Source organism: Lactuca serriola, chromosome 6 (assembly GCF_051521515.1).
Source record: "Lactuca serriola cultivar US96UC23 chromosome 6, Lser_US96UC23_V15, whole genome shotgun sequence".
Taxonomy (NCBI): domain Eukaryota; kingdom Viridiplantae; phylum Streptophyta; class Magnoliopsida; order Asterales; family Asteraceae; genus Lactuca; species Lactuca serriola.
Window position 1 is genome coordinate 7,344,501 of NC_136413.1, and position 72,089 is coordinate 7,416,589.

Sequence of the window (72,089 nt, forward strand, 5' to 3'; positions counted from 1 at the left end):
AATCACGTACACATATATATACATATGTATATATCATTAGAAAGGTATCGACGATGCGGTCACTATAAGACTAATGTTGAGTTCTTTCGACATTAGCTTAGTACAAATATCATTAAATCCATTTATAATAGTATTATAGAGGGGTGTTTAGTTGTTTATATAACTAAAAGGTCATTAAGTAATTATGGAGGGTAGTTTTTGAAAATTCAATTACTATAAATAAGAGTCTTGGGCTCTCATATTTCTTGCATCATTCTCTTGATTCAAGAATCTTTCTCTCCTTATCCCCCGAGCATTTCGGTCCCTCGTGATTCGACTTCTCTTTCTGTAGCTTAGTATAGTAAGGTGAGCGCTGAAGCGCTGCACGAATCTTTCTTAGAAAGATTCAGCGACGAAGTTCTGCCCCTGCAGAGCCCGACTCCTAGCTAAAACTCCCTTGTAAGTAAGTTATGCTTACCTTATTTTAATATAGCTTATATTTAAAATTAGTATTGTTATTATGAACTTATAATAAATATTTGAGCTATTATTATAACTTATATAAGTGTCGTTATAATATTTTTTTTAACTACTCGCGGTACGGGGAATCTGGTTTAAAGGGCCGCATAGGGTTGTTGGATTTCAGAAGTGCTATATGCCAAAATGGTCCTGCCCTCCTGTGTTTTATGTCTGGCCCCTGTCTGTACATAGTGGTTGAAAAATATTGTTTAACGCTTATATAATAATAATACTAAGACTAATAGTTGGTCACGGTAAATATTAGACTAAAATTTAGCGATAATAATGCTAGGTTTCGTCGAAGGAAAATAGAATCGTTAGAAGCAAGCGCTGCCCGATTTTGGAATCATCACCTTAACAAGTGAGTGCATAGTTACTTTCAACTTACACATAGATATGAAGTATTTTATATAAATTATGTGCTATGTGTGCATATTATCTGAATACTTGCTATCTATGCTAGATGAATGTTGTTATACATGTTTTCAATGATTTAAACTGTATATTTATTTTATATCTACGAAAATGTTGGGGTAAAACATGGGTAGATGCAATAGGTGATGTGTGATAAAATGATGAGAGGCCTCGATGTTGATGTTGTTGATTCTATCATCTAGCGGAGTATGGATGACGACCACGGACTCTTCTAGACAGTCCAGTGGAACACTAGCAGGCTCGCAACCTGTAGGTGTTTGTAAACGATATGTTCACCGGTGTACTCCATCCCCCACATGGTTGCCTTTAGGACATTTATTGCTGAGGAATCCCCTTAGCAGTAGTGTCCGTTCCGATGATGATCCTTAGGCTAGGTCCCTTATGATAGGTGTTTAGGGACGTAAAGTGAGGATAACGGGAACGGGTAATCGGATTATTGTTGATCGATGAAATTAATAAACTTATTTATTGTGGATTGAAAACCCTATGTGCTCACCAGGCTCCCAAGCCTGACCCACTCAGTTTTATGTATTACAGGTAGTGGCGCATGAGCATAGGTGTGATGTTTTGGACGAGGGATTACGGATATAGGCCTGTAGATATGAAATAATGTAGTAAGGCTTATATTGTACTGTTTATGCTTTTGATCTGTACGAACATGACATCCCGAGTCTTTTAATAAAATACATTTCTATGGAAATGCTTTTGATAAATCTTTATCATATTTTTGTTTTGGGACAAATTCCGCAACACTTTCATTTAAAATGTAACTCTGATTTTTAAACAAAGCATAAAAAAACCGGTCTTTTCTAGCCGTGATTTTGGGGATGTCACAGTTGGTATCAGAGCATTAGTTTAAGCGAACTAGGAATTTGTAGGATTTCTAGACTTAAACTTAGAATGCTAAGCGATGATTGTGAGGTGTGAGCACTAGCTTATTTTAGGAATTGTGCCTAAAATGCTTTTATGTGCTAAATGCTTTGTGCATAATATGCTGTTAATTGTTCGGATCTATGGTCTGTTGCCGACCGGATCTGGAAACCTTATGTGTTTAGGATTCTAAACGTACGACTACGATATTAGAAGTAGCATGTAAACATTTCGGAGTGATAAGGACGATTTAAAACGTCTATCCTAAATAAAGATCTAAATTCACCTTATTCGGTGTATAGATCAAGATGGCAAGGACCCGTAGCGGAAACGTGAACGCAAATGGAGGTAGGAACCAACCCCCAGTGGTTCAGCAAATACCTATTGTTGAAGAAGTTGCACCTGAGCCAGTCACCATGGCTGGAGTTCAAGCCATGATTCAGGCTATGCTAGCTGAACAAAGGGAAGAAATGAGATGGATGCTCCACAAAAATAGGGACGAACCTACCATACATGTTGAACCGACGGAGCCAGTTCCCGAGCCATCTGAGGAAGGGAACTATAGCCGCCAAGTGAGTCAAGTAGGGACTCAAGGTGAGCAAAAGGATGGCCCAGAAGGGAGAAACAACAAGGATGGGCGGATGTACAAAAATTTCTTGGGTGCGAAACCACCAAGTCTCTCAGGAAGCCCAAAGCCTGTTGAGATTATGGACTGGATCTCCGAGATGGAGATGGTGTTTGAGAGCTACGACTGCAGCAAGAAGCAGAAGACTGTCTTCGCTGTGAGACAATTGAAAACTGGAGTCTTGAGCTGGTGGAAGCTATTGGTAGATACAATGCCACGGGGAGAAGCTCTGAAAATGTCATGGGATGAGTTCTTGGAACAACTGAAGACGCAGTACTGTTCAGAGATAGACCTGATTGATCTGAACAATGAGTTCCAAAATTTGAAGAAGGGGAGAATGAGCATCGATGACTATGCTGCTGCATTTACGGAAAAGATGAAGTTGTTTCCATACCTAGTGCCAACCGAACTTTCCAAAATTGAGAAATTCGCAAACGGACTGCCGGCTGACTTTGGCCCAACAGTCAAGATGACAACCACTCTGAAATCAGCTGTTCGAGCAGCTAAGAACGTGGAGACCCAACAAAAGGAAAGAGGTCTGGAGAGGGCTGAGGTTGGTGAGAAACGGAAGTTCAATGGATCCTCGAAGTCCAACAAGAAGAGTAGATTCTCGAAGTCTGGTTCGAGGGGAGGAGGATCAGAAGCGAAGTGGTGTGACAAGTGCAAGAAGAAGCACTCTGGGAAGTGTGACGGAGGGGTCACTTGTTACAAGTGCGGCAAGCCTGGGCACTACGCCAATGAATGCACCCTCAACCAGAAAGCATGTTATGGGTGCAATGAAGAAGGGCACATTTTGAAGGACTGCCCGAAGAAGAAGGAGACAGGAAGACCCAACATACCACCGAAGCCGAAGGCGAGAGCCTTCCAGATGACGCTCGAGGCTGCAAAGGAGGCAGCAGACGTCGCTTCAGGTACCTTTCTTGGAAATGGTTTGCCTGCAAATATACTATTTGATTCCGGAGCCAACTAATCCTTTGCGTCGCATAAATTTGGTGGGAAATTAGCATTGCCTGTAGAAAAACTAGATAATGCCCTGATTGTAGAAGTTGCCAGTGGAAAATTCGTACCTGTTAGTAATCGTATTAGGAACATCGTCATTGACCTAAACGGAAACGAATTCCAAGAAGAGCTATTAACCATAGAGTTAAACGGTTTCGACATCGTTTTGGGTATGGATTGGCTTAGCGCCAACGATGCTGAGATTCAATGCCGAAAGAAGATAGTAAAGGTAAACCCACCCGGAAAAGAATCATTTATGGTGTATGGGGACAAACGCAGAGTGAATTCTGGAATCATCTCCCTGATGAAAGCCAGGAAATGTTTGTCCAAAGGATGTGCATCATACTTGGCATTCGTAATCGATGCCAAGAAGGAGAAGAAAGAGGTGCAGAATATACCGGTTGTGTGTGATTATCCGGAAGTCTTTCCCGAAGATCTTCCCGGATTTCCACCTGATAGGCAAGTGGAGTTTCGTATAGACTTGTTACCAGGAACAACACCGATAGCAAAGGCACCTTACCGATTAGCACCGACGGAGATGAAGGAGCTCATGACGCAACTTCAGGAGCTGTTGGACAACGGTTTTATTCGACCTAGTTCATCACCCTGGGGAGCTCCGGTGTTATTCGTGAAGAAGAAGGACGGAAGTATGAGAATGTGTATAGACTACCGAAAGCTGAATAAGGCAACGGTGAAGAACAAGTATCCATTGCCGAGGATTGATGACCTATTCGATCAGCTGCAAGGTTCGAGCTACTTCTCAAAGATCGATCTTAGGTCAGGATATCATCAGCTAAAGGTGAGAAAGCAGGATATTGAGAAGACTGCATTCAGAACGAGATATGGACACTACGAGTTCTTGGTTATGTCATTCGGGCTAACCAATGCTCCCGCAACATTCATGGATTTGATGAATAGGGTTTGTAAACCATTCCTCGATAAATCCGTGAGAGTGTTCATCGACGACATTCTCATCTACTCGAAAAGCCAAGAGGAGCATGGCAAGCATCTACGGGAAGTATTAGAAGTGTTGAAGAAGGAGAAGCTTTTTGCAAAGTTCTCCAAATGCGACTTTTGGATACGGGAAGTCCAATTCTTGGGTCATGTTGTTAACCAGGAGGGAATAATGGTTGACCCCGCAAAGATCGAGGCTGTAATGAAGTGGGAACGTCCAAAGAGTCCCACGGAGATTCGAAGCTTTCTAGGATTAGCCGGATATTATCGACGATTTATCCAAGGCTTTTCTTCGATAGCTGCTCCATTAACAGCTTTGACTCATAAAGGAGCTACGTATACGTGGAGTGAGAAACATGATGAGGCATTCGAGAAGCTAAAGAAGAAGTTATGTGAAGCACTGATACTTTCTCTACCCGATGGAGTCGAAGATTTCGCGGTTTATAGTGACGCTTTTCGAGTCGGGTTGGGTTGTGTTCTGACCCAAAGAGAAAAGGTGATAGCATACGCATCTCGACAATTGAAAGAGCACGAAAAGAACTACCCCACTCATGATCTGGAGTTGGTAGCGGTAGTTTTTTCCTTAAAGATATGGAGACATTACCTCTACGGCACAAAGTGCAAGCTCTTCACTGATCATAAAAGTCTCCAGTATCTCTTTAATCAGAAGGAGTTGAACATGAGGCAACGACGTTGGCTAGAACTTCTCAAGGACTACGACTGTGAGATACTTTACCACCTAGGTAAAGCAAATATTGTTGTTGATGCTCTCAGTCGGAAAGTCAATCTGGAAAGGAAAAGGCCAAGAGCGTTAAGAATTGAAGTCGTCTCGACGATTGTGGAAAGTATCAGGAAAGCTCAAGAAGAAGCTTTAGAGAAAAATGACCAAAAGGAAGAACGTTTGGGAAGAACGTTAGTGTTTGGTACAAACAGTCGAGGACTGAAGGTATTCCAAGATCGAATTTGGGTACCTAAGACGGGAGGAATAAGAGATCTTCTGATGGAAGAAGCACACAAGACCATGTACTCGATTCATCCCGGTAGCACTAAAATGTATAGGGACCTAAAACCCTACTACTGGTGGCCGACGATGAAGCTCGATGTTGCGAAGTATGTGGCCGAGTGTGTAACATGTGCGAGGGTTAAGGCACAACATCAGAAACCGTATGGGAGTTTGGAACCTTTACCTGTACCCATGGGTAAATGGGAAGACATCACCATGGATTTTGTGACTAAACTGCCCAGGACAAAGAACGGTCACGACATGATTTGGGTAGTCGTGTATCGTTTCACCAAGAGTGCACACTTCATAGCAGCCAACGAGAAGTGGTCTATGGAAAAGCTCGCAAATGCTTACGTGAAGGAAATTGTAAGACTTCACGGTGTCCCTCTTACGATTGTATCAGATCGTGATAGTCGTTTCACGTCAAGGTTTTGGAGGAGTCTACAAGAGGAGTTAGGTACAAAGTTGTGTTTGAGTACTGCTTATCATCCGCAAACTGATGGTCAGAGCGAAAGAACGATTCAGACGCTGGAAGATATGCTGAGAGCATGTACCCTCGAATTCCAAGGGAATTGGGACGAGCACTTACCTCTGGTAGAATTTTCCTACAACAATAGTTTTCACTCGAGCATCAAGATGGCTCCTTATCAAGCCTTGTATGGGCAGAAGTGTCGTACGCCGTCTTGTTGGCTTGAAGCCAGAGAGAAGCAGTTTATGGGCCCCGAGATAGTCCATGAGACTGCTGAGAAGTTGAAGGTGATTAGGGAAAGGATGTTAGCAGCCCAGGATCATCAGAAGAGCTATGATGACAAGAAAAGACGACCGATAACTTTCGAAGTTGGGGATTCCGTTTTGCTTAAAGTCTCACCGTGGAAGGGACTTATATGATTTGGGAAACGAGGAAAGTTGAGTCCAAGGTTTATTGGACCGTTCAAAGTTCTTCAGAAGATAAGGAACCAAGCTTACAAGCTGGAATTGCCCGAAGAACTCAATGGTATTCATAACACCTTCCATGTGTGTTATTTGAGGAAATTCACGGGAGATGTTCCCGACATAATTCCAATCTCAGAGTTAAGGATGGATGAAAATAAAAGGTTGATCGAAGAGCCTGAGGCAATTGTTGACCGCAAGACTAAGAAGTTACGACGCAAGATGGTCGACTTGGTGCTAGTCCGATGGAAACATTCGAATGGGCCGAATCTCACTTGGGAAACAGAGGATGACATGATGAGTCGCTATCCACATCTGTTTGCTGATGCATGATTCCGGGACGGAATCATCCTAAGGGGGAGAGAATTGTAACGCCCGGGTTTCAGGGCTAAGCATTTTTGTCAATGTAATAGTCTAGGTCAACTCTTGTAACTCTTTTTGAAGTAATAAAGATGAAATATTTGAGTATTATGTGAATTATATGTGCTTATTATTTAATTATAAATGTATAATTAATAAAGAATAAAAATGAGCGTCAAAATTAAAGTGTGAGATAATCCCGATATCTCTACATAACGTTGTAGAATATGTCTCAAGGTTTACGTGCATATAAGGAACGCCGAAATCCGAGTTATAACGAAGAAGTTATGACCCGTCGAAGTTTCACGACAGAACCGGCACGATACCGGGAAGCGTGAATAGTGAATTTACGATAGAGCGAGATTTAGCCTTAGTGATCTAAACGAAAGTCGTAAAATATGTTAAACTAAGAACATCGATAAAAAGAACGCCCAAATATGACTTCGTATGAAGAAGTTATGAGATTTTAAACAGACCAATCTTGTCCCGGCTTGTTAAAAATATAACTTTAAAAATAAAGTCAAAATTAGCCGACAGAGTCTAAACGGAAGTTGTAGAGTACGTCTTCACCTATGCGTGGATATAAAGAACGTCAAAAACGGAGTTCGTATGAACGAGTTACAAATTATAATAGGATATTTACGTATTAAAATAAAGTATAAATCATGTATACGTACACATATATATACATATGTATATATCATTAGAAAGGTATCGACGATGCGGTCATTATAAGACTAATGTTGAGTTCTTTCGACATTAGCTTAGTACAAATATCATTAAATCCATTTATAATAGTATTATAGAGGGGTGTTTAGTTGTTTATATAACTAAAAGGTCATTAAGTAATTATGGAGGGTAGTTTTTGAAAATTCAATTAGTATAAATAAGAGCCTTGGGCTCTCATATTTCTTGCACCATTCTCATGATTCAAGAATCTTTCTCTCCTTATCCCCCGAGCATTTCGGTCCCTCGTGATTCGACTTCTCTTTCTGTAGCTTAGTATAGTAAGGTGAGCGCTGAAGCGCTGCACGAATCTTTCTTAGAAAGATTCAGCGACGAAGTTCTGCCCCTGCAGAGCCCGACTCCTAGCTAAAACCCCCTTGTAAGTAAGTTATGCTTAACTTATTTTAATATAGCTTATATTTAAAATTAGTATTGTTATTATGAACTTATAATAAATATTTGAGCTATTATTATAACTTATATAAGTGTCGTTATAATTTTTTTTTAACTACTCGCGGTACGGGGAATCTGGTTTAAAGGGCCGCATAGGGTTGTTGGATTTCAGAAGTGCTATATGCCAAAATGGTCCTGCCCTCCGGTGTTTTATGTCTGGCCCCTGTCTGTACATAGTGGTTGGAAAATATTGTTTAACGCTTATATAATAATAATAATACTAAGACTACTAGTTGGTCACGGTAAATATTAGACTAAAATTTAGCGATAATAATGCTAGGTTTCGTCGAAGGAAAATAGAATCGTTAGAAGCAAGCGCTGCCCGATTTTGGAATCATCACCTTAACAAGTGAGTGCATAGTTACTTTCAACTTACACATAGATATGAAGTATTTTATATAAATTACGTGCTATGTGTGCATATTATCTGAATACTTGCTATCTATGCTAGATGAATGTTGTTATACATGTTTTCAATGATTTAAACTGTATATGTATTTTATATCTACGAAAATGTTGGGGTAAAACATGGGTAGATGCAATAGGTGATGTGTGATAAAATGATGAGAGGCCTCGATGTTGATGTTGTTGATTCTGTCATCTAGCGGAGTATGGATGACGACCACGGACTCTTCTAGACAGTCCAGTGGAACACTAGCAGGCTCGCAACCTGTAGGTGTTTGTAAACGATATGTTCACCGGTGTACTCCATCCCCCACATGGTTGCCTTTAGGACATTTATTGCTGAGGAATCCCCTTAGCAGTAGTGTCCGTTCCGATGATGATCCTTAGGCTAGGTCCCTTATGATAGGTGTTTAGGGACGTAAAGTGAGGATAACGGGAACGGGTAATCGGGTTATTATTGATCGATGAAATTAATAAACTTATTTATTGTGGATTGAAAACCCTATGTGCTCACCAGGCTCCCAAGCCTGACCCACTCAGTTTTATGTATTACAGGTAGTGGCGCATGAGCATAGGTGTGATGTTTTGGACGAGGGATTACGGATATAGGCCTGTAGATATGAAATAATGTAGTAAGGCTTATATTGTACTGTTTATGCTTTTGATCTGTACGAACATGACATCCCGAGTCTTTTAATGAAATACATTTCTATGGAAATGCTTTTGATAAATCTTTATCATATTTTTGTTTTGGGACAAATTCCGCAACACTTTCATTTAAAATGTAACTCTGATTTTTAAACAAAGCATAAACGAACCGGTCTTTTCTGCCCGTGATTTTGGGGATGTCACATACATTAACCCTGGTTGGCTATCAGCAGCCTCAGCAACATATAATTATCATAACATTACATAAAAAAGTAGCTAGACCCAACTGGTCATCATAATGCATCTAATATATAATACATGTAAGAGTAAGTGAAGTGACTCACTGGATACTGAAGACGTGAAAAACCTAGCACCCGAACTGTCGGATCTAGACTCTGCCTAGTCAACAAAATAATTAAACCTAATTAACAATTAAGGTTCAAAACTCACTCACGAGTCAAAATCCCTAAGCTAAACCTTCTAAGGGAAAAAGGACCATTTTTCCGTTCCCATGATCTAAAAACCCTAAAACTTGATGAAGGGTCAAAGTAAACGAAAGTCAACCCTCAACGCGTACACTGAGCGTACCCCTCCATATGTTGGGCGTATAACTAGGTCAACATGCATCAGGGAGGAATCAGGCTAATCTAAGTGTAGCCAAGTGTATGCCCGGTGTACTCCATCAGTCTCCAAATCTATTAAGTTGTTGTCTTAATCCTTTAAGACAACTGACCCAACTACAGATCATACTAATTTAAAGCCTCTTAATCCGTAAAGCCATGGGATTTTAGCCATTGCGTGGCTAGGAAAGCTCAAAGAATCACTTCATCCATTCTAATCTACTTTACTCATGCATGAGCCAAAGGGAAGATCAAGCAAGGATTTTTATCAATCTAGATGTGTTAATATGCATGAAAGGACAACTTAAACCCTATAGAGAGTCCCAAACTCAAAAAGGTCCAAACTTGGGGACTTTTAGGTCATAACTCTTAAACCAAAGAGATCTATATGAACACTTGTCAAGGTATAAGCTTTATACCTAAAAATGATGCACAAAGGTGAGAAGTTTCTAGATTTACAAGCTTGCTAGCACCTTCTTCTTCTTCTTCTCTAACCTCCTTATTCAACTACAAGAGCCAAGAACACTAAAAAATTACAATAACACACACAAGCCACACACACGAGATTAGGGTTTATGAGAGGGTTGGAGGCTGATAAGGGTGGCTAAAAATGAAGCCATAATGTTCCTTAAATAGGGGTAACCCTTAAGATTAGGGTTTTACATCTGAGTTAGTACGCCCAAAGTACCACATGTATGCCTAGCATACTAGCTAGCTCGTGATGACCATGTAGGCTGCATGAGTACGCTAAGCGTATTCATATGAACCCCCCGCGTACAACCTCTTTTGCAATGGATCTTTGAAGAAGCTGGATCTCTACCAACTACCTGATGAACTTCAAGGTCATGAATCAAACGTAGATTAGACGTTAAGAGAACTCTCTGGAGGTCCTCTTGCTCTTGTTAGTTCTTTTGAACCTTTTTGTTCCTAATCCAACCACTTCGGACCCTCTTTCTGTTGTTGTTCCTTATATCCCTCCTGTTCAACCTTCACCTCCAACCATGCCTATTTCAACAAACAATCACTATCAAACTCACAAGAACCTTGATTCTGAAACTATGGATTCGAAACTCCGTTTCAACATGAGTTTGCATTGCTCTCCATGAAATACAGACGTCCTTTTAACCCCTCTTACAAACCATACCAAAATCATTTTCTTACTCCTCACCAAAACAATCCTCAACCATTCTCTACTCCGGAACCACAATCCACTCTGGGAATACCATCAACCTACAAACAAAACATCGTTAAACCCAAATCTACTTCAGAACCTCAACAGATTCTGAAAATTGACAAACCAAAAATTGTGTGTCATAAGTGTGGACATGCAAACCATTTTGCAAAAGATTGTTTGGCTGATATTCCATAAAAACCGAAGATTAAGGATTCTGCTTATTACGCCAGAAGAGCACAAGAGATGGCTGAAAGTGAAAAGGCATTTGTCACAACGGTGTCTAGGGATGTGGAAGGATATTGGTCTTTAGGAGATGATGATGATGTGACTGCTAAAAGAAACATGTGTTTAATAGCAAGACAAACAATTGAGTGTGATAAAGGCTAATGGTCATCAAGGTCAAAAGATGAAGATGATGTTGTTGAACCAAACTACTGTTACATGGCTACCAATGATCCACCTGGTCGAAGCATTGTTCAACATGTAAAATCTATGATTATTGATAATAAATTTGATATGTCTCTCTGTGAATCTTAACTAACCCAGATCCAAACAGATATGAGCACCATCTATAAAGCCTATGAGTCATCCATAGAAGCCAGTGAGAAGAAGGACAATGAATTGACTCGTCTTAGGTTACGTTTTGAGTATAAGAAATTAAACATAGAATATTTAGAGCGAGAACTTGTAATGTCACAAGATGAATGTATCATTCTTAAAGACAAACGTGAATTCACTTATTCTAAAAGAAATGTTTTGATTTCAGATAAAAAACGTCTCAATGCCAAAATTGATGCTTTGCATAATTCCATTGACTTGATTGAAGCAAATCAAAGGATGATACATAACTTTTTTCATCCTTGGTAAAAAGCTCCTAGTCGTGGAAATGAGTTTCCGAAACCAATAGCTAGTCCCTTGAAGGATTTACAAAGCCTGACTTTTATGGGAGATGTTCTGAACCATCAACATTCAGATACCTCTATCTCTCCTTTGTCACCCCTTCATGAGACGACTGGCAGTTTTATGTCCTTGATTCTCGGATTTAAACTGATTGTTTTCAAGTGTCCTGATTCCACACCGCTTCTGCTTCTAACAAACCTGGACCTGAATCGGACCAGGGAATTCCACCATAATGTTTCAAATTGCATAGATTATGTTCCGAAACACAATCCTCCTAACAACTGTGTTGGTTAGGAAATAATTCCTGTGACAACTGAAAATTTTACTTTTGAGTTTGCATAGGCATCCTTGGATGATAACATTGAAACATCAAGCAATGTATCCTCTGATTCTTGTGAATCAAATTTCTTAGTCACTTCCAAAACAACCTTGGTACCCATCAAGCCCAAGTTTGAAATCCCTTCAAGTGGTCAATCATATAAATCAACATCTGATCAAAAGAAGAAACCCTATTTGAACATAAATGATGTCACTAGTCCTAAGAATGAGGCCAAAAATGCACTTAAGAAGGAAGTTAGATCTAGATAAAACTCTAGATTTCTTGAAAACTCCAAAAGGAATGTGTCTATGAATCCTATCAAATCATCTTCACAAAATCACAACACATTTGCTCCTGTTAACATTCTCAAAAGGCAACCAAATCCTCTCAGTCAGTCAGAACCTAAGAAAGTTGTCAAACACACTCCTGATTTGCCTGTACCCACAACTTATTCTATCGGAAATGACTCTTCTCGAACCGTTTCATCAGTTTTTATAGCCAAATCGGATGGCACAATTTTCGAACCTCAATCTCTTTCAAAATCAAATGTATCATCAAACACGAAAAGTTTTTCAAAGCAACAAATTTCACAAAAATCTTCAAAACAAAAACTTGTTTGGAAAAAAAAATCCCTTGACTCCGGACTCACCCACTATCCTGGTGGTCACATGTCCAAAGAAGGTCATTTCGAACCTTCATGTTGTTGAGTATGATTATTGGATAGATAAGAAAACCATGACCTTTTGCCTGTTTCCTAAAAGATCACGTAATGCTTCTGAGAAACACATTATTGCCCGAAAGTCACAACCCAAGCCCCAAACACATTGTCCTGTCCCTAAACCTAACTCGGAGCCTAAAAAATCTGCCACTCACTAATTTTTCAGGCAATTTGTGCTTCGGAGCAAGATACAATATGGTATATTGATAGTGCTAGCTCCATGCACATGACGGGGCATAAGGAGTTTCTATGATATCTCAAACTTTCTCTAAATGTTGGTTACATGACATATGGCGACAAGTCCAACTCTCAGATTTGTGGTTATGGCATCCTCACAAATGGGAATTTCTCTATTTTGAATGTGGCTTACATAGCTGACCTGAAGCATAACGTGATAAGTGTGGCCCAACTCACTGACTAAAATCAACGTGTCGAATTTTGCAAGAAACATAGCTACATGATGACCGAAGACAGAATAGAATGTTTGATCAATTCAAACCGCAACAAGATCATGTACCCACTCGACATCAACATGATCATTGGCAAACCTAAACTTTACCTTCTCTCTAAAGTTGTTCCTGACGTCAGTTGGTTATGGCACCGAAGGCTTGCTCATCTGAACTTTCGCTACATGAATGATCTTGTGTCTGGTGAAAGGGTAAGAGGACTACCGCTCCTCAAGTTTGAAAATAATTACTTGTGTTATGCCTGTGAGTGTGGAAAGCAATCGAAGAAAGATCATCCATTTATCATCGAAAAATCAATCTCGAAACCATTGGAGCTTCTACACATTGATCTTTATGGACCATCAGTTGTAGAGAGTCTTCATCATAAGAGATATATACTTGTGATTGTTGACAACTTTACAAGGTTCACTTGGGTCTTCTTCCTTAGGCTAAAATCCAAAATAGTCTCTAAACTCATCAATTTCATCAAAGGAATAAAAGTTCTCATCAAGCTTCCTGTCAGAAGAATCCGAAGTGATAATGGTTCCGAATTTTCCAATGGAACCATTGAGAAATTCCTCACCGAGAAAGGAATTGATAACAACTTCTCTGCTCCTTACACTCCACAACAAAATGGTGTTGTCGAAAGATGGAACATAGTGCTTGTTGAAGCTGCTCGATCTATGCTTAAATTTGAAAATCTTCCACTCTACCTCTAGGCCGAAGCCGTATCAACTACTTGCTTCACTCAGAATCGAAGCATTATCAATCGATGCCTCAACATGACACTGTATGAAGCCATGAATGGTTGGAAGCCAAGCATTTCTTTTCTTCACGTTTTCGGATGTCATTGCTTTATCAGAAACAATCATGATCAACTTACAAAGTTTCAACCTAAAGCTGATGAAGCAAATTTTCTTGGTTATTTTGCAAAATCAAAGGTGTATTGAGTACTTAATCGTCATACTCGAGTTATTAAAGAAAGATTTGATGTTACCTTTGATGACAATTTCATTTGGAATTCTGGTCCCACTCATGTCAACACTCACATTATGGAGTTCGATGCTCCTTCTTCGGAATGTCCGAACATTCAAGTAATTCATGAAATAGACTTTGAAACTCTCTTCAGACACTCTGAAACAACCCTTGATTTGGAATCTCGACAAGGCAAATCTCATCTCTTAAAGTCCCTGTTTCTCAAAATGTCTATGGTCCTACACCCACTTTTCCTCCATTTGATTCTGAATCATTTCAACCTTCTCAGGTTGAGGAGGAGAATGGTCAACCCTCACTAGAATCAAATGTGGATGGATTCCTTGATGCAGATGTTGAATTTGATTCTGATCCAATTAACAATGATGATGAGATAAATTTCTTTGACTTCCCACCTGATGATGATGTCAACCTCTCTGGTTCATAATTTCAGGAAGAGTATAATCTAGAAGTACAAACTATTCAGGGGGAGCAACACAACCCCATTGTCGAGATATGATCATCTATTGCTCAATAGCTACCAAGACTTCATATATGGACTCCAGATCATCCTACAAACCAAGTAATTGGAAATAAAAATGCTGGCATTCAAACTCGTTCAGCCACAAGTGTTCAAAATGAATGTCATTTTTCGGCATTTATTTCTATGGTTGAACCCAAATCCGTTAAATTAGCATTAGAACATGTTGATTCGATCACATCCATGCAAAAAGAATTGGCTGAGTTTGATAGAAACAAAGTACAGACTCTCGTCCCTCCTCCTCCGGATCACCTAATTGTCGGTATGAGATGGGTATTCCGAAACAAACTAGACGACGCTGGAGTTATTATTCGGAATAAAGTAAGACTGGTTGCTCAAGGATTCACACAGATCGAAGGACTTGATTACGACGAGACCTTTCCTCCCGTTGCCCGTCTAGAAACAATCCAAATCTTTCTTGCTTATGTTGCTTACAAAGGTTTAAGGTTTACCAAATGGATGTTAAGAATGCGTTTCTTAATGGTGAACTTGATGCTAAAGTATATCTTCAACAGCCTCCTGATTTTGTCAATCTCTCATTTCCGAATTATTACTACAAGCTTCGAAAAGTTGTATATGGTCTCAAGCAAGCTCCTCGCGCCTGGTATGAAACGCCCACTGACTTTCTCAAACGCTCCGGTTTCTAAAGAGGAATTATCGACCCAACCCTATTCCGAAGATAAAACATCTCATGCTTGTCCAAATTTGTGTTGACGACATCATTTTTGGATGCACCGATTCATCAATGGTTGCTGACTTTGCTAAATTAATGGTCAATAGATTTTAAATGAGTATGAATCGTGAATTGAGCTTCTTTCTTGGTCTCTAAGTCAAATAGACCAACTGAGGAATCTTTATTCATCAAGAAAAATAAATTTCTAAACTCCTAAAAAATTACTCAATGGACACTTGTGCCTCAGCCAAGGTACCCATGGGGTTCGGTCACAAAATATTCTCGGACCCATCAGGTATAGCAGTTGATGAAAAGAAGTATAGAGGAATGATTGGATCCTTACTCTATCTTACACCAAGTCATCCGAACATCATGTTTGCTACTTTTCTTTGTGCTAGATTTCAAGTCAATCCGAAAATGTCACATCTTTTGGATGTGAAACAAATATTCTGATATCTCAAAGGAACAAAGAGTCTCGAAATCTGGTACCCAGCAAATGGGAGTTTTCTTTTTCAAGCTTACTCAGATTCGAACTATGGTGGTCTTCAATTGGACAGAAAACGCACATTTGGTGGCTGTCAATTTTTTGGAGGTCGATTGGTTTGTTGGTCATCCAAGAAACAAAACTGCATAGCTCTTTTAATAGCCGAAGCAGAATACATTGTTGTTGCTAGCAGTACTTCACAAGTTCTCTGGATGAAATATCAACTTTTGGATCATGGTTATCGTTTTCAATGCATTCCGATCTATTGTGATTCTCATAGTGCAATTGCAATTTCACACAACCCAATTTAGCACTCCATGACAAAGCACATTGATATATAGTACCACTTTATAAAAGATCATGTTTTAAATTGAAATATTTAACTCATTTTTGTTCCATCTGACGATGAAATTGCTGATGTCTTTACTAAGGCATTAAACGAAACCAAGTTTAACGGTTTTCTAAACAAAATGGGTATGATGATGCCTGATCCTCAATTCTTTCAGGAGATATGACTCTCTGATGGCATCATCAGAAAGTATAGTTAGTTCCAAAGAAAAATCTTTTTACATTTCAGAACTATTACCTCTCGGAACAATCAGGATCATTTTATGTGTCTTTTTATCTAACTCTCTATCACAGTGTAAGTTGTACGGCTCCTAAGTCTCTTGCAGTTCAAAGACCAATATAGTCACAGTCATGTCTCGGAACATACTTCATAAGGTCATCCTGGAATTTGAATCTAGAAAGGTAGTGCAATTCTTTATAGTCTTTACTCCGGATATTTCAAATCCTTGCTCCTGAAGGTTTCTCAATTTACTCCGGAACTCGTTTTCTCAAAATCTTCATTCCGGAATGCTCTCTCAAAATATTCTCCGGAATCTTTCTAAATCATCGTCTCCAAAATTTAAATATAAATAAATAAATAAATATTTTGCTCCAGAATTTTAAAGAAAATTTGGCTCCGGAATTTCAAAATCGTTCTTCGAAATCTCAAATCATGATCCGGAACTTAAACAATTTTCTCCGCAAATCATCTCAAAGTTTCACTCCAGACTTTTTCATTTCTTAATAAAAAAATATTTCGGACCTATTTTTCAAGATCACTTAGTTCAGAAATACACTTCATAATCGTCCGGAAGTCCAAAGGTTTTTAAGGTGAAACGTTTTCAAACGGTTAGGTTTTCAAAGATGCTTATCTTTTCACCCTAAAAATTTGCACCACGTATGCACGTTCAGTAAAGCAAACACCCCATCGTTGTTTGATGGTTTCTACTCCTCACTTCGTTCCATAGAAACCTTTCATCATCATTAGTCAACTCAACTCCAAAACGGCAAAATATTAAATGCGACCCACTTCCATTTCGAATTGTCATCATTACCCTTTCTGACCCGATCCGTTTCCATCACCTATAAAAACCTCTTTAACCCTCCTTTATCTTTATACGCGCACAAATCTCTTCAAATCCCAAAACCACTTATGTGTTCTTGTGTTCTTCAAGCACTCATCTTCTCTGCAACAATGGCGTCTCATTCATCTCCTTCAAAGTTGGATCAAACTAGCCAAACTGCTCCTACAACCAAGAAATCTATTGCCAAGAAAAAATATTCTAAAGAATCATCATCCTCACACTCATATGAACCATTCCTCAGTGACATAACACAACCTTTTCTCCATAAACCTCATGGATTTCGATGAACCCATAAGAGTGATGATCGAGTTCATTGCTCATCATTCAATCTCCATTCACCTCACTAAAATCCCAGAACCATCTCTTCCACTCAATCTTCTACACACAATGTTTACAAGAGTTAAGATCCACGATGGGGTTCTCGAAACCAAAATCACTGGTGACAGAATCGTGCCTATTCACAAATCAACGTTTCTCAGGGAAATAGGCGTCAGTGAAAACCCCAAAGGTTTTAAAGTTCAAGAAGCAACCAACGAAGAATTCCAGCAATTTCTGAATCATATTGGGTATAATCAAGACTACAAAGCCAAGGAGTTCAAGAAATCATCGGTTTTCGATCTTTGGATCGTGCTAATGCACTTCATCATCAAAGGGTTTTCCAAAAAGCATGGTGGTACGAACACCTTGAGCAAGGATTGGCTGCAAAAGGTATACAACATCTATTTAGGACACAACAATGCAGTTGATCTTTCAGAAGTGTTGCGGCAAGATTTCCGAAAGTTTGCCATCAAATGAAAGAACAATGAGATTTCGAGCCCTAGGTTTTGGGCCCTGGCAATCCAAGAGCTTTACAAAGAATGGTACGATCCAATCCTAGTTTCTACAATTCTGAAATAGGTATATGTCCTTTTCAAAATTGTTAAACATTACCGCATTTCGGACCAATATTCTTTTAGACATGTAAGACGTTTAACTGAACACATGTTGGCCATAATACCTTCCGGATCCATTTATTTAAAACACCACTAGGAGACTTCGGTTGTGTTCGACCCAACACAACCTGACCCTGTCTCCATTGAGCCTATTCTGGAAGAGTCCCATCCTACTGTGTTCGGAGGAAAAGTAAAATAGTCTGCCAAAAGGAAGACTTCTCCTTCTAAGCCAAAGCCTACAAGAGAACCAAAGTCAGCTCATCCTCTCAAAAGGAAGGAGCTCATGACAGTCAGGCTGACTCTGGTCCTCCGCACACCCCACCAACCCACTCATTCAAGGTACCCATCGATGTTTCAAAATCACAAGAATACACACACGGCGAGTCTGCTCATAATCCAGCCTCACCTTCCCAAAAAGGTGATGCCAGTGTTGAACAAAGTTCCTTGTACCCCCTGTAACAAACCCACGTGTCAGATTTGATTTCCCAATTTCTTTAACACAAGCACAGTCCGGAACCCCTGTTCCGGACCCCAAGTACTCGAAGACTGGAGCAGTCCCTCCAACTTCTCATGCCACAACTGGTCTAATACCTGGTAAGGGTACAAGATGACCAAGTACTAATGATCCCCTTTGGGAAGATTTTATCAACAGGGCACATTCGAGCCATCCAGTACTTACAAGATCCCAAGTTGAAGATACACTCATTTCAATGCGAAATAGAGCCATTCAAAGCAACCAACCATTTGTTGCTCCAACTGACGATGAAACCGATCAGGAGTTTGCTTCCGGAGAAACTCCAACAACTCCTCACAATAATTTCATTCAGACAGATCCGGACGAAGAGCCTTCCGAGGATGTAATGTTCATTGAAGATGGAGCAACTACTGATGATACTAAAGTGTTGCACACTGTTCGATTCCAATCCAAGCGATCCTCATCCAAATCAATTTTTGATTACGGATTCTCCTCGTCTACTCATGGTGACGAATCTAACTACACTTGCAAACTTCATGATGATGTTGCCACCCATAAATCAGGTCCTTCGGTTCCTCCAGTCAATCTGGAACCCACCGAGATCAAACCTCACAATTCCAATTCAGACACCAGATCTTCTGCAGGCGACTACATTGATCCGTTTGCCCTCCTTGAAATCCAGACAAATGTGTTTGACACAATGAAGAAGGTTAACACCATTGAGGCTTCCGTAGAAGGTCTTAACACCAAAATTGATGAGAAAGTCTCCAGACTTGATTCCAAGCTTGATTTCATTCTTCAATCAATGTCCGAAGCCAACAAGTCCGGACCCACTGTTGTTGAACGTGAAGCTCAACTCGACCAACTTATCTCTCTCCAGCTTAATCATACCATCGAAGAAGTTGAACAAAAATATGATACTTTTATCGATCACTACCTGGATACAATCACCCGAATGCTAAAGGTTCATGATGACCTAGTTGCTGCCACCAATAACCCGATCAAGAAAACTCATGTCCGTCATGAGAAACAGATTCAACGACTGGAGAAAGAGATCCAGAAGAAGGACGAAATGAACTTGAGTATGCGACAAGTTCTCATTAAGGTTCTTCGAGCCTGTTGGAACATTGTGGATGTTCCGAGCAATAAGTTTGATGAAATGTTGTCAATCTTACAGGACCTATTTAACCATCTCAAAGCTCAGCCCCCCACTACTAAAGCTTATGACACCCTCACCCTTCAACTCAACACCAGCTTTTAGAAGGTTTTTGAAAATTTTCCAGATCTGAAAGTGTCTCTTATGCTTGCTCCGTTTGCTAGGTCCACCATTGCAAGAGGGGCAGAAGGCACAAGTCAACCTTGGAGACTGCCTCAGAATATAAGCTCTGAGATGAAGATGAAAATTCCTATGATGAAGTCCAAGTTCTTTCTATACTTCTAGGAAATGATGATGATGATGATGAGGATACAAAATCATTCATTACAAATGGAGTATTAGGTCTGCAATCTCCAAAGAAATTCCCAACCAAGGTGCTTACGGAGGAAGAGAAAAGAATATGGTATGTAGTCTCATGACCATCTACTCCGTCGGATGTGTTTAAAAGAAGTAGTCAAATGGCTAAGGCTAAAACCAAATTAACGGTTGATGCCTTCTTGGCCACTCCATCCATGCCGCCTCCAATTCCTACTCCCAAAATTATTCCAATTGATGAAGGTTCTCCCCTCCGAACCCCAAACGGAATTACATAAGAACCTCTTCAAACTTCTCCTCCGGAGTTCACCAATGATGAAAACATGAAACATATCATCTCGACACTTAACAAAGACAAGGGTAAGAAGCCCATCACTGAAATCCATTAAGCTCACTACTATGGACCTCCACCAAAGCAAAATTTTGGATGGTCTCAGGAGGATATCAACAACTACCTAGAGGAAAGCAAACGGATCCAGGTGCTTAAGGATAATCCTGATCCAATGCGAGGTATCTTTCCTCTCTGTTGAGAAGGAATCTTCCATGATGTCGACATATTACCCTTCATGTACTATGACATTCCTTCAAACAATTCGGAATACCTCGATCTACCTCTCTCTCCGTACAACAAGTTCTACATCAAGTTTTCTCCTCTCCACCCTAATGATAATCCGGAGCTAATCATCCAGAATGAGCACGAAAGACTGAAGACCTTTTATTCCAAGAATGCACAACCTCAATAGGAAGTGTGGACGTGGAAGAGGATAACAAAGATCTTAGGGTTTGGAAGGAATATCTTGACAAAATATGAACTCAACTGTGTACTGTTCCGGTATCATATCTTTCGGAATAAAACAACTCATCACACCATTACTGATGCTGATTTCCCTGCAATCAATCTGAATGACATTATGACCATTGCTGCGCACGTTCGGAGTCTTCAAAATAACTATATCAGTATGGGTGCTTATAATGCTTCCTTAAGATTTATTAACGACTATGTTGCGGAATTTTGTCGATGCAACTACGAGCTAGCACACTTGTTCGGAACCGAAAACTTCCTTGCCAAAATCGACTATGTTCTACCTGAAGCAGAATTGCTAGCTGAAGGGCCATTGATGAACCGGTTCTAGGGTTTGTTTACAAAACAAGAAAGACAAACAAGAAGGACTTCTTCCGAGTCCTTAACAAAAACCTAGCTCCTACTAGAACCCTTAAAATGTTTATTGGTCGTGCATCCAAGTCCGAGGCTCCTGAACAAGTCAAGGCAAAGTTTGTGAGTCAGTTGCAGTGGTATATTGAAGTCGGAGAATGGTTGTTTAGAGCTTACACGTTCATCAAGGAAGAAGCCAAATGAGATGACCTGATTGGTAAGTTCACTCAGCGGGAGATTGTTGGAGCCTGAAAGTGAACCTCTAGCAATATCTAACCTTTTGAAGTTCCGAAATCAGTCTCAGTTCTGAAACAGGAGTTGGTACTGAATCAGTTTGCAGTCCGGACTAAAAGCTTGGCTCCGAATCAGAAGACCAAATGAAAGCATTTCAGAATGGATGTTTTGTCCAGAATGTTAACTTGTCCAAATCAGTGTTTTGTCCAGATTGTATTAATTGTATTAGTCACTTAGCTTGATTTAACGTTTCATAGTAATTAGTCTCTTTTATCAAACCTAGATAATAAGAGTGTCAGGAGTAACTCTATTATCCAGTCCTATGTATGTAATTGGTTAGTACGATGTATCATTTTCTCCTATTTATAGGAGCTTTCAATGTGGAATCAAGTGACAGATTATTCAGAAAAAATAGCTTTATTCCAATCTTCTCTACTCTTCAAATCTTTTACTTAAAAACATTCCCATTATTCTTCATTTATTATATTTACATTAATTGTATTTCTCACTCTTCATTTATGTCTTGAATATTTTGTTGAATGAATTTATTCAGACTTGACTGGTCTTGCCAGAATTGAATGGAACATTTCTTAGTAAGCAGACGTTGATCTTAAGCATTAATTCAAGGTTTGAGTTTTCAACCTTGTCCCTATGCATTAGATCGTTTGTTCTCTTAATGAATTGAGAGTGACAGGGTATATTATGCCAGTTTTCAGACCGAAAAAGATAATTTCTGCTCTCAGTCGGGCTGGGTATTTGTCCTGAATAGAGGAGCAATTACTTGGAAAAGTTCCAAACAGGAGACTGTAGCTGATTCAACGTGCGAATCAGAGTACATAGCAACAAGCGAAGCAGCAAAGCAGGCAATATGGATAAAGAACTTCATCAGAGACCTTGGAGTTGTATCCATTGTAATGGAGCCTATGGAGATTTTCTGTGACAATGAGGGTTGGTTTCCCTAATTAAGGAACCAAGGGATCATGGCAGATCCAGGCACATCGACAAAAAATATCACTTCATATGACATCGAGTGGAAGAAGGACTCCTCGAGGTAAACAGGGTATCTTCAGATGAGAACCCAACAGATCCACTCACGATGGGACTAAGTAGGGTTAAGCATTTGAAGCATGTGGGGAGCATTGGGCTGAAAGACGATATTAGTTTTAATGATTAGATAGCCTCTTAGAAACTTGTAATAGATAAAATGTAATTGCCATTTGATGATTAATGAAAAATGTGTTTTTTTTATAAGTAAGGTTACTGTCTTATGTCAATTGTTTACGATTGTTTCATTTTGCATGTTTTGACTTCCAGAATAATAAGATTATTCAAACTATCCACAGTCGATCATATGTTGGAAGTAGGTATTGAGGCAAGATTGTCATGAATTTGGCTTGTAGATTGTCTGAAGTGTTTAGACATAGCAAGAGATTGCTACAACATTCATGAGTGCTCACAAGGTCCGAGTATTGGATTAAACCCATGCTCACATGAATCACTTCATGGAATTTATCACGAGTGATTTTGAGATGATAACATCATATAGTCTTCAAACCAAGATATAATGTCAAAGTTTATTTTTTCCTTTTAATTCTTGGAGGATTAAAAGTGATATCTTGAGCCCCTGGATAATTTTGTTTCAACTTATGTGTCGGGCCCGGTCAGAACTAAATTGATGTGTGCAATTATGTTCTATGTCAAACAAATCGTAAATCGATAAACAAATTGTTGGGAAATAAGTATGACATTGTTCCATGTTCTTTTCCGGCTGATATCTTGTAGAACAGAGGGTTACATGATCACTTATATAAAAGATGTGTCACTGACTTGGTCAGAGTTCGAGAGCGGATTTTGAAAGCTACGATTGCTAATCATTGATTTATTTAATCAGTCACTATATATTTAATTGGTCTCTTTTGATCACTAAATTAATTCCAAATTAATTCTTGATCAATACTAATCCAATTGGGAGACTGTTAGATTTAGTGTCTAAGCCCATAACTATAATTGGGATGTACTTGACCTGATTATAGCATGGTCCTTTTAGTTTGCCTTCACCAGTGCAATTTGATAGGATGGACTTTTGATAATAAGGCTATTATGATTTATTAATATATTATAAGTATAAATATATTAATAGAGAAATAATATTATTATTTATTTAGTATTAATCAAGAATTAATTTAGTGATTAAAAGAGACTAATTAAATATACGGGGACTAATTAAATAAATCAATGATTCTTATAGTGTGGGCCAATGATCCATGGTTATTTGGGATGGGCTAAACAAATGTGATAGTCCATGGATAATCCATGGATCCTAATGTAATATGAAAGGTCATGGTGCATTAGGGTTTGCAAAGATGTACCCTACCATTTATTACACTATAAAAAGGTTCCCTAGAGCCAAAAACGGCGACACCTATCGTTCTTAGAGTTTGATATTGATTTTGTGCTAACTAGCTTATTCTCTCAAGCCTTCTCTTGCATTTGGTGTTTGTGACACATTAGAGGCATCACACTTGAGGTGCTAAAATTTTCAAAGGCCAAGAACTACAAGTACATCAATAGGTATTCATCTAACTATGAATTTTGTATTGTATATCCTCCATTGTATGCTAGTTAGGATGTATGTTTTAGAAAATTGAAAATACATGTATAATTAGAGAAAACATAGATCCAAAGCATCTAGGGTTGCATGTGCACCATAGGAGTGTTATAATGCTCAAAACCCTTTAAGCACTCCCCCGCTAGGATCCCGGACTATCACTAGCTGGCACTCACAGTCAATCAGAGCCCCAAACTACATCAACCAATCTATACCCATGATCACACAAACATCTCCCATCGCGATAAGGATGAGGTCTATCAGATATCCAACATCAAAAAACCCTAATACATAACCCCAGTAGACATTAGCAGTAGAGACGGGACGCTCGTCAGCTATCAAGACTCTCAAGGGCCTGCTCAAAGTCTCTTGCGGAATACTAAACCCGCGAAAAAATGATGATGACACAAAATGATCGACAAGCACCCGAGTCAAACATCACAAGTGTATGCACATAATTCACAGGAAAAGTACCTACATAATTGATAATATAAGCAAAATAAATATAAAGAACACATACTACCCACGACGTCTGTAGTTGCGCGAGCCTCCTCTGCTGTCAACTGAAATGCTCTCTCCCGAGTCCTTGGTGCCTCGGCCTTCCCCTGCCGGGCATCAGCGATACACAGGGTCTCTAAAGTCTAAACCTCCCTAGATGTAAGCTGAATAAAATTTGACTTCAATTGGCCTGTCTGGTTGTAGCTAAAAGAAACCCGAAATCCCTTAGGTAAATCCCAAGCCATATGCCTGTCCTTGCCACATAGGTAGCAAGCCAAATTGGACCGACACGGTTCCTCATGCCCCTTGCCACACTTCCCATAAGTGTGACCCTTCTGGCCTCCAACTTTCTGATCAGTGGGCTTGGCCCGCTTAGTAGCCAGCTGTGACTGTATTGGCGTCTTGTCTCTCCCCTAGGTCTCCTTCTACTCCCTAGCCTGGGATTCCAGCTCGATCTCTCTCCTCTTGACATGGGTCTGTCAGTCAACCAATATCCAATACGTGGTGTTTCTCATGAACTCTTGGGTATCCCTCCTAAGAATACTGAAATACCGAGTCATATGCGCCAGTTCCGTGGATACCTACTCAGGGTAGAACAAAGATCTCTCATGAAACATCCTGGCGACCTTAGTCACCATCTTTGTCTTCTGCTTGAGAGATAGGAACTCCTAGGAAACCTTTCCCACTCAACTGTGGGTATAAATGCATCCCTTGACATTGCAGTAAACCTCTCCCAAGTCATCCCAACATGCTCTGGAAGTATGTAGTCCAACGTCGCAAACTTCTACCAGTCCTTCGCTCCAAAGCGAAGCAGGTTTAATGCGAATTGAAACCTCAAATTCTCCAGACAAGAGTAGGTATAGAAACATCCCTCAACGTCAGAGATCCATCTCATAGAAGCAATTGGATCCTAGGTCCCATCAAACACGGGTCGCTTCGTGTTGGTGAACTCTAATTCCAGTAGTACGAGCCCAATACTACCTTCCACACCAATTTTTATTTGTCTCGAGTCGTATCCTCGAGACCTCAGGAAATCTACCTCCTCACATCAACGATGGAATCACCCTACTGGGTCCTTAGAACCACAACCATACGTCTAGACACTAGCTCTAGACTGCTCCTAGCACTGCTCTGCCTCACGAGAGCTCTATTGCCCTCGCTATTTGCTTTGCGTATGCCAATTGTACATAGTACGAGACTTGATAGACATTCGAATAAATGATCCTACCTCAAATACGTAACGAAACAAGGAACGGGAAGAAAGGCTAAATCATACATTGTAAGGCTATAAAACCCTAACTATATACAACTGTGTAGCATACACTAAGAAAATAATAAAGACAGATTTAATCTCATAAGGGATGAACTCCTAGGCTAAGGCATCATAAATCAGGCAACATTTTAACACTAAACCTGCAAGAATCCTTAGCCTAACCTAGCTAGCATGCAATTCTATCAGCTCATAATATATATATGTCTGCTCTGCATTATTCAAAATGTAAATTAAGGTATTTTGGGAAGCTGCCGCGTGAGCACTGGTCGATTGTACACACTGCTTCTTTGGGTTTTTCCTACTATAAAAGTCTTCATTTCTTATTATGTTCTTAAAAAAATATTCAGATCCGTAGTTACAGTTTGGAATCACCCAGAGGTTCATCCAAATCCCTCAAACCAGGGCGCTAATACCAAGTTGTAACACCTTAAATTTTAAACCAAAATTTTCATTTTTTAAATTACCAAAAATCATTGTTTCACAACCAGGTTATCAAATACATGATCATCCCAAAATAACAAGTATCATAATTACCAGAGTTCATAAACATGTACCAGTAGTAAATTCCCCAGAGCATATGTACAATCAGACCTTCGCCTTCCCGCGGTCTTGTGAAATACCTGACATATATAAATCAACAACTGTAAGCACGAAGCTTATTTAGTTCCCCGAGATATCACGTATAACACAACATAAATAAGCAACTATGGGTTATCCACAACCCTAGGGCCATCAGCAGTCCCGGTGAGGTAATAGCACACACGATGGGTTGTCATCAACCCTGGTTAGCTATCAGCAACCTTAATCACGTATAATTATCATAATATAACGTAACATAGGAGCTAGACCTAGCTGGTCATCATAATACAACAAAGCTACCATACAGGTAAGAGTAAGTGAGGAGACTCACTTGATACTGATGACTTGAAAAACCTATCACCCGAACTGGCAGATCTAGACTCCGCATAGTCAACAAAATAATTAACCTTAATTAATAATTAAGTTTCAAAACTCACTCGTGAGTCAAAATCCCTCAAATAAACCTTCTAAGGGAAAAAGGACCATTTTGCCCTTCCCATGGTCCAAAAACCCTAAAACTTGACCAAGCGTCAAAGTCAACGAAATTCAACGATCAGTATGTATGTTGCGCGTTCCACACTGGGCGTATAACTAGGTCAGCATGCGTCGGGGAAGAATTAGGCTACGCTACGCGTAGCCAGGAGCACGCCCGACATACTCCATTAGTCTCCAAATCCACTAAGTTGTTGTCTTAATACTATAAGACAGCCATCCAAACTACAAATCTGACTAATTTAAAGCCTCTTAATCCAAAAAGTTGTGGGCTTTAAACCATTGCATGGCTAGGAAAGGCTTAAAGCATCACTTCATCCATTCTAATCTTCTTTACTCATGCATGAGCCAAATGGGAAGATCAAACAAGCATTTTTTATAAATTTAGATGTATTAGTATGCATGAAAGGACAACTTAAACCCTCTGGAGAGTCCCAAACTCAAAAAGGTCCAAACTTGGGGACTATTAGCTCCTAAATCTTAAACCAAAGAGATCTAGAAGAACACTAGTCAATGTACACGCTTTATACCTAAAAATGATGCACAAAGGTGAGAAGTTTTTGGATCTCCAAGCTTGCTAGTACCTTCTTCTTCTTCTCTAACCTCCTCTTTGAACTACAAGAGCCAATAACACTCAAAAATTGCAATAACACATACACAAGCCATACACATGAGATTAGGGTTTATACGAGGGTTGGAGGCTAATAAGAGTGGCTAAAATGAAGCCATAATGTTCCTTAAATAGGAACAAACCTTAAGATTAGGTTTTTACATTTGAGTTAGTACACCCATCATACCACATGTACGCCCAACACACTAGCTAGCTCTCCGCAACCATGGAGGTTGCATGAGTACACTAAGCGTACTCATATATACCCCCACATACAACCTCTTTTGCCAACTTTTTCTATTAGGGACCAAACGCGATACTTTTGATAAAGATTCGAAGAATTATAAAATGTACCTTATTTCAGGATGTTACAGTATGTTTTTTTAAATTGTTCATACTAGGAATGATTTTTGAACAACAACACCTTTTTATTTCTATATTCCTAATAACATCATAACATGTGAAAATAGTGGTCCTAGAATGGTTCACTTAGATGAAACCATTAGTCCATGAGTTGATACCATGCCTTACACACAACATGAAACTATTGATGATATTATATGTTAGCGTGCAAACAATTAGCATCACTTATTAGATATTTTTGTTAATGGATATTGGAATGGTAAGTTGTGATGTTTTCATTATAAATTATTGTATTTGTACGATCCATCCATATCATTGTGCTCCATATTAGCATGTTTAATCCATGAGAGAGTTGAGAATTACTTTTAAACCATAATAATCAGTTGTAATTATGGGAGTGGCTATGAAATAAGGTCTAAAGACAAAACGAAATATTTGTGACATCATGGAGATGAATGTAACTTAGTAGAAGAGTCAAATTCACACATATTCATTATTCATGAACATTAAAAGACCTACCTTGGTTCATGGATCAACATCATTAAGTTAAATCTTGATAAGTAGTTTAAGTCTCAATTCCCTTCGACCTGAGGTGTATGTAGGCTGCTAAGTGAAGCAGTGTTATAACTTTATGTATGTCAAATATCGCTCAAGAACATGATACTTGTAAAGGCTACTATCAAACATGACATGAAACTTATGAGAACACATATGTAAGGTACGAGATTCATTCCTCTAAAAATTGGAATTTGTTGTTGTTAAATGTGACTCGAGGATCGGGATAATATTCATTGAGTATTTGGAGCATTTAGAACTAAATGGATCACTTAACGTTCATGGAGAATGTGACAAAGGAACAAATCATTTGAGATGGCTTTCGATCATCTGAAAAAGGAACGGATTAAGTGCCAAAAGAACAGATCATCTAAATGGGGGTTTGGAGCAACTTGGAGTGGCTTGGGGAAACTTGGAGTGACTTGGAGCAACATGATGTTGAGCCAAGTAAAGATGTTAGACCAACATGGAGAAGTTGATCCATCAAAGAGAAGTTATGCCACCTTTGGGAGATGATAAGCCAAATATGAAGGATGTTGTGCCATCCTTATACAAGATGGGTCAACATTGTACATGTTGTGTTATCTTGGTTTCTTGATGAGACATGATATCCCTGATTAGCCACGTATGCTATGAAGTCCTTTATGATGTTCATAAGTTGGTGATGCTCAATGAATACATCATTTTGTGCCACCATGATGGATATTGGCCCACTAGTTTCATGATGCGCCACATGTGCATCATGATGCTCCACTTTGGTAGAAGATGCTCCATTATGTGTGTTGTTGATGCTCATGGATTGTATGACATGGAAGAATGCTCCAGAAGATGCTGCATAGAAAATCATGATTGGCTAACAACATTTATGGGAATATGGTCCAATGGGCTTGGCCCATTAGGGTTTACGTCTAATTCCTCAAGTATAAAAAGAGATTCATACTAAGTCATTTGGTATCTTCAATTATATAGTGATAGGCGAATCTCTATTTAATTGTACTTGTGACCGCTTTTTGAGAGCTCTGAAATAAAGAATACCCCCTCCAGCCCGTAGACGTGGATCAACTTGATCGAACCATGTAAATACCGTGTCTTGTATGCTTTTGGTTTTGCAAATTATTTGCTTACTTCCTAACAAGTGATATTAGAGCTTGGCATGTCGCATTAGATCTATTTTGAGTCTTTATAAGTATCGTCTGAGTTCCTAACGAGTGGAATCAGAGGTATGGTTTGTGTTCCTATGATTGAAGATGTCTACTCACAAGTTTGATTTGGAGAAATTCAATGGTTTAAATGAATTCACTTTATGGAAGGTTAAGATCAAGGCTCTTCTGGTTGAACATGGATATGCTGCGGCACTGGAAGGAAAAGTAGAACTGCCAAAGGACATGGCGGCTAAATGGAAGGTGGTTATTCTTGCAAGAGTGCATAACGCTATTTTGTTGAGGTTGACAGGCGATGTATCGAGAGAAGTCATGGATTAAAAGAGTGCATCTGGGCTTTAGGAGAAATTGTGTGACAAGTATTAAAATAATTCTTCTACGAATAGGCTGTATTAGAAGCAACATTTGTATACTCTTAGGATGTCGAAAAGCACCCAAGTGAAGGATCATCTTGACAACTTCAATATGACCATCTTGGACTTACAAGGTGCGAACATAAATATTGAAGTTGAAAATCAAGAACTTATCCTCTTATATTCACTACTGAATTCTTATGAGAATTTTGTTGATACCATGTTATGTGGTAGGAAAATGATCATTGTGAATGATGTGAAGGATTCTTTGAAGTCCAAACAACTAAAAAGAAATTTTTTAATTGGAGAAGAAGTTTCCAGTTCTAGTTTGTTCGCAGGAAAATGAAGAACATTAGTTAGAGGTGGTGGTAACTAGAGGAAAGTCAAGTTCCGAATCTAAAGCCAACATAAAATGTTATAACATGGAAAAGGGGCACTTTATAAGATATTGTTCATTGCTAAAGAAAGGGAATAATGGTATTGAATCAAACAAAAACAATGTTGTTGTGGTTCGAGGAAATTCTGAGGATGACATGATGGTGAACTTTTGACTGTATGTACAACTATTTCTACTGATGTTTGGGTCTTGGACTCTGGAGCATCCTGTTACATGACATGCAATCATGAATGGTTTCGACTCCTTCAAAGAGTGGAATGACACAGTCAAGATGGGTGATGATTGGGTGAGCAGTATCAAGGGCACTGGCACAATGAAAGCTAGATGCATGATAGTATAGTCAGGAAATTTGATTGATGGTTCGTCCTCGAGCTTCGAAAGAATTTGGTTTCTCTTGGAACTTTGGCGAAGGATATATTGAACTATTCTGGAAAGGGTGATTTGTTAAGAGTCTCCATGGGTGCTCTTGTAATTATGAAGGGAAAGATGAATGCTCATGGAATTTATATCTTGGATGGCTATACGGTAGGGGGAAAGGTGACTATATCCCAATCCTTGAATTAGTATGATGATGAAAGTAAGTTATGGCATGATAAGTTGGGAAAATGTGAGCAAGAAGGAGTTGTTTGGTGGAGATGCAACTGGAAATGCTAAACTTGATGAAGCTTGTGTTCAAGAGATACAAAGCAGGGTGAAGTTTACTTCGGTTCAACACTGAAGTAACGAGATTTTTGAGTGTGTTCACTCGGATCAATAGGTTCCCTCTCCTATGAAGACTCATGGTGGATGTCAATACTTTGTGACTTTTATCTATGTTTACTCAAGGAATACCTGCATATATTTTATGAAGAAAAAGGATGAAGAGAAGTCTTTGGGTGGTTCAAGGAGTGGAAGATAATGGTTGAGAAATAGGTCAAGAACCATGTCAGGTCACTCATAACATAATAGGTTGGATTTATTCAAGGCTTCATTTGACAAGTTTTGCAAAACAGAAGGTAAAATGAGGCATCACATTATACGACTAACACCACAACAAAGCAGAGTGGCATAACAGATGAACCAAAAAATGGTGAAGCATGCTCAATGCATGTGATTTTATGCTAATTTATCGGAGAAATTATGGGCGGAAGCAGTCATCACTACTTGCTATCAGGTGAGTAGATCTCCATCAATTGCAACTGATTATAAGACTCCTCAAGAGGTGTGGCATGAAAAAACCCTCCCAGAATTTAGGTTTACAAATGTTTGGATGCACTTATTATGCTCGTGTGAATGATGGTAAATTGGAGTCGATAGCAATGAAGTGCATATTTCTAGGATATGCATTTGGAGGGAAAGGTCATCGTCTATGATATACAGAAGAAGGAAAGTCTCCAAATTTCATTATTAACAGAGATGTGACCTTTGAATCTACAATGTATAACAAGAGAAGAAGTGGTACATGTTTTGTGGGGAATGATCAAGGTGCTAGCCAAAAGGTGGAGTTTGAAACAAAAACCTTACACGTTTTTGTGATAAATATGGAACAAAAAGGTAACATGGAAAAACATAGACGTGAGGAATCCATTGATCAACCTAGGAAAGAAGTGTCTACTGATGTTGATGCCAGGAAAGACAACTTGAAGAAACTTTTGGAGAATGAGCTTGTGATGAACGGTTTAGGAGCTGAAAAGAATATAACAAGGGCAGAGATATGGATATATAGAAGAACAAGATGTTTATACATTTCTCATTGTATTGAGAAAGTCTTACGGGCGCTCTATCGTGATCAGTCCAAACATGTTGGTGTTTCCTTGGTGTTTTGAGGAATTCGGGGAAAATTTCATCAGGAAGTAGTCAAGTGGACCTTATGACACTTGAATGAAATGCTTGATGTTTGTATGGTGTATGGTAAAAATACACGACATACGAACTTGGTTGGATTGATAGATTTGGACCATGAAAGTGATTTGGAGAAAAGTAGTTCATTAGCTGTTTATCTCATTCAGAGTCTTCTTTTTAAGACGAAGAAACCTATCATGTTATATCACAGGTTATGCATTCAAAAGTCTGGTGACAAGGTCGTTGCCCAAAGAGAAGTTCAAGCTTTACTTGGACTTGGTTGATGTTCGTAGGAGGTAATCCCCTTAGGGGATTGATGGAAGAAATGGAGAGAATTTTCTTGTTTGAGGTGGAGTTCGAAGGATGCTCAAGTCAAGGTGGAGATTGTTAAATGTGACTCGAGCATTTAGAACATTCTCATGGAGTATTTGGAGCACTTAGAACTAAATGGAGCACTTAAGGTTCATGGAGCATGTGATAAAGGAACAGATCATCTGAGATGGCTTTGGATCATCTAACAAAGGAACATATTAAGTGCCAAAGGAATGGATCATCTAAAAGGGGTTTTGGAGCAGCTTGGAGAAACATGGAGCAACATGGTCCAACATGTTGTGCCATGAAGATGCTGACCCGTGCATACGTTGAGCCAAGTGAAGATGTTGGACTAACATGGAGAATTTGATCCATCAAAAAGAAGTTGTGCCACCTTTGTGACATATTGAGCCTAGCATGAAGGATGTTGCGCCATCCTTTCAAAAGATGGGCCAACATCGTAAATGTTTTCCCATTTTGGTTTCTTGATGAGCCATGATATACCTAATAAGCCACGTATGTTATGATGTCCTATATGATGCTCAAAAGTTGGTGATGCTCAAGGAATACACCATGTTGTGCCACCATGATGGATGTTGGGCCACTAGTGTTTAGGATGCACTACTTGTGCATCATGATGCTCCACTATGGTACAAGGTGCTCCATCATGTATGTGGATGATGCTCATGGGTTGTATGACATTGAAGAATGTTCTAAAAGATGATGCATGGCAAATTATGATTGGCTGACATCATTCGTGGGACTATAGGCTAATGGACTTGGCCCATTAGGGTTTTAGGTTTGATCCCTCAAGTATAAATAGGGATGCATGCTAAGTCATTTGGTATCTTGAATTCTAGAGTGATAGACAAATCTTTGTGTAATTGTACTTATAACCTCTATCTGAGAGCTCTGAAATAAAGAATACTTTCCTCCTGCTCGTAGACGTAGGTTACCTTGACCAAACCATGCAAATAGTGTGTCTTGTGTGCTTTTGGTTTTGCAAATTATCTGCTTCACTTCCTAACAAGTGGTATTAGAGCTTGGCATGTTGCATCAGATATGTTATGAGTGTTGACAAGTATCGTCAGTTATCGTTTGGGTCCCTAAGAATCTAAGTGTGTGACCAAATAATTATGATTGATATTATCAAGAAACTAGTTATTGGAGTTATATGACACTGAACTTATATGTGACTCATGTTTAATGATGTAATAATGAAGGGATATAAGTCGAGGATTTTTTATCATTAAGAAATTAATGAATGTTTTGAAGGGACAAAAAGTCACGTATCTTTCATAGACAATGACGTGTCGCTATACGCTTACTATTAGCAATATAGTTGACCTCTGTGTCACTTGCACACGTATACGTCTGTTGGAATCAATCTACAAAGAACAAATAATTAACTAAAGCGTTGTTCGTATTCTAACCCTACTATATTTTTAGTTTCAACATTGTCAATTTATACTCAAAAAGCCTTAACATTGTTGCCACATAGCCTAAAATTCCAAAAATGAACTTGCTTGATAGTATATTTTTGATCCTTTGTTGATTGTTAAATGTACTCAAACAAGAAGGATTAAGGATCGCTTGCTTTCATTGATGTCCTCACCTTGACGTTATAGTGAGACTTCGAGCATTGTTTTCGAGCACAATGACAAAATTAATAAGGACAGCAATGGACTCTTTATATGTGGGGACTATTTGTTTTCTACTCGTAAGTCGCTAGGTGTATTTCGCGATTGGCATGGTCATTTTGTGATTTTGTGATATGACATGAAAAATAACTTATAGTGATATACATGTATATCCATGTTTCTTTTACAATTTCGAAAACTCAGCAAATAACACAACTATTGGGATACTCTTCTACACTCTGGACACAGTAGTGCTGTGTCATGCAAGGATTATAGGCCCTATAAGCTTCCACCCATTTTTTAATAGCCTCCTCCTCCTCCTTCTTCTTCTTATCTTTATCGTCGTCTTTCTTATCCCCGTCTTTCTTATCGACGTCTTTCTTATCGCCGCCCTCTTTCTTCTTTTCTTCTTTGGCTGGTCCAACGGTCACTATCTCTGTGTGCCAATGTTTTTTAAGTTTTCCGACGATACAAACCGGATCAACATCACCGATCACCGTCAATTTCTTGTCTTTCATGTCCATAGCTAAGGACTCGATCCCTGTAAAAGTCTTGTTAGTTTAGTCAAACTTCTTGTACTGTAATGAAAACAAAACAAACCGAGTATTAACCTGAAAGACTTGAAACTGCCTTCAAAGCCTTCCTTTTCTGTTTATCATCGTGTACACCCACCTTCACAACTACTTTCTGAAATTCAATACAAGAAGATGATGTTGATTATCAGAATTTCCAACAGATGAATGTTAAGGTCAAGAATGATAAGAAACGAGGCTAGAATGCATACAAAAATAGAGTGTGATGATGAGTTTTGGGAAAAAAAAGTAAACGTTTTTCTGTGAAATCATCGACAGTAGGTAAAACCCATCAAGAAATCGAAGTTAGATTGAATTTAAAGAAAAAAAAAAAAAGACAAATTATTGGCTCTTTGTGTGTGATTTTCAATATTTTATGAAAACAGAGGAGATGAAACAGGGAACATGCAAAAAGATCATCAAGAAACAGAGTTGGAAACTCAATTCAAGTCCAAATTACGATCGATCGAGGTGTTTTTATTGAATATTTTCTGTCGTTGAAATCAAAAGAAACAGAAGAAAATTTACCTTGGCTTCACCCATATTGATTGAAGTATAAGGAGTTGAATTGAAACGAAGGAGAGTTCAACTTGTGGAATGGCTGAGTAAACTCCGTGTGTTTATTTTATAAGACGGAAGGGGGGGGAAAGCGAGTGGGAGGAACAGTGATTCGAGTCTTTGACAATTACTCGTTGAACAAATGACATTAGAAAAATATCATAAAGCCAAAACAACATTCAAATTTTGCAAGACGGGTTAGAAAATAAAAGGAATTCTTAAAGACTTTGGACTTAAAAGCTTGTAAACGCAATTAGACCAAGTCCTTTCATACTGTATTTTCTAGAATCATTAAGAATGATTTAGGCCTCTTAGCAAAAGTTAAGAATTTAGTATTCCAATCATTTTAATCTCTTAATGATTCAAATAAGGTATCAACTGCGTTGATTAGGTTTTGATTACAAGAGATAAAATTGATCAATTTTTGATTCGGTTTGGTTTTATGATTTAATCTTTAAAGCAGAAAAAGTATTGTAAATAAAAGGATTCTAAAATAAAATATCTAGAAAAATATCATCACAAAGAAACTATGGATTATTTTTTATCATTTCTAATATAGGATAATAATTTTAGTACAAGATTAATATATATCAACTCAAGTTTAAACGAATATGTTTAGCAACCAAACCAAACCAAACCAAGTTGTTTAGTCTCATTTAGATATGTATGTTTGATGGTTTGCTGACGACCATAAAATCGCATCAGGAGTTTGCAAGTCAATGCGTCTACCAAATACAGACTTAAAAAAATGGTCAATTCAAGGAAACAGAAAAGGACAAAAGGCCATTTTCCTATATGTCACTGGCTTCGTCATCATCCATGGATGGAGAGGGCGTCTTCTAAAGGCAATTAATCTCTTCCTGTAATTAAAGTTTGAGTAATTGCTTTACACATTGTATACTTGATCAATATTCAAATGCTACAATTTGTTGGAAAGTATGATTTGTTTGATTGTTTCCTTGTTGTAATCCTCTTCTACCTGTATGATTACCCCTCCAAGGGATGAACACAAGTTCGTAGTTCTCGAACGAACAACCGATAAGATTCCGGTGTCGGTATTCTTCCTCCAAAGATTATAGCACCAAATATTTATTTGGGTGCTCTAATATGATCAGATTTATAAGTAAGCATCTCTTGTAAAATATAAGCAACCCCAAACCCCCATAAAACCCAAACCTCCATTTCTCCTACCCGTTGTCCCCCTTTCTTGGCCTGTCCTTTAAGGGGTTGTTGTGTAAGATGTGAATAACGCCAAAAATATGTTAAAATGTATAAATAAATAAAATTCTTCAAGATTCACATTGGTTTGCATTATATTTTTATTTTTGAGTTAGTATTGCTTATAAAAGTGCTTAAAGTGAAGTATCTCTTGTAGCAGCGGCATTTTGTACGTTGTGCTTGGAAGCTGTAGAATAAAGAGCTTTTAAGGGGAAGGAGTTATGTTGCACAATCTTGCAAACATGTCGTTTCTTTTATTGTTGAAGCCGAGAGAAACATGGGTTACGATGACTCATATCTTACCCGACCCAATCTACCCTAATAAATGAAAATGTTATTGCCACTTGTCATTCTCTCATTTATTTGGCCACATGTCATTTTGTCATAATTTTGAAATATATTTATTTTCCACTTGTCAATTACTTCATTATTCATTTCCATTATATCATTAATTTAGTTTCCATAAATTAAACCTATTATAATAACTATTAATTTCAAATTTGAAATTTCAATTTCAATTTCAAATAAATTTACACTTTAAACATTTGTATTTAACATTTTATTATAATAAATTGTTTAATACACGGTTCTAACAATTAAACACATAATTTTAATTAATTTATTTTTTGCATGTTTTTTTTTTTTCATAATTTTCACTTATTTCATATTTCAAATTCAAATAAACTCTTCATTTAATCGCTCCTGTTTAACATTATGTTTTAATTAACCCGTATAATATACGGGTTTCACAACTAGTAGTAAATAACTATGGAGTGAGTCTGATTGTCTCATATGTGCGAGTGAGATTTGTGTGTATGTTTCATTGAGTTCTCTATGGTCTTATTCTCCCATCTTCTACATTATGATATCTACGGTTTTACTGTGACATTGTGTATATGGTTTCTTTAGTTATATATTGTAGATCTAGGAATACATTAGTGAGTGAATGAGGGTTTATGTAGTGAGATGTTTCTTTTGTAAACAATTTCATATATTGATTTCTTATGTGTTTTACACAGTATCAGAGCACAAGCTTTCTTGAGTCGCTTTTAAATCATTTATGAATTTTTTGAGGTTTTCAGGTGTTGATTTGTGTATTTTTTGTTCTTTTTTACAGTTTTTTGTTCATAGGAAAATTAAGGTTCTCTATCATCAGAAACTTAGGGTTTTCTCGGATTTTTTCTTATGGATCTTGTTAATTGTTGGTCGGTCATCTTGATCGACCGTGTTCTTTTCTTTTACATTGTTTGTTCTTGTAACATCCGGACTCCCAGGTATATTATTGTGTGTTTCATTTTTTTGAGATTTATTGAGTGACTCGACAAGTTGTGAGTCCACCTCTTCAAGTAGAGTCAAGTTGACCGCGTGGGATTAATGAATGGACTCGACCAGTCAGAGAGTCGACTCGTCGAGTTGGTGTTGTGTTGTGTGTTTCAGGTTTTTCTTAGGATCGCGGGAAGGCACTGACTTGATTGTACACACCAGTGAAAGAGTTATGTTTTGAGGATCCTTGATTTTAATCAAGCATTTATGGAGTTGCGAGTTGTAAATTAAAAAATGAGATTTTTGTGAAGTGTGTTATGAGAATTATGTGATTTTAAACGAAAAATTTGTTTGAAAATTTTCGGTGTTACAATTCTTCTTTATTTTCTGTATAGATTTAGCATATTCATGTTTATATGTATGGATTTGGTTATCGCTTTTCTTGATCGTGTTCTTTTGTGGTTTCTTGATGTATGTTAGTGATGGGATGTCAAATCCACCAAGAAAATTACACACTTTTTCTTGCAAATAAAACGTAATATAGTAGTAAAAAGGGGATCGAACCATGGTGAAACGGTTGTATTCGATCACCACTGCAATCCAATTGTACAGGTGAAAAAAAAAAACTAACTAACTACAATTAAACTAAAAGGGGGGTTTTATGAATTGTTTGAAAAATAGATGACTTGAAGAATTAAAATGCTTGCAATTAAGCAAGATGGTGAGATGCTCAAATATTAGAGAGAATTGGTCAACTAAGACAATTCAACAAAATGAACATTTGTGTGTTTATCATTAGGATTCAATATGTAAATTTATCATTCACACCAAATTGGTTATAACAATCATGAAGCATGATATGCCAAAATTCCTAAAAGGTAGTATGGAGGTTAAGGAAGCCCACAACACACCTTCTTAATCATAATCAGGAACCCAATTGAAGCAATTGATTAGCCTTAAGAATGAAGGAATTTCTGATTCCAAGAGGATGTTAATGTTTACATCCATAAAGGAGTCATGATACATAAGCTAGAGATAATTTCTACCATCTTAAAGCCATTGTTCTAAGAAAATTCAATGATTTATTGATAAATCAAAGAAATAAACCAATAATTGCTCAATCAAGTACCACGCTCAAGATAAAAGTACTAAAAAAACATAAGAATTATGATCTAAGAATCAATAATATTATATAAATGACAATTAAACATGAATCCTTCAAAGACCACAAATATCCAAGGGTTTTAGCCCAAGTCAACCAAAATAAGGAAGTTATCCAATCATGGCAACAAGACAATAATCATAAAGTGTTTTAACATCCAGAAATTAGGACTTACTAGAAGAATGAGAAGATGAAAGCTGTAGCTCTCCAAAATCACCTCCAAGATGCTACAATGGTGGAAAATTCGAAGTGTATGCTGCTAGACCTAATTCCTAAGGTAAATGATGAGCCAAATGACAGAAATACCCCGAGTTGGGCAGTTTCGTAGGTACCTGCTCATGGTTGCACGGGTGGATACCATACCCTCGTAAATAATGTTGAATTTTTATTGGCTCCTCCTTCCACTACTCCACCCCACTATCTTAGATTCCATTGGTCCCCTCCACACTTCACATGATTCAAAATGAACCGATCATCTTCAAACTTCAAAATGGATAGTCCAAGACCATCTTGAAGTATCTATGATCCATCTTTAAAGGTCAATCTCATCCAAGTCTTCAATGAACCAAGCCCAATTCTTCCAAAATGGATCCACAAAGCCCAAAAGCTCATCCTAAGCTGTAACACCCGTTTCTCAGGTACTTTTCATTTATGGCTAAAAGTATAAAATCCTTGAAAATATGGTCCTACGCGGTGTGTAGGTGGCTTTTTACACCGAATGTAGAAAGGATAGTGGATGCAGACATCTAATTCCCTACGTGGGGTGTACCCTTATGTAGCGTGTAACCTTTTGTGCTTTTTGGTGTATTTTGAAGGAGGAGGAGTCTATCATAGTGGTTAGGTGTGGCTAAATCTTGAAGATCCAGAGCTTTCATCTCATTTCCAACTTCAGAAGATCGAAAGCTTGAACCTTTATGATTCCTTTGGTTAGATCTACGATATCTTATGGATTTGCATGCTTTGGTCCCATGAGTTTGGCTTTGTGAGTAATTGCTACTCCAAAGCTTAAGTTTTTCATTTCTTGTTGCTTCTGAGGTTAATATGTCATAAAAATGGGATATTGGTTGCTATCTTTCACTCATGCAAGGGTTTGAGGTCATTAGAGGATGTTATGGAACCAGGGTTTGGTCTTGAGCTCCATTAAGCCATGCAAAGTCATAAAGTTAGGAACTTTATCACTTTAAACATTCATTAGGGCCAGAATTGAGATTTATACGGGTTGTCTTTATAGATTAAGAGCTAAAATGCAAAAAGGACTTATTGGCGTCTACGCGGTGTGTAAAATAGGCTACGCCTAACGTAGCCTTGAGTCTTTAAAATTAAGCGCTCTACGCAGGGCATAGAGGCATGAGGTACGCAGAGCATAGCACCAGAAGGCATGTTTGGTCACTTTGGGACATTAGGTCATGTTTGGAAGGGTCTAGCATTGAAAAGGTAAAATGATGTTTTACCGTAGAGAGAGAAAGTATGTAAAGGACTCTTGATTATGGATTGTCGCCTTAATTGCTAAGTAGGGTTGTATTGGATATGCATAGTGTGAGGAGGTTCTCGTACCAGTAGCTTAGGTGTGAGACTTATCTATTATCGATTGAGGTGAGTCTCTTCATTATACTGTAGGACACTAGGTGTTATTGGATTGCTATTTTCTTTATTACTCTTACATATTATGTATTTTGAGCGGGGTCTATTATGTATTTCGGGCGGGGCCTGTTAGCCAGGCGGGGCCCGATGAATGCAGGGCGAGGACCGATGTATATATGGTATGCGGTATTTTGGCCAAATTACTAAGATTTGTGCTTACAATTTATGGTTATGTTTCTGGTACTTCCAGTTCCAAAGGGACGAGCTCGACGTGCTTGCATCACATCCACCGGTGTTTTGCATTTTATGAGTTGTTTTGTACTCTGATAACTATTTGATACATTTCTCTACTTTGATTAACTTTTGGAATGAATGAATGGCTGTTTTGGTTGACTTAAAAAAAATTACTTAGTATTTTTGGGATGTTACAAGTTGGTATCAGAGCCTTGGTTTGATAGATTCGGGCACACTCCTGAGTGTATCTGAACTTAAAATTTTCAGAAGAAAATGAGTTTCTAAAAGGGTTTTTATAGAAGAAAAAAGGATACGATGCAAGCAATCAGTCGAGCACAAGTAATTATTTCCCAAAAATACCCATAGATCTTTATTTGTTTCAGTATGTGTATATGTGTATAACATGCTAGATTAGGGCTAAAGATTTGCTCAAACTTACATGGTAGAATGTTAAGAGAGATGCCTTTGTATTCCTGTTGTATGAGCCTTTAGAATTTCATGCTAATATGGGTTGCAGGGTTGGAAGAACAGGATTGTCAGATTAGGCTATGTAATAGTTTAGATAACTCGTTGCTTATGTTGCTTGCTTTGTTCTTTTAGAGACCTCCATTAACATTAGTTAACTATTAAGCGAATATGCTACGTTACATGTTACATGGATTAGATAATTTTAAAAGGTTAGGTATAACTCTATTCCGCAGCTCTTGTTTGAGTCCAACCATTGTAGTGTGAGACCTTCTAGTCGAAAATTTATTTAGTGCCTGTTGCATGTAATTATATTCTTAAGGTAGTTAGCAGGTATTAGTGAGAGTTTCTTCTGCAGCTAATGGTAGTGAGACGTGAGAAGGGAATCTTAAGAGAGCCTAGGAAGTATGTTAGCAGAATTGTTAGGTGTTTGGCAGTAAGGGAGTAACTTAGGGGAATCAAAAAAACTGGTCCCAAATCCCAAACTGTGATTTAAAATATACACAACATCCCCTCACTTGAAAATAGTTTACAAATATGGTCCTAACCTCAAAAACTTGGATTAAAAATTAATTTGTTTCATCCCCTCCCTTAGAAATGTTAACAAAATTGGTCCTAATTCCCAAAATTGCTGTATTTTTCACTAAGATTAGTCCATTATTTAATATATTTTTATAATCCAGTCTCGGTTTTGGATCGTTTCTAGTTCGAATTCTCGTGGTGTTTCCCGACTCAATTCCTATACTTAGTTAATTCGAAATCACGCTACAAAAGGTGAGTGCTTACGACCCCTTTTAACGCTTCTATTATTTTGGGGGGAGAATACATATGAAAAGCGTATATCGATTATGAAAAATGCATGTTGAACTCATATTTAGTTTAAATCGATATTTTGTCAAAATAATATATCATGACTAGTTTTTTATCATGTCATAGTGGTTTAAGAAATGTTATAATAAGAAAATATAACTTATATGATGCATATCATAAATTATAAATCATAAGAATGTTATGATTATACAAAATAATGTGTATCAAAAAACATTTGTTACAAAATTTTATCAACTTTGCATTATTTTACTTATATCATGCATAGATTTGTACATATGTTAAATAGATATGTATAATTTATAACACTTATATCTTGGAATTTATTCACGCAGTTGAGAAACTTACTACCTATTTAAGCGAGTAATTTACACTTTTACAGATATATCGATCTTAATTGGCTTTTATACTGAAACTTTATTGTATACCTCAGTAAATGGCCTTTATAGTGAGGAACTATTCATTACCTAAGTTTAACCATTAGTATACCAACTCGGCTATAACCGTTAATCCTAGGAACGAGATACGTATGTATAGATCTATATAGGTTGACACCCCTACATGTGGTTGCTATCTATATCTGTTGGAATAGTGTCTAAGCCCGTAACTATATTTGGGTACTTGACTCGGTTATGCATGGTCCTTTTGGGTTGCCTTCTCCAAAGCAACTTGACAAGGTAATTTAAGGAGAAAGAGAGAGTATTATGATTTATTAATATATTATAAGAATAATATATTAAAGGAGAAACCATATTTATTTAATTAGTATTGGTTATAAATTAATTAGGAATTAATTTGGTGATCAAAAGAGATTAATTGAATAAAGGGGTATAAACTGTTAAATGTATGATAGTTGAGGTTTGGGTTAAGGAAACCTAATGGGCTTAAGGGGGAACGAAATTATGATGGATATCCATCATATTTTCTTCCAAGGACTTATTCCAGAAGGTTCCTTGGGTGCTTGGTGGCTAAGCTGTCCATTAGGGTTTAGACTGAAACCCTAGTAACCTATAAGTATAAATATGACCCCTAGGGGATTGAATTCGGCTACCACTTGATTCTAAGAGAACCCTAGGCTGATTTCTAGCCTCTCTCTCCCTCTCTCATATTGCCTTCTTGCTTGTGGGGTTTGTGAACCATTAGAGGAGTTGCATTTGTGACTCTAAGCTCAAGAGAAGAAGAAAAGAAGATCTAAGTCATCAAGTTGAAGAGGTAAACATCTAGATCTGATTCTACATGTTGTTTTTGTTATTTGTATGCTAGATTAGGGTTTGTAAGTCTTGGAATCAAAGCATGTTCAATAGAGAAACCTAGATCCAAGCATTAGGGTTTGTATGAGCACATAGGAATGTTTCTGATGCATAAAACCCATCAGTGGTATCAGAGATTTGATTGGTTTCAGTTGTATATGATGCTTAACTATTTTATTTGCTGAAAATCGAGTTTTTGGCCTCTGCCTGACTCAACTCGGCGAGTCAGTATCTGGACTCGGCGAGTTGGCCCCTACTCGGCGAGTCCAGGTCTGACTCGGCGAGTCAATTCGTCAGGCAGAGGGTATTTCGGGTTTTAGCTGCTGTTTTGACTTGGATTTGATGCTTAAATTGTTTTATGAAGTTAAAATTCGAATTTTATCTTAATTAAGTGATTATCCTTGCCAAAACAATAAATAATTTCAAATCTTTTAAATATTAGTTGTTTATATGATAAATATGGATTATTTAAAGTTATTTGGTAATTATCTAATGACTAAAATAAGATTAGGTCAAATATAGATAATTATGAAATTAATTGGTTAATTCGAATTATTTGTTATTTGATCCCTTGTATTTTGAAAAGTTCAAAAACTTGCCCTCAAGTTTTGAAATTTGAATTTATGATTAAAAGTTTAATTTTGAGTAATTTAAATTTCAAACCCTTAAAATTTTACAAGTTTAAAATTCAACCCTATACTATTATATATTATTACAAGTTTAATTAATATATATATATATATATATATATGTATAACTTAAAATGCTAGTCTTACCGTTAGTAGGCCTCATTCACGAAGCCGGTCTATAAGGTGGGTATAAGGTTGCTGCGTATAAAATGGCGCTTAATGGGTGTAAAGTCACACCTACCGCTTGCTTGACTGGTGGAAGGTCGTTAGCCGAACGGGTAGGAAAGGGAAACCCTCTCCTCATTAAAAGTATCATGTTAAATATAAAGTAACTACATGTTTTATAAATTCCCATTCCTAGTTACTTTAGGGTAAAATGTGAAAATGATGCTAATCCATGGAACTACACTTCGTACCCTTGTCAAACGTTGATGGAGCGCGTGTGGTTAACCGGCATATCAATTTGGGGATGACATTGGTAGCGAAGGGTGACTCGATGCTTGTCATAGATCAATGGAGCGTGTGTTGTTTACCGGCACATTGATTAGGTGATAGAGACATTGAGTGCACCACGTTGATTCGCATGGTTATTCACAAATTTGTTTTCAATCCTCAGTATCCCAGTCGCAAATTTGAAATGCATATCGAGATTTAAACATGCCATTGAAAAGTTCAATGAATCTCAAAGATCTAGGAGTTTTCAATACATTTAAAACCTAAATTGCCTTTTTCGTTTTTCATGGTGAGAATTAGTGAATCGTCATTCACTTACCTTCAAATTATTTACTTTTAGAGTATGGCATCCCTTTCTAAGTTGTAAATAATGTTATTGGATCCTAACCCTAATTTCTCATTTGGGTGTTTAATTAGGGATTCATTTCTAATCAAACTTTGTTCCTTTCTTTTTCAGATGTCTGCAAACAACAACAACAACAACGCTTCTGGGTCATTCTCGTTGATAAACTTGTGTCAGAAAGTGACATTTGATGGTTCAAATTTCAACGAGTGGATGAGGTATATTTGCATGATCACACGCTACAAGGACAAATAATATGTCCTCGATGAAAAGCTTGAGAAGATCATCCCAGATGTTGCTACTCTTGAGGAATTGGCCGCCTTTGAGGCCCATGAGTGTGATGCCACGAAAGTTCACTGCATCATTCTTGCCACCATGAACCTCGAACTCCAAAAATCCTATGAGGACATGTATCTGTATGAAATGCATCAGGATTTGCTGGACAAGTATCACCAGAGCGCAAGGCAAGAGCGCTATGAGATCATTACTAACATGATCACTGCTAAGATGGGGAGTGAAGAATCCCTAACCTCTCATTTGCAGAAAATGCAGAGGTATGTTGATCGTCTTCTCAAACTTAATGTTAAGTTTGATGAGGATTTGGCTACCGACATAATCCTCCACTCCTTGCCCTCCTGCTACAATCAGTTTAGGATGACCTACCATATGAACAAAGAGGAGGTCTCCTTGAGCAAGCTCCAAGGACTCTTGAGGACTGCTGAGAGCAACCTCAAAGACAAATCTGTAGCACCGTCCCCTGCTATGGCCGCTCCTGTGATGGCGATAGGTCAAGGAAAGGGCAAAAAGAGGAAGGCTCCATGTAAGAGCCACCGTAAGGGGAAACCCTGTGATGGTTCGTCCTCAAGTGGGAGCAAAGTTGGCCTTGCTAAGCCCTCTTCCGATCCTAAAGAAGCAGAGTGCTTCTATTGCCACCAAAAGGGCCACTGGAAGCGAAGCTGCCCACAATATCTGCAGGACATAAGAGATGGGAAGATTAAGCCCACCTTTGTAGGTATGTATTCTATTAAATATAATAACTCATCATTTGCTACATCATGGATTCTTGATACAGGGTGTGGTTACCACATTTGTTCTGATATGTAGGGCCTAAAAAGAAGTAGGGAGATGGAACATAGGAAGATGAACCTGATTATGGGAAACAGAAGATCGTCGCCTGTGACCAAAGTCAGTGTTTATTCTTTAGTGTTAAGCAATGGGTTAGGGATAGATTTAGAAAATTGTTGTTATTCGCCAGATATGGGAAGAAACATTATTTCATTTCACGGGTTGTTTAGACAAGGTTTCAGATATTCTTTCGATAATAGTAATGGTTCTATTAACATTTATTTGAATTGTGTCTTTTATTTAATGCATTAACTTGTAATGGGATTTATGAATCTGTGATGAATGTTGATAATTTAGGAAATAATGCTTTGAATATTGATTCATATACTAGTCTAGACAAAGCATGCTTGTGGCATTGTCGCCTTGGCCATGTCAACAAGAAACACATAGCCCAACTCCAAAAGGATCGAGTGTTGGAGTTATTCGACCTTAGGGACGATGATACGTGTGAATCTTGTTTACTTGGGAAGATGACCAAGTCACCCTTCACTGGCACTTGTGTAAGGGGTGAGGGTTTATTGGATCTCATACACACCGATGTATGTGGGCCCTTTAGATCCACCACAAGGGATGATTGCCGCTTCTACGTGACTTTTACAGATGATTATAGCAGATATGGATATATCTACTTAATCAAGCAAAAGTCGGAAACCTTTGAAAAGTTCAAAGAGTTTAAGAATGAAGTGGAGAATCAGCTGGGCAGGAAAATCAAGATGCTTCGGTCAGACCGAGGAGGAGAGTACCTAAGTCTTGAGTTTCATGACTATCTAAAAGAATGCAGAATCATTTCGCAATTGACGCCTCCGAGGACGCCACAATTGAATGGTGTAGCTGAGAGAAGTAATCGGACCTTGTTGGACATGGTTCGTTCTATGATGAGTCGGACTTCGTTACCAATAGCTTTCTGGGGGTATGCCTTAGAGACTGCCGCCCATATACTTAACTTAGTTCCCACCAAGAAGGTTTCCAAGACTCCTCACGAGATGTGGACAGGGAAGGCTCCCTCGTTGGCACACATCAAGGTTTGGGGTTGTGAGGCTTTCGTAAGATGAGAGACTCACGACAAGCTAGAACCTCGTAGTGAGAAGTGTTATTTCATCGGCTATCCGCAGAAGTCTTTTGGCTACCTTTTCTATAGACCGCGTGACAATGTTGTCTTCGTTGCTAGAAGAGGAGTTTTCCGAGAAAGGGAATTGATAAGCCAAGAAGACAGTAGGAGGCAAATCGAACTTGAAGAGATTCAAGATCAAAACGATGAAGGAACCTCTAACACTGGCACTCAACTTGAGGAGGAAACTCCTGTTGAACCTGTTGACGAGTCCTTACCTCTTCGACGTTCCACTAGGGCTAGTGTTCCACCCCAGTTTTATGGTTTTCATATTACTACTGAAAGGGATACATTTATTAGTGATAGTACACTAGTAAATTTGGATGAACCTATCAGCTATAAGGAAGCCATGGCAGGCCCAGAGTCTGCGAAATGGAAAGAGGCGATGGACAGCGAGATTCAGTCCATGTACGACAACCAAGTTTGGAATTTGGTTGATAATGTACAGGGTCGTAAGACAGTCGGGTGCAAGTGGATGTTCAAGAAGAAGACGGACATGGATGGGAAAGTGCATACTTATAAAGCGCGATTGGTTGCGAAGGGCTTTACTCAAACTCCCGGAGTTGAGTATGATGAGACCTACTCACCAGTTGCGAAGATAAAGTCTATTAGGCTGATGCTCGCAATAGCTGTATTTCATGATTATGAAATATGGTAGATGGACGTGAAAACTGCTTTCCTTAATGGAAAGTTGGCTGAGGATGTCTACATGAATCAGCCAGAGGGTTTTGTCGATGCGAAGCATCCAAATAGAGTATGCAAGCTTGAGAAATCCATTTATGGATTGAAACAAGCGTCTCGCAGATGAAATCTTTGTTTTGACGAGAAGGTTAAAGAGTTTGGCTTTCGGCGAAGCGAAGATGAATCTTGTGTGTATGTCAAAGCCAGTGGGGGTATAGTGAGCTTTCTCGTATTGTATGTCGACGACATACTACTCATAGGAAACGATGTCCCAACCTTGCAGGAGGTCAAATCCTGGCTTGGAAAATGTTTCGCTATGAAGGACCTCGGAGAGGCTGCTTATATTCTGGGGATAAGAATAGTAAGAAACAGGGAAAAGAGACTGATAGGACTCAGTCAGGATACATACTTGGAAAAGGTACTAAAGCATTTTAGTATGGAAAAATCCAAGAAAGGGGAGTTGCCAATCCAAAGCAATACCAAGGTGAGTAAGACTCAGAGCCTGAGTACAGAGGCAGAGATAGCTGATATGAGTCGAGTACCTTACACTTCCGCAGTAGGCTCTATCATGTATGTTATGACTTGTACTCGCCCTGATGTGGGCTTCACTTTGAGCATGGTCAGCAGATATCAAGGGAATCCTGGTAGAGCTCATTGGATTGCAGTTAAGAATATTCTTAAGTACCTTTGGATGAACAAGGAATGGTTTGTAGTCCTCGGTGGGAGTGATGACTTAAGGGTACGAGGGTACAGTGACGCTAGTTTTCAGACGAATCGAGATAACTTCCGATCGCAGTTGGGCTGGGTCTTTACCCTAAATGGAGGAGCAGTGACTTGGAAAAGTTCCAAGCAAGAGACCGTAGCTGATTCAGCGTGCGAATCAGAGAATATTGCGGCGAGCGAAGCATCAAAGGAGGCTATATGGTTGAAGAACTTCATTGGAGACCTTGGAGTTGTGCCATCCATAAAAGAGCCGATGGAAATTTTCTGTGATAATGAAGGAGCGGTTACCTTGACCAAGGAACCGAGAGATCATGGTAGATCTTGACATATTGACAGAAAATACCATTTTATCAGACATCAGGTAGAAGAGGGACTCCTCTTTGTGAAGAGGGTATCATCAGAAGAAAACCCAGCAGATCCCCTTACGAAGGGACTGAGTAGGGTCAAACACTTGCAGCACGCTAGGAGCATTGGGTTGAAAGATGATATAAGTTTGGATTAGATAGGAAATGTGTAATAGATAGTTTGTACTTGACATTCGATGAATAAATAAAATGTGTTATTTATGAGTAAAGCTACTATCTTGTGTTGGTTATTTATCTATTGTTTCCATTTTTCATGTTTTGACTTCCTGAATGATAGGATTATTCAAAAAGGTCCATAATCGATCATATTTTGGAAGTAGATATGAATGAAGACTGTCATGAATTGTTTGTAGATTGTCTAAAAGGTTTTGGACATAGCAAAGGTTTGCTGCAAAGTTCATGAGTGCTTATGAATATGAGTTGAGCATTGGAATAAACCCGAGTTTGTTGTATCACTTCGTGGTATTTTACCTTAAGTGATCGCAAAGCGATAACATCATATAGTCTTAAAACTTAGAGATATGATTGTTGTTTGCTAGTTGGTTATGAATTGATAATGTGTAAACGCATTAGTAACTTGATGTTATAAAATGCATTATTGTGTATAATTCAATTAGTAAATAATGGATGCATATGAGTCGAAGTTGATATGTTCCTTTTATTCTATGAGAATAAAAGTGAGATATTGGCCACTTGATGATTTGGTTTGACTTATGTGTCGGGCCCAGTCAGAATGAAGTTGATGTGTTCAACTAAATTCTATTTCAAACAAATCGGAAATCAAGGAACTCCTGCTGGACAATAAGCATTGTCAGCATGATATCCAGAACAGAGGATTATACGATCCCTTATCTAATGGACAAGTTGATCAGAATTGACAGCGAAGTATAAGAGCTACGATTGCTAATCGGTTTCTGACGTCATATGTGAGATATAGTTACTAGACTTATCCAAGTGGGAGACTGTTGGAATAGTGTCTAAGCCTGTAACTATATTTGGAATGTACTTGACCCGGTTGTGCATGGTCCTTTTGGGTTGCCTTCTCCAAAGCAACTTGACAAGGTAATTTAAGGAGAAAGAGAGAGTATTATGATTTATTAATATATTATAAGAATAATATATTAAAGGAGAAATCATATTTATTTAATTAGTATTGGTCATAAATTAATTAGGAATTAATTTGGTGATCAAAAGAGATTAATTGAATAAAGGGGTATAAACTGTTAAATGTATGATAGTTGAGGTTTGGGTTAAGGAAACCTAATGGGCTTAAGGGGGAACGAAATTATGATGGATATCCATCATATTTTCGTCCAAGGCCTTATTTCAGAAGGTTCCTTGGGCTGCTTGGTGGCTAAGCTGTCCATTAGGGTTTAGACTGAAACCCTAGTAACTTGTAAGTATAAATATGACCCCTAGGGCATTGAATTCAGATACCACTTGATTCTAAGAGAACCCTAGGCCGATTTCTAGCCTCTCTCTCCCTCTCTCATATTGCCTTCTTGCTTGTGGGGTTTGTGAACCATTAGAGGAGTTGCATTTGTGACTCTAAGCTCAAGAGAAGAAGAAAAGAAGATCTAAGTCATCAAGTTGAAGAGGTAAACATCTAGATCTGATTCTACATGTTGTTTTTATTATTTGTATCCTAGATTAGGGTTTTTAAGTCTTGGAATCAAAGCATGTTTAATAGAGAAACCTAGATCCAAGCATTAGGGTTTGTATGAGCACATAGGAATGTTTCTTATGCATAAAACCCATCAATATCCTCAACAGAACAATCGAAGAGGGTGATACTTATCTTCAGTCTTTTTCACAACGTCTAATGAAGTGTCGTCAGAGGTTATATCTAGTCACATAGCTTGATTATAGGAATCAATATAAGCATTAACTGAACTATTTATCTAGAAACAATCGATTCAGTTTCTCTTTTTATCAAAAAAATTCAAACATGGTTTTAACTACAAAAGAAATACTCTTTAGACAATTTAAAAAAGTATTATTACTACGGTTAGCAGAAAACCTGTAACTTACACCAACATTTGAGTTGACTCTGAAACAACATGTATTCTCAGGAGATCATTGAACCAACTTGTAGCAGAATAAATGTTCATTCGGGCAACCTAGTTTTATCTAGTTTTTTTTTTGTTATATCGACCTATTGTTAAGGAAAATTCATGAATTTCTTATTATTATTTGTATGAACCTTGTATTCAAACCTTAAAGTGGAATGTAAATGCTTTGTTGTTATTGTTGTAACTTATGATGTATATTCAATTTGTTTGTGATCATGAACTAAGTCGCATAGCTCGGCATGTTCCGCAGCCTCGATCAGGGGTGTGACAGTTTATAATTGTTTTAATAGTATGAAAACACATAAAATATCTAGGTTGCATGAGCCCATAATTAGATTTTATGATAATTCATTAGGAAATTAAGTTTAATGTAACCTGAAAACCCAATAACACCTTATTTAGAATCCCATTTTGAGAAGAAATTGCGAACATATATTTGGATTAAATAGAGCTTTGATACGAAGCGAAAAAAAAATCTGTAAAAACAAAATAACTATATAAAAAATTATTGTGAAAAAAATATATTAAAAAGCAGGAAAAAAATAAAAACCAAGTAACATGAAATTGTAAAAACAAATTATATATATATATATATATATATATATATATATATCACAAATTAGCACAAATTCTAGATTTTTGTGACTAATTATAACCTAAAAAAGTTCAGTGATCTCAAAATAACAAAAATCACCGAAGTTCAATGACCTTAGATAGCTAAAAATGACAATATATCGTTGACGGTCATAGTAACCATTTTTGCAAACATTAACATGTTTAGTGATATTTTAAAACTTAAAACAAGTTAAATGACTAAACGAGCAGAAAGCCAAAAGTTAATAGCCAAATTTGACCTGAACTGTTTAGTCTTTGTCTTTATTTAGGGTCCTAAATAAATTGTATAGGGTGTAACACCCCGAATCCATAAGACCAAGAAAGGAAAGGAAAACCTCAAAATCAGGAAGCAACTCGTCGAGTAAGTGGGATGACTCGACGAGTAGGAGCACGATTTGGGTCGCATGTTACGTGACCTACTCAGCGAGTTGGTCTGGGTTGGGAAACCCTAAATTCGGGACTTGGTACCCTATTTAAGGATCTTATTCCCCTTCTCTTGGTCTCATCTCGAGCCTCTAAGACCGGAACCCATAGATCTCGAAACCCTAATGCTTGTGAGCCATTTTTTAGAGTATTTTGTGTTCGTGAAGTCAAGAAAAAGAAGAGGAAACTTAAAGGCTCAAGGAAAGGCTTGTGGATCCAGAAGTAGCTTCTCAATCTCATCATTTTCTGGTAATCAAGTCTCTAACTTGATCATTAGTTCATTAGATCTATTCTTTTCCCCTTTTATGAAGATTTTGGTCCAAGAATGGTTACTTTTGGGATTTGGACATCCCCAAGAAAGATCCTTTCAGATCTAGAAATATTTAGGGTGGTTAAGGCATAAAGGTGCAAGCTTTATGCAATTAGAACTCTCCATGCAAGGTTAAAGAGGTTGTTATGGACTTTTGAGCAAAAAGGGCCATGCATAGATGTAAAGGTAGAGGCTTTGCGTATTATTTTGGACCCTAGTAGGTTAGATCGGGGTCTTGTATGCTTTGTGCCCGACTGAAATCGTCTAAATAGAATTGGACTTAGGAGGACTCGACGATTTGCTCTTAGGACTCGGCGATTTAGACCGTTTTCTTGCCCAAAACCCTTCTGATAGCTGGTGTGTGTTGAGTTGGTAGAGGACTCATCCAGTTGGGTTCATTATGGACATGAAGATCATCGTACTCGACGAGTTCAAGGATGAACTCGGCTAGTCCAACGCAATATCAATAACTTATGAAGATGGACTCGACGAGCTCAAAGGTGAACTTGGTGATTCAGTTGTAAAAGGGTCCTGACATGTTTGACGGTGAACTCGACGAGCTCAAGGAAGACTCGACGAGTAGGATCGAAGTCCTGAGTTACGTGTGGATTGTGGGACTCGACGAGTTGGTGGGTCAACTCGGCGATTTGAGTCAATTTGAAGCGTTGAATTTGACATGGTTTTACTTTTGAGGGTATTGTGGTCTAAGTGTTATTGTGGGTATTGATAGTTCGGGGAACCGAAGGATCAGCAGTTCAGGAGTTTCCGGTTAGCAGTCAGGAGTGTTCAGCTAGTCTTCAGTTGTGCGATGTGAGTCTCCTCACTATGTGTTTAGGTCTACAGCCACAATGCCGGCCCATTATGTTTATGTATCGTAGGAAGGCCTGGGGGTTAGCCCTAGGAACTTATTGTATATGTTCCGGGTTACGACATGATGTCGGGCGAGGCCTGAGGAATGTTAGAATACTAGAGGTCTTTGTGATTCTCGCATGTATAGATATGATAGGTCCCAGAGCGGAGGTCCAATGTCGGGGAAAGCCCGAAGTATGTAGATGATAATATATTTTTGGACCGGGAGTCCGATGTCGGGGCAATCCTGAGGAAGGTTTATATGTTGTATGTTAGATTATACTTGTTGTCTCTGTGATACATGTATGTGCCTGGTGGGGAGGTGAGTGTAGGCGAGGTCCTGTATCTCATCACTAACTGAGTATGGATGGGGTTCCATATCTCAATATTAGCAGAGTAGGGGCGTGGCCCGTGCTAGGAAGGGAGTCAGTGTGTACGGGGGCCCGTATCTCACTATTAGTAGGAGTACGGACGAGGATCCACAACTTCTCAGTAGTAGACTAGGGACGGGCCCAAGATTAGCGAGGACTTAGTTCAGGATTCCAGTTAGGGTATGTTTAAGTATGCACTAGTATGTTATTTGATTGTATGTACGTGCATAGCGGGCGAGGCCCAGAGACAGGCAGGGCCTAAGAGAGACAAATTTGTATACCGAGTGGGGCTCGTTGCCAGGCGGGGCCTGATGTTGGGCGGGGCCCGATGACCGGCAAGGCCCGATCCAAGGGTAGGGGCCAAGTATGTGGTTATGCGTATGTGGTATGTGGTAAGTTGGGGAACTCACTAAGCTTCATGCTTATGGTTTTCAGTTTTCGTTTCAGTTACTTTCGGTAGCGGAGGGAAGGGATCGGGATGATCGCATGTCACACACCAAGAAGTTTAGCTTGGGATGTTTTACTCTAATAAAAAGAACATGTTTTGAGATGATACTCTAATTTTATATATAAACCGTTGTTTATGGGTGAAATGATTTGATACTTATGATTTTATTAATGTTTTAAAAAGAAAATTTTGGTCATGATTTTTGGGATGTTACAAGTTGGTATCAGAGCCTTGGTTTGAGGGATTTGGGCACACTCTCGATGGTGTCTGAACTCAAACTGATGACTTGGTATGAAAATTTTGAAAGAAAATCATTTTTATAAAAGAACTTTGAGCAGAGAAAAGAACTTAGAAAAAGAGAAAATGGGCGTGGTGCATGCAATCAGCCGAGCTCAAGTAAGTTCTTCCAAATTATCCATACATGTTTGTTTGGATATGATATGCTTAAGAGAACTTCATGGTAGATTAGGACTAGGGATCTAGGAAGGATGCCTTAAGTGCCTATTATATGTGTATGAGCTTTATAAGTTGCATGCTAGTACAGATTCCTAATATGTGAGTAGAATAGCTTGATTATGTTCTAGTTATATTTTCCTTTTTTTCTGAATGCTACTTGCTTTGTGCTTTGTGGGACTCTAAGTTATGGGAGTTAGCCATTAGGTGAATCTGCCAAGTCACATGTGATCAGGGTTGAATAATCTCAGAGTGCTAGATTTGGCCCTATTGCGCAACTCTTGTTTGAGTATAACCGTTGTAGGGACGAGTCCTTTACTAGAAGGATTATCTGAGCCTCGTCACATGTAATGGTATTCAGGTAATGGCTGATTGGAATTATGAAGATACCTTCAGTAGCTGAGGATTGGGTTTGGGTTGGAGATTTCCCTAGGGCAAGCCTAGGATGAGTTTGGTGTTGGGAGCAGTAGCAGTAGTGAAAGGGACTTGGTGAAGTCGAGGCAACACTTGAGGAAAGTACGGATAGATGTGGAAGGTAGTATGGGCCCATACTACTGAAAGCATAGGATCTGCACTCGATTCAAGATGGGCCGAGATAAAACCAGGGAACTTGTAGTGCGTGTGTGATCCCTCGGTAGTGATGTGTATTCTGATGGTTGTTATGGTATGTTTTCAGCATGGTGACGTTGCGTGAGAGACCAGTGGGTGGATCTGGCGTTAGAGAGGGATCAGGCTCGGGTTCAAGAACCGAGCAGCTTGAGGAGCGGATGAGGGATTTTGTATCAGCAGAGATTACGCATGGTATTCTAGACCAGACTCTTGTGATCTTTGGCACTGTCAAGGAGGGCATACTAGAGTTTTTGGATGAGAGGCTGGGAGCCTTCCGCACTGAGATGATGACCATGATGGGAGCACGTACATTGACATTTCGAGAGTTCAGAGCTTGTGGAGCTCTAGATTATCATGGGGCTAGGGACCCTATTGCTAGCAGCAGATGGTTGGCTGATGTCGCCAACGCCTTTCGTTCTAGCCAGTGTCCCGAGGGGGACAAGGTTAGACTCGCTTCATGTATTCTGAAGGACAGAGTGAGTGATTGGTGGGAGGAGGTTGGCCATGCTATAAGGGATGATGTCGCGTTAGATTGGATGACAAGGAGTGATTTCCCGGATAGGTTCAAGGACGAGTTTCAACCAGTTATATAGGTATAATAGTTAGCATGAGAGTTTCAGGACATGCGGCAGACTACAGAGATAGTGGCAAAGATCACCGCCAAGTTCAGGAAAGAGCCCTTCTGGTTCCGCAGTATGTGGCGGACGAGGAGATGAAGAAGTCTCGGTACCACGAGATGTTGAGGAGCAATATCAGTAGGTTTGTGAGTCGGTCCAGCTGCAAAACACTGGAAGATATGATCGCTCGAACCAGAGAGAGGTTGATCTAGAGACAGAAAAGAAGAGGAAGCTGGCAGAGGTTCAGGTATCTATGGGTTTGGGCAAGAGTCCCAAGACGTCGGATTCTAGGTCGAGAGGTCATCAGGACTAGGGCCGTTGTGGCAAGTGCGGCAAGACGCACGAGGGTTCGTGTAGGAGCGGTATTGGTGGTGATTCAGGCTGCTTAAAGTGCGGCCGGATCAGTCATTTTAGCAGAGATTGTACTGCTACCACCACCCATGGATCAGACCTGATATGTTTCCATTACATTCAAAGGGGCCACAAGAAGGCCCAATGTCCAAGTTTGCTTCCAACAGAACTGGTGATAGCACCTGCCCCTGCAACCTTGAAGATCACTGATGGTCGTTAGGGCTGGGCAAAGGCGCATGTGGTGAGGAGCAGGGAATATCAGTTGGTTTCAGAAGATGTGTGAGCAGCCCCGATATGTCAGGTGCATATCTTTCATTTCTATGTCAGCTTAGGTTATGATTTTAATGTTATGCGTATGTGTCAGTATTGGTAAAGGTATTTCTGAATTTGGTGGCCTGCTTGTGATAGAGTTATATGTCATCTGCATACCCTGGATTTTAGAATGATACTTAGAGGTCGTTCCCGTTTAGAGCAGGTTCCTCAGGATGCAGTAACTGTAGCATGCATGTGTGATAATCGGGAGTGTCTCGCTAGTTTTCAGGGGAAGTATCGTTTGGGAATATGTCGGTTAGATCACCAGGAGTGGTAGTGTGGGTTGTCAGCAGAGTGGTCAGAGGATGATGGGGAAAATTGGGAAATTCTTCTAAGCTGTGAGTTGTGAGGAACTAGCTGAATCGAAGTGGGGGAGAGCCACCCGAGTGGCTAAGGGCAGAAGTAAGTGCGAGACTGGGATGAGCTCGCATTCTTGGTAAGAAAGAAGCAGATCAAGTGGCTATTTGGATTGAGGGGCATGTGAGTTGGGAGTTTGGGAAACTTCCCCACATTAAGTTTGTGTCCCCACAATTAGTTGATGACTGGGTTGGGAACCAGGTTGGAGAATTCTGACAAGGTGAGTGTTTAGGCAGGATTTAAGACTGTGGGTAAGCCGCAGCATTCATCAGTAGCTTAGTTAGCGGAGTGTGGGCGAGGGCCCGTATCTCCTAGTTAGCGGAGTGTGGGCGGGGGTCCGTATCTCTGAATTAGCATGATAAGAATCAGGATGTGATAGCAAGTTAAGATTAGAGGAGGAGTGGGCATGCATAGCCCTGGATAGGAGAGACCTATGGGAGAGTCCGCTCCGAAGTGTAGCTTGGGTGATACCCGTGGGTGAGGCACGTGTACTTAAAGCAGCAGGTAGGACCTGGTGGAGACCTTAGGGTCAAGGTAGGGGAATCGAGGATCCCAGATCATCTAGAGCCAGAGTGGCTAGGTAGGTAGAATAGTCTAGGTAGTCGTGGTATCTTCAGAAGTCGCTAAGAGCGACTGAGAGACTGTTCTTGCGTTCAGTCACCGGTAGGGGACCGGTATTTCGGGAAATGGCAGATAAATTGGGACCAGGGTGGTATCGGTTCATCCGGAGGTTGGATGAGTGTTAGCAGGATTTCTGGCAGGAGTGGTGGTAAGGGAATTAGTGCATAGAGCACTAAGCTGATCAGGAGATGATAACCCAAGTTGACTCAAGGCATGACAGGTACATTCTCAACTATGGTACAAAACAGGGTAATTGGGTTGGATCTTTTCATCTTTGTTTTGATTTCATGCATTAAGTTTCAAATAGTTTTAACTTTAATTTTCTTTTCTTCTATTCTATTCTATTTTATTTTCTCCAGTTTAAACCTTCTTATTCTTTCTTGAGGACAAGAAAGTTTCAAGCTTGGGGAGATTTGTTAGGTGCATTTCATGCATTCATTTTGTAGTTTTAGTTCATAAAAGTGCATTGTATTTAGATTTAAACTCATGCATTTTGCATATTTTTCGGGATTTTTCATGATGCAATTCCATTCACACACTTTTATGATATTTCATGGATTTTTGAAGGTTGGATCTTGATGGAGGAAGTTAAAAAGAGTTGGAGACAAAGTTTCAGAAGTTTTGGAGCATTAAAGAGAGAGAATGAAAAAAATAAAGAATTTGGCTTCACATGAGTTTACACGGCTGTGTAAATGGCACCCTTTAATTCACACGGGCCGTGTAAACGTATATACAAGAGCATTCTACTTCGAAGGCCTGGAAGGATTGAGCATTCTACTTTTCTTGTTTACACGACCGTGTAAATGGCACCCTTTAATTTACACGGGACGTGTAAACGTCTCGACAATTTTTAAAGAAGTTTTACTCTCATATAATTCAGACAATCAGTTTAGTGGAAAGTTAGGCCGGATTTTGGGCAGAGAGAAGGCGATTTTCAGAGTTTTGGAAGTAGATTAACACTTGGAAACACTTTAATTTCCTTTTTGTAAGTTAATTTGAAGTTTAAACTTTTTTGATTTGTAGTTCAACCTAGACATGTGTGGTTGATTTCATTATCATTTCCGAATCTGAATTCTTAAGTATGTGTTGTTAGGTTGTAAATTGAATTTGATTTGTGTTTAGCATCTAGTAATCTTTGATTTGATCTTAATCATATGTTTGGTTGGTTCTCTTTTTCACTTGATCAATGAATTAGGGTTCTAGTCAATCTAGTTAATCAAATTATGAAATTCGTATATGTTTTATGATTTGATGTAAGTAACACACACTTACTTGGTTGTAATTAGATCAAAATTAGTGCAATCAAAGATTAAATGTTTATATTCCCAAGCTTAAGAGGAATGTTAAACATTGTTGGTAATTATTGCAAGAACTTAAAGTCATTTAATGATTTGATGAAAGAGCTTATTTGAATTGAATCAATTAAATGAAGTTTTATTTAAAGAGCTTGTTTTGAATAAAAAACTTTTGTCAATTTGGATATTAGAGTTTATTAATATATAACTTACCAACCTAGATTGAACATGAGTTATAATCATATTACATCTTTCAACATAATACATGTATAAGAGTCAGAATCGAAAATGTACTTCTTTTACTGCGTTTGTTATCAATCTTTCTTATTTATGAAGTTTAATTCAAGTTCAAACACAATCCCCCATTTTAGTATTATTTGTATTATGTGTGAAAATATGGCAAGATAAGAAGTCTTGTATTTCTGTGGACCGACCTTGCTTACTCTATACTATCTTTAGTATTAGAAATAGTAGTAATTTGAGCTTTATTAAGATTATTTTATCCCATTATTTGTTGGTTTGACAGCCAAACAAATTGGCGCCGTTGCCGGGGATACGGTAGTACTAATTGGTTATGCCAAGATCTTTTCGCACGGGTACACCTTTACCAGTTGATTTGGAGATAGAAAAATCTGCTAAACAAAGAAGGAAGCTAGCCAGACTTTTAAAGAAACAATACAATCCGAAGCTTCTTCATCAAATCCATTAACCACATCCTCTCCAACATCCAAAAGTATCACCCTACCATCTTCACCTACTCCTACCATGGGAGACAACCATGGTCAAAATCCTCCACATCCACCACCTGAACAAACATTTAGACAATGGGCCACTCAAGATGTCACCCAATAACCTTTGTTCATAAATTACCCTGTAGCAATCAACTTTGAACTCAAGTCTGGACTCATCCATTTGTTACCCTCATTCCGTGCTCTTGAGAATGAAGACCCACATAATTTCCTTAAGGAATTTCATGTTGTTTGTGTAGGTATGAAGCCGCATGAAGTTACAGAAGATCAAATCAAGTTAAGGGCATTCCCCTTTGCTTTACAGATTCAGCTAAGGAGTGGTTGTATGACTTACCACCGGGGTCAGTCACAACATGGAATGAACTTGCAAGGATGTTTCTGGATAAATATTTTCCAGAAATGAGAGCTTCAGCTCTACGGAGAGAGATAATTGGTATCAAGCAACAAAAGAGAGAAGCCTTGCATACTTATTGGGAAAGTTTCAAAAAATTGTGCTCAAGATGTCCACAACATGGAATTACAGAATATCATTTGTTGCAATATTTTTGTGAAGGAATGTCATCTTGGGATAGGAGATTACTCAATGCATCAAGTGGTGGATCTATAGCTGATAAGACTCCAACATAAATCAGAGTTCTTATCAAGAATATGGCAGAAGAGTCTAAGCATACAGTCCAAGAAGAAGAATGGTACAGTGATGCACCAAGAGGAGTGAAATAAATTTCTACCCCAAAAATTGAAAGTCAACTTTCTGAGTTGACTAAGGTATTAATGATGCTTGCAAAGGACAAGGGCGTGCAACCACCAACAGTAAGACCTTGTGGTATTTGTATACAAGTTGGACATCCAACCGACATGTGCCCTCAACTTCAAGAGGAAGATTATGAAGAAGCAAAATCCATGGGAGGTTTTCTTGGATCTAGTTAAAGGGGATATGAGCAACCACGAGGTGATCAAAGATGGAACAACAATCAAGGTTGGGGAGGAAATCAACAAGGGAACTATCAACCAAGTCAAACACATCAATACCAACAAAGACTACCTTTTCCACCACAAAACTTTCAGCCAAGGCAACCACAACACCCTCCTCAACAAGCAGGTTCATCAAGTATGTCTTTAGATGACATAGTGAAAAGTTTGGCAACTAGTACACAAGCTTTCCAACAAGAGACAAAAGCAAGCATAAAGAACTTAGAGAAACAAGTTTCACGGCTTGCTATTTCCGTAAGCAAACTAGAATCTCAAGGAAAGTTGCCTGCCCAAACTGAAGCAAACCCAAGGCACAATTTGTGTGCCATCACATTGAGAGGCGGGAAGAGCTATGATGGTCCAAAATTGTCGGTTGATCAAAAGAAAGAAGAAATAGTGGTTGAAGAGGCAACCAAAGAAGAGAAGGAGGAAGAGAAAACAATCGAAAAGAAGCCCTTCATCACTGAGTCTAAAGCCACACCTACTCTATTTCCTGAAAGATGAAAGAGCAAGAAGAAAGAACGGGAGGAGAATGAGATCTTTCAAATGTTCAAGAGAGTTCAAATCAACATTCCACTCCTCGAGGTCATCAAGAAGGTACCTAGATACACAAGATTCCTTAAGGATCTTTGTGTATCTAAAAAGAAATTAAAAGGAAATCAAGTCGTAACAGTTGGGGAGCATGTATCCGTGGTTTTGCAAAAGAGGATGCCCCCGAAGTGCAAGGATCCCGGTGTCTTTACCGTTCCTTGCAAGTTGGGGAATCTTTATGTACCCCGAGCTATGCTTGATCTAGGTGCATTCGTAAATGTCCTACCATATTCTCTTTTCAAATCAATTGGTGTAGGAACATTGAGCAAAACCAGTGCGATCATCCAACTTGCTGACCGGTCTTTGGTACACCCAAAGGAAGTATTAGAGGACGTGTAAGTGCAAGTCAATGAATTTGTCTTCCCGACTGATTTTTATGTCTTAGATATGTGAGATGATGACTCTCCAAGTTCAAGTTCCATAATTTTGGGTAGACCTTTTCTTAAAACTTCTAAAACAAAAATTGATGTCTACAATGGAACTTTGAGTATGGAATTTGATGGTGAAGTTATCAAATTTAATGTGCATGAAGCAAAAAAGACTCCTTTTGATGTTCAATCTGTCAATTTTGTCAATTTGATCCATCCCTCAACAAAAAAGGGTTTGAACTTGTATAATAATGAATTTCTAGAGTTAGTTTTGTCAAGAAAACTAGACAGGGACAAAGCCAAAGAGCTTGCAAAGAAGTTTGACATGGATAATGAAGTGTTGGAGATTTTAGAGTTTATTGATGACAAGAAGCATGTGAAGAGTGATGATATAAAACCCAAGCCATCCACCAAAGTCAAAATCCTTCCACCGGTGGAACAAGCACAAGATTCAGAAAAAAAAAAAAACTCCACTGGATCCCTTAAAGAGTACACATGTCTTAAAGGAGATGGCGAGGAAGTTGATGTGTTGGGGCAAAGTCGAGCCAACAACATTAAAAAGGGGCGGCTAACCGGGAGGCAACCTGGGGGTATTTTTTTCATTTCTTATATTTTCATTGTATTTTCTTTGTTTTCAAACTTCCAAGTTGTTTTTCATGCTAAAAGAGGGTAAAAAATCCTTTTCCGGGCAGTAGAGATTTAGCGGGTTGCAAATTCACAAAGTGAAAAAATCAAAATTTTTTAGCCTTTACAGGAATTTACACGGCCGTGTAAACGTATACCTACAATTTACACGGGCCGTGTAAACGACCAGACAGTTGATTTCAGGATCCTTATTTAGACGGCTGTGTAAATGCTCCCCTTTAGTTTACACGGTCCGTGTAAACGTAAAACATAGATCTGGTCGATTTTAAGGCTACAACTCGATTTTTTTAACTCATTCTTTTCACATAACCTGCGATTCCTCTCCTCCCTACTGCCCCCTTTCGAAAAATCCTTCAAAATACTCAATCTTCCTCAATTTTGCATCCAAAATCAAGCTCTAAGGTATGGATTTTTTTTCTCTTTTCTTCATCTTCTTTATCTTCCACCTCTATTCTACCCTTTCATGGTCGATTTTGGGGTTTTTGAGCAAAACCCTAGAATTTTTGAACTTCAAAATCTCAACCTAATGCTTGAAATTTCGTGTAGGATAAGCTTGGGGATAGCTTGGGGAAGCATTGGATATCCTCTTACCACCATTTTCAAGCACAAATTGGTATAATTGTTCCAAACTCTTACTTTGTGCATTTAGATAGAACCATATTCCTTTTTGGGTGATTTTTGGAGAAACTTGCTAGTTCTTGTGCTTAAATTGTCCTAAATTGTGTGCAATACTTTGTTGATTCATTTGGGTAATGGCTTCCCGGGGTAAAAGACCTAGAATTGGAACTTCACAAGATGAACAAAACCCACATGCCATGGACAACCCTTATGAATTTGGTCTTATTTTTGAGACCAATCGACAAGAAATCTTGTATGCAAATCTTGTTAACAGAACAATGGGTGCTCAAAAGTTTGTGGACATCTAAGTCCTCAAGGATTTACATATCTATAAGGGTGTCCACAAACTCTTCAAAAACATAGGATGGGAAGGTCTTTTGAGTCTACATGCAGTTAGTTATCAAACACCAATGTTGGAACTTTTATCCTCCATTACCTTTGACTATAAAACCCATCTCCTGACTATCCGTTTGCTCAATCAAACCCATTAGTTTCATGTTGACGTCCTTTGTGATATGATTGGCGCTCCGAAAGCAAGAAGGGATGTATATACAACAAAGGGAAGAAAATATGTCATTTTTTAGCAAGACTATGCAAGTTTTTGGAGAAGCATCTCTTGTGAGTTGAGTATCATTCAGGCACAGCCAAAGCTTTTAGCATTATCCATCCCGTCTTGAAAGTCGCCCACCGGATCATTGCTTCTCTCTTATTCCCTCAAGAAGAGATTAGCAAGGCTAATAAGAAAGAGCTAGAAGTCTTGTGGTGTATGATTAACAAGACTGCAGAAGTCCCTCATTTTGGGTGTTGGGTGATTCAGAAAATGCTCATAAGTGCTACGAGCAATGGTGGGCAGCTACATTATAGAGGCATGGTTTCTATTATTGCTGAGCATCTTAGCCTCCATCTACCCAATAACCCAACAAATATAGTCATGGTTCGTACTCGTCTAACAATTGATGTTATGGAAACAATGCATCTTTTCCACCGCCTTCCCACTAGGGATGTTCATTGGACAGTAGATGGGAAAGAGTATCTACACTTAGACAGCAGAAACAAGAAGATACTCAATTTAGCCAATGACATTCCATAAACCACTTGGAAACTCAAATCCAACTTAGGTGTTACAGTAGATCATAGTCCTCCACCCTCTCCTCCTCCTGCTCCTACTGTTGGTGCCTCTAGCTCATCTCGCCCCATTCCTTCTTCTGAACACAATCTTTATATGGGCGAGTTTGCACGCTTGAACCACCGTTACACCAACATACAACAAGAAGTCGGGGAAATTTATACAGGTGTCGCTGAAATCACTTCTGATTTTCAGGACTACCGTAACTTGCAAGAAGAGCATTAGGCCCAACAAGAGTTGCGGTGGGCTGAACATGATCAAAGATGGGCTGCTCAAGAGTAGCACAACCGCAACATTCATCACCTGCTGAGCGATATCCATAGAGTTCTTGTGCTCCCCACACAGCCGCAACAACCATCATCATCCCAACCCCAATGGCCTCCCTATTATCATGTAGATTATCCTTCACAATTCCCTCCATATCAACCGCCCGGTCCTCAATAGGACGGCAATGCCTCTCTCCAAGCATCGAGGACGATGCTTATTTTAAGCTTGGGGAGGGGCATCCATCCATGCATTTTCCCGTTGCATGTAGGTTGCATGTAATTTTGTACATTTTGCATTGCATTATTTTTCTTTTCATTTTTATTTTTCTTGATCTTAAAAAAAAAACGATCCAATCCCAAGCAGTCGAATCTTCTCAAAACAGTTGAGCTGGTAAGTGAATCGTATGCCTTGAGATTGGCTTGCTCTTTTTATTGAAAAATCTAAAAGCAAGTTAATCGCATACGAACACACCTCCCGAAGCTACTCGTGCAAAAAAGAAAGTGAGAAGATTGTCAACATTGGAGCATAACAGCAGGTATGAGTCAATTCTCTAGAACGTATGACTGGTCTTATGAGTAGTAAATGCTCAATTGAACTCAAAATGCCAAATTCAAAAATTCATAAAAAGAATACAAAATTTCAATGTCCCAATCCTTCCAGCGCTCTAAAAAGTCCTTTCTACTCATTCCCTTTTATATACCCTGCTTGGGGACACAATTTCCGATTATACTTATGGGTCTTTGCATGTTAACCTTTAGTCCCTCGAAAAATGTCTAGAAGTCCCTCACGGTAATAGACCGTGAGATGTCCCACAATAGAAAAGTCAAGGACGAAAATATAAAGAAATTGGCCAAATAAATAAATAAATAAATTAGTAAGAGTGTTATGTGTTAACTTAGTTATTTGTATATACGTTAATAATAATAATAATAATAATAAACTATTATTAAGTTAATCTGTGACCTTTGGGATTCGAACAAGTAAACTCTGAGGGGTGTTTTACACCTAATCGCCTAAAGCTAAATTGTTTGGGACTGATTGAGTTGAAAATTCATTACACGGGTTCCATAGAAAGTCATGAACTTAATAATAGCAAATAAAGCTAATCTGTAGCCTTTGAGGTTCGGGCAAGTAGACCCGAGGGATCTCTTTAAATCTATCCCACTGAGGTCATTTGATTTGGATGTGTTGGTTGGAAGCCCGTTACACGGATTTCAAAGAAAGCCATGAGCTTTATTTGTAAAAAAAATGTAATTAGGAAGTTTGTATATAATTGTGTTTATAGTTTAATTGGATATTGTGTTTAGGAAAAATACTTGGCTGTCAAAAGATTCCCTTGGACTTGGATTTGAATTTATGACATTGGACTGAATGTTAATTACTTCGACTGGTGTAAGTGGTTTGAAGTTTGTAACCAATCTGGATAAATATTAGGGAATTTTTAGAAAAGATTTTTCAGAAAAAGATTATTGTTGACCAACAAATAGCTGGAATCGGACATTGTTATATTTTATGAAACAAATATGGTTGAGCATGTTTTGTCACATATAATTTCACGAGAGTAAGACCATACTTGTTTCAAGAATTGACTTGATGATATTGAAAATAAATAAGTGTTGTGATCTTTGATTCTGTTGAGTTGTATTAGGGAGTGGCCAAAGTCTTGTTTCTATTATCATATAATATTTTGAGACTAAAGCCAAGTTGACTCAAGGCATGACAGGTACATTCTCAACTATGGTACAAAACAGGGTAATTGGGTTGGATCTTTTCATCTTTGTTTTGATTTCATGCATTAAGTTTCAAATAGATTTAACTTTAATTTTCTTTTCTTCTATTCTATTCTATTTTATTTTCTCCAGTTTAAATCTTCTTATTCTTTCTTGAGGACAAGAAAGATTCAAGCTTGGGGAGATTTGTTAGGTGCATTTCATGCATTCATTTTGTAGTTTTAGTTCATAAAAGTGCATTGTATTTAGATTTAAACTCGTGCATTTTGCATATTTTTTGGGATCTTTCATGATGCAATTCCATTCACACACTTTTATGATATTTCAGGGATTTTTGAAGGTTGGATCTTGATGGAGGAAGTTAAAAAGAGTTGGAGACAAAGTTTCAGAAGTTTTGGAGCATTGAAGAGAGAGAATGAAAAAAAATAAAGAATTTGGCTTCACAGGAGTTTACACAGCCGTGTAAATGGCACCCTTTAATTCACACGGGCCGTGTAAACGTATATACAAGAGCATTCTACTTTGAAGGCCTGGAAGGATTGAGCATTCTACTTTTCTTGTTTACACGGCCGTGTAAATGGCACCCTTTAATTTACACGGGCCGTGTAAACGTCTCGACAGTTTTTAAAGAAGTTTTACTCTCATATAATTCAGACAATCAGTTTAGTGGAAAGTTAGGTCGGATTTTGGGCAGAGAGAAGGAGATTTTCAGAGTTTTTGGAAGTAGATTAACACTTGGAAACACTTTAATTTCCTTTTGGTAAGTCAATTTGAAGTTTAAACTTGTTTGATTTGTAGTTCAACCTAGACATGTGTGGTTGATTTCATTATCATTTCCGAATCTGAATTCTTAAGTATGTGTTGTTAGGTTGTAACTTGAATTTGATTTGTGTTTAACATCTAGTAATCTTTGATTTCATCTTAATCATGTGTTTGGTTGGTTCTCTTTTTCAGTTGATCAATGAATTAGGGTTCTAGTCAATCTAGTTAATCAAATTATGAAATTTGTGTATGTTTTATGATTTGATGTAAGTAACACACACTTACTTGGTTGTAATTAGATCAAAATTAGTGCAATCAAAGATTAAATGTTTATATTCCCAAGCTTAAGAGGAATGTTAAACATTGTCGGTAATTGTTGCAAGAACTTAAAGTCATTTAATGATTTGATGAAAGAGCTTATTTGAATTGAATCAATTAAATGAAGTTTTATTTAAAGAGCTTGTTTTGAATAAAATACTTTTGTCAATTTGGATATTAGAGTTTATTAATATATAACTTACCAACCTAGATTGAACATGAGTTATAATCATATTATGGACTTCAATATCATCGTACTCGACGAGTTCAATGATGAACTCGGCGAGTCCAAGGCAATATCCCTAACTTATAAAGATGGACTCGACGAGTTCAAAGGTGAACTCGACGAGTCTGTTGTAAAAGGGTCTCGACGTGTTTGAAGGTGAACATGACGAGTTCAAGGAAGACTCGACGAGTAGGATTGTAGTCCAGAGTTACGTGTGGATTGTGGGACTCGACGAGTTGGTGGGTCAACTCGGCGAGTTGAGTCAACTCGGAGCGTTGACTTTGACCAAGTTTGACCTGGTTTGACTTTTGAGGGAATTATGGTCTAAGTGTTATTGTGGGTATTGATATTTCGGGGAGCCGAAGGATCAACGGTTCAAGAGTAGCCAGTTAGCAGTCAAGAGTGTTCAGCTAGTCTTTAATAGTGCGAGGTGAGTCTCCTTACTGTGTGCATGGTTATCGTAGGAAGATCCGAGGGTTAGCCCTAGGCTCTTATTGTATATGTTCTGGGTTACAACATGTGTTGTATATAGTGTCTAAGTCCATAACTTTATTTGGTATGTACTTGACCCGACCCGGCATGGTCCATTTAGGTTACATGGTATTGCAATACTTGGATAGACAAAAATGAGAGAAATCACACTTGTGATTATTAATATATTATAAGTTCTAATATATTAATAATAGTATTTTTTAATTAGTATTGATCAAGTATTAATCTAGTATTAATTTGGTGATCAAAGTGAGACTAATTAAATATATAGGGTTGATTATGACAATCTTCAATTATTTTATGGTGGATTAATGATCCATGGTTTATGGATTTGGTTATAACCATATGGAGCTCCATGGATAGTCCATGGGAGTTACAAACCCATGGGTCATGAGAAATGAAGAGTCATGACAATTAGGGTTTACACTTGTAACTCCTAATTATGACACACTATAAAAGAAACCCTATAGCATGCAAAATCGGCACTAGAGTGTTTCTAGAGGGGGCATAACCGATTTTCAAGTGTAAGATGTATTCTCTCAAGTTATTCCAAGTTTTATAGTGTTGTGTGAAGCATTTGAGGCACAACATTTGGGGTGATAGGCTCACAAAGTCTTGAAGGAATCCAAGCAACAACAAGGTATGTATTTCTACTAGTTTTATGTTTTCTATATTCCCCATGCCATGCTAGTTAGGAAATAACCTTGAAAAAGAAATTTGCATGTATATAGAGAAAACATAGATTCAAGGTTATTAGGGCTGCATGTACACTTAGGAAGTGTTAGAATGCCCAAAACCCATCAGTGGTATCAGAGCCTAGGATTGTTTTCTATATACTTGATGCAATTTGCAAGAAAAATCGTTTTTTTTTTGGAATCTGCCAGTTTACCACGAGGTCGTGACTGTTTAGTGAAAAAAAAATGTTTTTGGCCGGTCTTGGATTAAAATCATTACCACAAAGTGTTTTTTGTTCCTAAAACTTGATTTTGATGTTATGGTAATGTTTATTCTCATCCAAATAAATGGTTATTATCAAAATTTCAAGTTTTATATGGGTTATTTATGATTCTTGAAATTGTTGATATGAATATTTGTTCTTATGAGTTTTAGAAGATCGTAGGAATTGTTTGTAGCTTGCATGGTTGATTAATTCATGATCTTAATGGCAATGATGGTGTCCATAACTTGTCCTCAAGTTATGGATAACCAAAAGTCACTTCTTTAAATTGTGATTAAAGAACTAAAGAGGTTTCATAAAATGAAGAGTCTTCATTTTTATGAACCATTAAAACTCCTAAGTTACAAATTGAAGAGCCTTGGAATAGTTTCAAATCTTGCCCTCAAGTTTTGGAATTTGAAAAGTCTTACACTTTAATAATTTAATTCCAAATTAAACCTTAGATTTTTAAAAGGTTTAAAATACAACACTTATACTATTATTATAATTTTATTATATAGATATGTATAAGAATATGTCATTCTTACCGTTAGTAGGCCTCATTCACGAAGCCAGTCTATAAGGGGGGTATAAGGTTGTTGCCTATAAAATAGTGACTTAATGGGTGTCCACTCTTACCCACCGCTTCCTTGATCGGTAGAGGTTCGTTAGCCGAACGGGTACGATACGACTTTAAATACTCATTAAAAGTATAATGAATTATAAAGTAACTATACATTATAAATTCCCAATCCTAGATACTTTAGGAAAATGTGAAATTGGTTCTAGCCCATAAAATTACACTTTGTACCTTACCAAGTCGTTAGTGGAGCGTGTGTGGTTAACCGGCACACTAACATGGACTAGTAAGAGTGGCAAAGGGTAACTTGACTTTATTATAGATCGGTGGAGCGTGTGTGGTTAACCGACACATCGATTAGGTAATATTGTTGAGGCTACCAAGTCAATTTGTATGGTTATTCACACCTTGTTTGTGATCCTCGGCATCCCAGTCACAAACTTGAGAGGGCACAATCGAGATTCAAACATGCCATTGAAATTTCAATGTATCTCAAAAGATCTAGGAGTTTCAAATCCAATTAAAACTTAATTATATTTTGTTTTTCATGGTGGAAATTGGTAAATCGTCATTTACCTACCTTCAACTATTTTATAACTTGGATTACGGCATCCCTCTTCCAGTTATAAATAGGTTGTTGGATCCTAGCCTTAATATTTCATATTGGGTGTTATATTAAGGACTTTAAATCAACTAACTTGAAATTTCTCCCATTATATATGTCTAGTTTAGACAGCTATGGTCTTCCCAAATCCTTAGGAACAAGCTTCCTAATGAAGATGATATCCCAAATGGCAACCAAGGTGAAAGATCAATCCCTTTGTTGTGCATTAGTGGGAGTGGAAATTATACTTCACTTCCTCCATCTCCTCTAATAAATCTCCCTATCCTACAAGTTTCAAGACCTAATAAGTTCTAAGTCATTCAATCCCTATTGGCAAACAAAGTCTATATGTGCTTAGGTCTTGGAGATTAAGTCCCATATTGACAAGCCGGGAGAGTCGGGTGTCGAAGTCTCGAGGTAGCTGGCTGTTAACTTGGTTCTTCAGTCACTCCCTGATGACAGATCACGACATGACCCTTAATGATCTTACCTATTTTCTTGATGATGCTGAATCAACAATGATTTGGAGCACCGGTAAAGCAAAATTTAATTGGAAGATCAACTTCCCAAACTTCCATTGACACTGACAATGGTAACATTGGAAGTCCAGAAAAACTTTCTCTTCCCAATTGAAAGGGATTGGCCATAGTCAACTCGGTTGACCAAATGGTAAAGAGAAAGGCTAAGTTTGTGTACCGTTTCCAAAGAGTCCATATGTTTCTATTGCCAAAGGAAGGGCATTGGTTGCGAAGCTGCCAAATTTACCTAAAAGTCCATACGGATAGTAAAGTCAAATGTTTGACTTTGCTTTAGGTAAAGTCCATTATCTAACTTTATTAAGTTTCTATTCTGAGATTCTTATTGCATAATGTGACCGGGTCACATATTGATGTTTTAAGAATCAAAGAAGAGTGAAGAAACTTAAAAGAAGTATATGTTGTTTCTGATCATCAAGATGGATTTCGATCGCATGGTTCGGTGATCAGAATTTTGAGTTGTTACTTAAGAGTTATGATATATTTCTTAGGAATAGATAACAACAAGTTTTCCATATGGATTGTAAGGATAAGTTTTCCACAAAGTTTTAAAATAAAAGAGAATGGTTTTGATTTTATTTATTTTAAGTATCCTTACAATGGCATTTGTGAAAAAGGTTGTTGCTTATATGTTTCCATTGAAAAGCAATATGGGTAAATGGATTTGATTCTTTCATTAGTGGTAGTGTCATAATTTACCAAATAAGGAAAGATTATCATCACCCAAGTTTCAGTTGGATAGAAACTTGGAATCATGCAAGTTGTATTGTGTGATGAATGAGAATTTTCATCTTTGGTAAATTAAGACTAATTCCTTGTTCACATTCGCATGTGAGTCAAGCGAAGGACTAAAGGATCGGGTACATTAAGTTGTGCACTAGTCAGGTCCACCAAAAAGGTAGATAAGATTATTCGTTATGATTTACTAAAGTTTAGTAAATATGGTTATGCTTACGAGTTTAAGTGTAATTCTGAAACATTGGAAAAGTTTCTATGTATGGTAGAATGAATAAGAAGAATCAAATAAGGCAGAAAGATAAAAGTTTCTCCAATCTGAAGAGATGGGAGAGTACTTGTGTATTTTGTTTTATGATTATCTTAGTTATTATGGAACCATATCACAATTGATCCTCTAAAGACACCTTAGTGTGTTTGTTGCCTGAGGAGAGGAATCGTGAATTGTTCAAATGGTTAAATCAAAAGATAATTCATACTTTGTTTCAAAAACAAATCCTGGAGTTATACTCTAAGATTGTAACTTGAGTGACATAGTCTTTAGAAAGTTCATAACACTTGTCAAATGTAGAGTAATATGTTTCCTATTCTTGTACATTTGAGATTGGTAAGTTGTGATGTTTTGGATAAAACAAAGACCGGCTAAGACCAATAGTGAGAAGTGTTTAACTTGATAAGAATCCGCACTAGCTCTTGAATATTTGTATTGTCAAGGAATGGTTCTTGACAAAGAGAAGTCTTATATGTCAAGAGGACAGTGGGAGTCTAAAAGATTTTGAAATAGTTTCAAGAACTAATCAAGAGTTTTGTTAATCACTAGCCCACGACTTGAGGTTTGTAACCTATCGTGTTGACATATTCTTATTTTTGTGTCTATTCCAGTTAAAAGTTGATTATGCTTGTGAGTTCTATGAGTTCTCAATTGTTTGCATAACAACCTGTAAGCAATGGTGGGCGTTGTGCTACCAGGTGGCAAGAAATTAAGATTGAACAAGTTCAGTCTATATGAGTTTGGATTCGTCACTAACCTTGTCTTGTGATTATGGTTATGAAAAATTCACATGGATAGGAAAACATACACCATAAAAATCTAAGTGTCATAAGGTTTCTCTTCGATTCATGAAAATGATGGTAAGGAAACTCTTTCACTAAGTAGATTTTGAGTAGATAGCAATTGTGAGAATGACAAAAGGTCTAAAAATTATGATTACGACATCCCTCTTCATAATTGTTTAGACACACAAGTGAGCTATCTAATGAAAGGTGTATGGTTTTGATAAAGTCTTATCAAAGAAATTGCATATCAAAAATCTAAATTTTGGTAGAAAAGTCAATAAAGTGTTGGTTTCTAAAAGTCCAGCTGATCTCTGGATACATGTCAAAGCTAGTGGGAGCATAAGTGTTATGCTAGTAAGATAATAATCATTATGCTAGTGGGAGCATGATTATTATGTTAAGTGTTGCAAGTCAGCAATATTAATTAT

At 38.2% G+C, this 72,089-nt stretch overlaps 1 protein-coding gene across 1 annotated transcript; it reads right to left on the bottom strand.

The window, feature by feature from the left end:
- Positions 1-34,231: 34,231 nt before the first annotated feature.
- On the bottom strand, positions 34,232-35,344 carry LOC145059027 (heavy metal-associated isoprenylated plant protein 39-like). The gene is made up of 3 exons (XM_079006892.1): positions 35,192-35,344; positions 34,703-34,778; positions 34,232-34,632 (listed from the first exon to the last, which is right to left on the bottom strand). Exons 1-3 carry the CDS (start codon positions 35,204-35,206, stop codon positions 34,292-34,294), a joined length of 432 nt encoding a protein of 143 aa, XP_078863018.1. The 5' UTR covers positions 35,207-35,344; the 3' UTR covers positions 34,232-34,291.
- Positions 35,345-72,089: the final 36,745 nt, after the last annotated feature.

What these genes read in the sequence shown, in the direction of transcription:
- LOC145059027 (XM_079006892.1), bottom strand. An exon ending in GGCAGTTTCAAGTCTTTCAG is followed by an intron (nt 34,633 to 34,702) that starts GTTAATACTCGG and finishes AGACTTTTACAG; the next exon opens with GGATCGAGTCCTTAGCTATG.